A 72,089-nucleotide genomic window follows, 5' to 3' on the forward strand; every position below is an offset into this window, starting at 1 on the left:
AACATGCACGACAGTCACTGCATGTACCACTTGGACATCTGGGGGTTGTACATGAATTATGTCAATTTGTATGTGCAGTACACTACAGCAGTTACTCCACACTACACTCACATGGGTGACTCCGTTAGTTTACAACTTGATGGGTCCAGTTAATGGTATGTCCATGTGATGTTTACTGGCTATAGTCCGGCACTGGGTATGTATATCACAATTAGCTACACCCGATAGTTTGCTACACCTTCATACGACCATGGATGCAGCATGCCGGGGTGACAGATGCCTGTTATGGGTACATCCCCTGCCTTGACACAACATCCATGATTACATTTTGTGGAGCCCCTCAGTAATGCAGTGGGTAATCTGTGATGACTGTGTGTAGGACAGTGCTTACACACATGTGCAATTGCCTCTGCTCCAGTATGCGACAGTTGCTTACTCAATGTTGTGGCGACGGGAGTCACTGTTTGCCCCGTTTGGTGTTTTGCCTTTGACAATCAGGCGTGTACCTACCGATGTACCTGGGAACCTATACACACAGCACCGACAGATGCTGCTGGGTGCATCTACTGTTCAGGTGTTGACATTTCCGTGTTTCCATGGCTGTTGTGTGTACAATGTTTGAGGGCTGCCTATGTAGGATTCCACAGTGGGCCATCTATACATCACAATTTACAGGTAGTCGTGTTTGTGTGCCATCCATGTTACTGTGTGTGCAGGTGGGGAGGGGTGTCAATCCTTGGGAGCCTACACTGTCAAGGTATGTGCTATCCATTCCCTCTTTGCCAAGGCGTAGGCATATTGGGCATGCCTCCGTCTGCCTACTGGGGCTGGCACAGCGTGTCCATGGTCTGGATCCCTCTGTGCCTGTGTTGGCCTTGGCACTTGCGGTGGGCTGTGAGGCCCTCCCCCATTTTGACCCTGCTGCAGCTGTTTCCGCAGGATCATATTATGTAGCATGGCACATACTATGAAGATGTGGGCACACGTGCCTGGAGAGTACTGCAAGGCTCCACCAGATGTGTCCAAGCACCGGAACCATGATTTCAGCATCCCAAACACACACTCTATGATGATTTTGGTTTGTGCATGTGCCTCATTATGGCATTCTTGCATTGGTGTGTGTGCATTTCTGATGGGGGTCATCATTAACGGCTCCAGTGCATAGACAGAATCCCCCACAAGGTGACGTTGTGGGATGTCCCCCCTGACAAATACCTGATACAGCTGTGAGGCATGCCAGATATGGGCGTCATGGTAGCTTCCAGTGCTGCCAGCACACACATCCATGATAATGCCCTGGGCATTGCACACGACTTGGCAGTTGATGGAGTGGAATCCCTTGTGGTTTATGTAGCGGCTACCATACTCACCGGGTGGTGACTTGATTTGTATGTTCATGCAGTCTATCGCACCCAGTACCTCCGGGTAGTTTGCCACATGGTGGAAGTGACGCATATTGCTGGCCAACTCCTCCTGAGTTTGGGGGAAGTTTATATGCTCATTGGCATGTGGTAACAATGGCATCCAGGAACTGGTGTAGTACCCTGGATGCCGATGCCTGTGAGATCCCCATTATATCTCCAGTTGGCCATTGAAAGGTACCTGTGGCTAGTATTCGCAAGCTTACACATACCTTCGTGTCCACTGGGATGGGTTCCCCTCTGTTGTTTCTGGTTCTCAGGCGTGGCCAGCACAGCTCTACTATTTGTTGTAAGATGTCCCTGTCCACCCTGTAATGCTCTACTATCTCCAGATCATGTAGCCCCTGGTAGGTTACCCTTGGTCTGAACACTCTTCTCCTCCTCCGAGGCCTACGGTGGTTGTCGGCGTCATCCTCCACAATACCGTCGGTCTGTAACACATGCTGATGAATCACAGTTATGGCAGCTCCCAACATGTACATTTTAAAAGTTCCACATCTGTTTACACCTATGGTGCGGTGTTTGGGAATACACAGGTGTGTGTTGGGTGCTTTCACACTTTATACTGTTTTGCTGTGAACACTGATGATGTCATAGGGTGTGTATGTACGATCATGGCTACAGGGTATCTTCTGTGTTTTATTTATGAAACCACTATTGTGCTGCCTTTGGTGTTGCATTACATTTGGATGCCGTGAATTACCTCCTGCCCTTCCGTTTACATTTGTGCACATTACACCTACCATTTGCTGGCATGCATGCAGCTGCCTGCTTTCATTTGTACTTTCCTAGACCTGGCTTATCTTGCGTAATGTGTGCTATTGCCGATCTACTGTGGGTTTGCTTTGCTCTGCTTTGACAGTTCTCCTATCTTTGCATTCCAGGCCCTCCCCACCTTTCTTTGCAATCCTATGCCTCCCCTATCCTGTTTTGCAGGTTTCTGCATGCAGGCTTGTCTACTGCTGTCGATTGGCCACCGTGAGTTGATTGGTGTTAATTGCTCATTAGTACGCCAATTATCCTGCTTCGGCATTTCCTTCTTTTCTTCCCCTGACCGTCCTGTTTGTGCTATTGTTTGCGGCATGTGCATCCGCTTACCGGGTTTCAGGCATGAGTTCATCCCCGTACACATGCGCTTTCGGGCACCATGTGTGCTCTCAGCTAAATGGTTCTATACCCTCCTCCTCACCCCTGTCCTGCAGCTTTGCTTAGCAATGGCCAGGCCAGATTTGCATTGCTCCAATGTGCTTACTGATACGGTGGCACACCCCTCTGCTGATGTCATGTATCACCTTTGATACACTACTCAATGTTATAGCGCTGCGCCGTCAGGTACATCCTTAATCCGGTGGGACGTTTGCGATTCAGCATTACCTGCCTCATTTGCATGGCATTGACTACTAATTCATAGTTACAGCACCGAACACTGTCGTGAGCCCCTGGCAACCCTTGCGCCTTGCTTGTGGTGTGCCATGCCTACCATTGCATATTATGGTGCAATCCTAATTTGTCTTTCATTGCGATTTTATGACATTTGTATATATTTCCTTTGTATTCCTGTTTGCACACACATGCCCTGCGGTTGTACTGTGGGTTACTGTGGACATGACATTACATGTTGTTTTTTAGTTGTTGTACATCTTTTCTTGTGCCATTGGCTGTGTATTTCGCCATTGGCATATGTTAACTTTGTAATACATGAGTCTGGTCTGCTTCCATAACTCCAATGTTTTGTTTGGGACAATGTAAACCATGTTTTTTGGTTTACATTTCCATGGGCTTGCGCTACGCCTGCACCACTTCATGAATCGCTGTATGCCTTCATTAGCATGGTGTGACACTGCACATGGGGTAATTTGCATACCTATGCCGAGGGCTGCGTAGATCTGGCGTACACTGGTAGTGCACGTGGAGTTGGTTCGTACCTGAATCGCTCAGCGGACATATTTGGCATTGTCCCGCATACGCTACGCCTGCGCCTGTTGCAGGGTTCATGAATCCGGGGGTGAATCTATTTGCTATTCTTCAGTTCCCCATTTCTAAATGATTTTAAGCATGAGCTGTAACACTTACATATTAATAAAGGTAAGACTTTCTCTGGTGAGGACTCTTGCAGTTCAATTTTTTTGCAAAATGGTAATGCCAGTCTTGAGTCTTGAGCTGCTGCTGGTATGGTGTCAGCATGTGACCATATAAAAACAATATGATCATCTTCTGTCTTTGTGTCTTCCCAACATTTCCAAATATTTGGTTACTTAGTTGCATTTTCCATTCACAATAAATCCTCTGCCAATTTGGCCTTCTTTTCAGTTGTTACTTATTTAAAACATTATTATTTTTCACATTGTAAGAAAATAATTTTTATAAGTTTACTTTTGGAGTAATGTTTTATGGGCTTTCTAACTGACAAACATGGTATTCAAGTGTGTAAATTGGAAGGTCATGGTAATCCTAATGAGCAGTAGAGATAATGCATGATTCAGAAACATAAGACTGTATACTAAGACATTACAGCTGAAAAGTGTATACTAAGACACTACAGCTGAAAGTATGTGAAACATGCAACAAGGAACTATCACAGAAACAGCAGAATACACTGCCTTTTTGCTGTACATTAGATGGCACTATGTGCTCTAGGGACTTTTATATGAATGTCAGTAGGAATATCAAGGGATCCTATCTTCATCATAGGCACTTGATCCTACGCAATAGAGTATAACTCTCTAATACATATAGCTAGTATCTATAACCTTACAAAGCTTAACACAGAGATAGTAATGCATGGACACACATTCTCAAAACACTACATGTTTCATAGATTCATAGGTTCATACATGTTTACTAGGCTAACAACAACAAGGGGCTTTTTAAGACTAGCCATGCATTCCAAATCTCTGGCACATTATTAGATAACAGTTATTAGAGCACATCAGATGGCATACTGCCAGAATAGATCACCTGGGTGATATACTGTACATTTGCATATGCCATTATACAAGAACTATGCCTACAACATAATCTATCTTTTGTATATGTATGAGAGTGCTCTTGCATGCTGCCTATGTCAAGCTGAATTAAATATATATATATATATATATATATATATATATATATATATATATATATATATATATATATATATATATATATATATATATATATATATATATATATATATATAAATATGTTTTCGCCTCACAGCAAGAGGTTCTCCCGTTCGATTCTCGGCTGGAGTGCCTTCTGTGTGGAGTCTGCTTTCCTCCCCATGGTCGAGTGGTGTTTGAAAGACATGCATGAATGGGCGTACCTTTTTTGAAGGTTGGCCATTGGGCTGGCACCTCGGCACTATAAAAATTGAGTGCCAATCATATGAGGACTGGAGTTCCGTTGTGGGACCCCTAACCAGGAAAAGCCGAAAGAAAAACAAACATATATATATATATATATATATATATATATATATATGGGTCTACTACATAATCTCGAAATTTTGAAATACCGAATTTCAAAATCTCGAGACTATATAGCCAAAAGCCATAAATACCGAAAGGCCAGAAGCACAAAATTCAAAATCCCGATGTACAGAAATATTGAAGTAGCGCTTCTGGTGTTGTGGTTTGTGGATGGATAGGTGGAATTCAGGTACGTATTTATGTGTAAGTGTGTTGGATAGGGGCTTTAGTGTGTGTTAGTGTGTGTTGTGACTGTGATGTGTGTGTGTGTGTGTGTGTGTGTGTGTGTGTGTGTGTGTGTGTGTGTGTGTGTGTGTGTGTGTGTGTGAGTGTGTGTGTGTGTGTATGTGTGTGTGAGGGACTCTCAAATGTGTGGGTGTGAGTTTCCCTTGTGTGTCTGTTTGTGCGATCTCAGAGTTAGTATATTTAAGTAGGAGGGTGTGGGGAGCACAGCCCCCCACATCGGATGTGCAGGGGGGCTTGCCCCCCTACTTATCTGTAGTGTAGGATGATATGTTTGATTGTGGGGGGAAGTTGTGTGTATGTGCTGTATTGGTGTTGTATGTTCGGGATTTCGAATTTCGCTCTTCTAGTCTTTCTGCATTTAGGGCTTTCGGCTATATAGTCTGGAGATTTTGAAATTCGGTATTTCAAACTTTTGAGATTATGTAGTGAACCTATATATAGATATATATATATATATATATATATATATATATATATATATATATATATATATATATATATATATCCATGCACAATCCCTTTTTCTCATTTCTTCACATGTGGTCAGGGTGTCACTTCAATAGTGACAATTATCTAGAGCCACAGTTTACACTGCCGGGTGGTTAGCCCTACAGCAGTGGTTCTTCCACATAACACACTCATACATACACTCACACCTATGGGCAATTTAGAGTGTCCAATCCATCTACTGCATGCCTTTGGAGAAATTGGAGCAACTGGAGGAAAATTATATATACACATATATTTATTTATATATCTATATCTATTTTGTATATATACATATATATATATATATATATATATATATATATATATATATATATATATATATGTGTGTGTGTGTGTGTGTGTGCGCGCGCGTGTTGTGTGTGTGTGTGTGTGTGTGTGTGTGTGTGCGCGCGCGCGTATGTGATTATGTCATGAAATACGTAAAACTGATAAAGAGAGAAACACAAATGGTAGAAAAAAAAGAGAGGCCCATAACACAGAAAGATGAAGTTTCGTTGTAATAAATAAGGCATGAAAGTGCTAACAAAACACATTTTTTTTTAGTTTGTTTGTTATTTTAGGTATGAGTTTCCTTCTTCTTTATGGTTTTTTGTGGACAGTTATTTTTAGTTTAACACTGAAAGACTCATAAGACTGAATAATAAAACATGGAATACTTCTCTCCCTCTAAAAGCCCTATATCATTTTATCCCAACTATAAAACCAAGATTATGTGTCACCTTTATAGTGTTAGAGAAAGTCTTTTTAGTAGTGTAATGTGTAGGGTCAGAGTTAGCACATATGAGTGAGATGAGCAGAGGGGACGTTGCCCCCTTCCAGATGCATTTAATATCTTTGTAAGTTCTCAAAGTCCAAAAAACTAAGTAGATACACGTGCATATCATCTTCCATTGTCAGAGTTGCCTGCCATGTCAATAAATGGTTCAGATGCATCTATATGGGTCCATATGGTTCTCTTATGAGTCTTACTTATAAAGCTTACATAGCTGCTGACAATGGTGTGGGAAAGTTTCCAAAAGAAATCACAAATACAGTTGATTTATGCATTTTAAGGCAGTAAATATATTTATAGTTCAAACATCATCTAAATAATCTGCCCTTTTATTGTTTTGTGAATTAACATTCCTCTGTTTTTGTGTTAATTTTACTGTTCAGTCTGTCCAGTGTTTTTTCATTCATTGTTCCGCTGGAAATCAATTGCTTACTCATGTTTGATCAGAATGATTTCTTGAGACCGCTGTGTGCTGGTTTTGGGAGTTCCTTCCTTTGTCAGTGTTATACTGCAGTGAAGTTAGTATAGTTTTTTTTGTGGGGATTGATCAACACTTGGGGGCATGGCTACTTGTAAAAAAGGTTGTCTTTGATCAACATTTTTAAGATTAATAAAAAAAAATTACATTAGAAACCAGAGATTACTGGTGGCAAACTTATTTAAATACTGGAAAATTCCCAGGGTTAAATGAAACAATCTCCATTGCTAGTGTTTTAAAAATGGAAGTCATACAATAGATGATTTTAATTATGTATTTTAATTGTTTAATATGTTAATAATTTAATTGATTAATTAAGTAAGAGTGTAGATTTGTATATAAGGGAAGGTATTGTGGTGTTACTTTGTCTGGTGATGGCTGGTGTCACAGCCGAAAGTGCTTACCTTGGTTTTACTTACTTTATTTTATTAAACTTGGAATGTACCTGGAGCTGTTGGCTTGATATTTTTAAAATTAATGTCATTCTGATGTTTCAATCGCATGTGATAACTGGAGTAGACTGAAAATGATTATGTTTCAGTCTTACACAGTGAATTCATTTGAAATTCTATCATTATAAATGTAGAAATAAAAGGAAAAATGTAAAGTAGTTTCTTCAAACTTATATGCACCATGAGTTGGCTTTATTTCACAAAAAAAAAAAAAAAAATACAATATTCTCTTGGCATATACTCTCTACTGTTCATTTGCTCTCCCTACTGTGATTCTTCAATTTACATAGGATATTGTGCATTCTTAATAAGGAAGTGTACTGCAAAAAGGAATTTATATATTTGTTATTGTATTTGAAAATATTGAAATAACAAAATTTTGACTGTCCCAAAGGAGGGAGTGGGCATGCCTAACAAAGAATGACATAAGTACTGGAGGCCTAACTATAGAGGAAGGAAGCATTATCTTGGGGTTGCTTACCATCTCTTCATGTTGGGTAGGGATCATATGCTTCTACTATTAGCACCTATGATGGAAATAAGGCAACATGTCTGGCCAACATTGGAAACTAGTTTTGAAATAGCAGCAGGACCCTAGCAGCATCAAGTCTCATCTTCCAGTCATCTGAAAGACCTGCTAAGACATCTGCAGAGGAAATTAGTCTAGTAGTGAAATAGCCCATCTCCCACTATATTTACAAAATGACTTTGCAGATATTGTTAGAAATTGCTGCAGACAGCCAGTAGATCTGACATGGCAGGTAATACAAAAATGAATGAAAGCCAGGATACAATCAATCAATCAATCAATCAATCAATCAATCAATCAATCAATCAATCACTTAATTCCTCAACCAATAACCATTTAACTAAAGTAAAAAGTATGTTTGCATCCTTCCTTCTCTCCAACAGACACAAGGGCACAAAATCATGAATTCAAAGGGATATAATGATACATCATTGATTGTCACTGATTATCAGTAGCATCGAGTAGAAGATTGTCATCAATCATCATCAAAGAGTGATTTGCATTAGAATTGGCTTTCAACAACAGTGGTTAAAATGTACTGTCCAGAAATGAAGACGTGGACATGAAATCCTTAGTTCTTTCTGGTGTACCAAATTATTTGACAGAAAATGTCTTGTGTGTGAGAAGAGGGGATGGGTGCAGTCAACACAGTACAAAACCAGATATTTGCAAGCATCTATAAATAATCATGCTACATGCATGAGGTACAGAGAAAAAATATGCATGAGTGAGATAGGTAATTGAAATGACAGTGCTGAAAGCAAGTGTAACAGTGCACAATTGTGACTTCAGTTGTTTGTGTTTGTTCCATCACACTCCTTGAAGTAATATATCTTAATTGTGTATTTCTAGAGGAAAAGTCAATTTTGAGTTGCATATAAGGAATGAGGTTGTCTTGTGCAAATATAAGTTTGATCTAGTTCTGAAAATGGTGGCAGTTATCAAGAACATCATGATATATTGTGACTACATATTAATGTTGACACTTTGGGTTGAAGACATCAACTCGTCAATAATTGAATGTTGCAGTTGCTATTTTAAATTCTGCAACACAAGATTGTTAGTTTATCAGTAGCTTCATGGCAGATATTCTACATGTTTTATGATGCTGCTTCATGCAAAGTGGTAATAAAATGTTTAGATACCTCAAAGAATATTTTGCATAGTTAGAGTAGAATTTTTTTACTGTAGTGCATGAGAATTTATTTTAGCCTGATTCCCAAAATGACAGCTACTACATCCATTTACTGTTATGAAAGCACTGTCATGTTTTAAGTCTGAGTATTTTTTAATATAGCTATGATGTTATATTCTCCAAATTAAATACCTTCATAGTTTGGTATTTTAAAGTAGTTTCACACAAGGACTTCAACAGGATGTTATAATATTGCATTTCTACACCTGCATAGTTATCTTCTTCCATGGTATGGTTTAATGATGTAATCCATATGTGGCCCTGCTGAAGACTTGGGTTGAAAGTATTAAAATCGCCAAGTTAAATTATTTTATTTTTATTTTTATTTATTTTGCATTTGTTTACCGGGAAAGTCTGACTGGAACAAGGTCCATTTACAGCAGAGGCCCGGGGAGAAAATCTTCATAACATAACAGTACAAATACAACAAATGACAAAAAAATTTCTGTACAGAGGCATATATACAATCAGAGCTCCATGTCTTTATATGACAACACATAATCCACGAATGACGGAAAAGGTCTATACAGTGGCATATATACAATCGAGGAGATTTGTTGTACCTTAGTTTGATTTGAGCAAGCTTGGTATATAGATAGCAAAACTTTGAATTCCCTATTGGTAGTACAAAGCATAAAAATGAAGGAATGGAAACTGGAAAGTAATGCTATTCGGGAGATATGTCATAGCATGAGAAATAGTTTGTAGGCTAGTAGTTCCTGATAGGGAGTATTTGAGTAGTACAGAATAGCTGAGGTAAGCAGTGAGGAGATGAGGTGTGGCAAGTTGGGAGGAGAGTAGAAACGATTTTATGTGATACAGGGATAGAGCCATGATTGCAAGAGATGTGACTTTAGGGATGTCTTTAAAAGTGAGATGGATGGTGCAGAGGAAATACTTTGGGGGAGGTTATTCCATTCCCTAGCAATGGTGTGGGAGAACAGACTTTTCCCTGCAGTGTTATTGGCTTTGGTTATGCAGAGCATGGTTTTGTTGGATGAGCATAGAGGGCGATTTGCAGAATATTGGTTTAAAAGTTGGTTTAGGGCTGGGGTTTTCTGAAGGTTCCTTATTATGTTAAAGGTGAGGACTAATTGGTGATAGCTAATTAGCTGAGGGAGTTCTAACCACTGTAGTTACTTCAGGGCAAGACAGTGATGACTTCTAAAAGTGGAGTTGTTAGCGAATTTTGCAATTTTATTGTAATATGACTCTAGTTTGTTTAGGTCTGTTTTCCTGATATGAATTAGGATTGGTGATTAATCATATTAATGATTACATTAAATTACAAATTAAAATATTCACCACATTAAAATGTTGGTCTATAATTTCTACAGTTAATCATTTAGGACTAATCATTTAGAATAGTCATTTTCTAGCATGATGGTGCCATTGTGCATGTCTGTCAAAAGGAGTAATTCAGATATCACTATGCAAAATACATTTTGAGATATACTTGTACAGTAATAGTATATAAACCATTGGGTGGATAGGCCATAGAGAGGGAGACACTGAGAAATAAATCTGTCATTCCACATCATTTTAATGATTTGCTGAAATATGTTTAGATCTGGTATTCTGGTATTTGTGGGACTGTTTAATTTATGGAGGTACAAGAGATCCTGGACTAACAGGTCTTTGATTTTTCAGAAGGCAATGCACAGGTCTCCGCTGAGGAGCCTAAGAAAGTCAATGCTCTTGGCCCTTTCTGGTAGCTAGGGGATATAAAGCCTCTGATGCCTTTTGCTAGGAACCTCTGTGGTCCTTGCAACTGTTTCATATGTCTGGTGAGCTATATCCCAAAAGAATCTTCATGCTCTGTAATTAGTCTGATTGCTGATGAATACAATAAGACAATAACCTCTTTTGATCTGCATGACATTCCTTTGGTAATCCACTACATTGCATAGAAGGATTTCCTGACAGTGGTTGCCACATGGTGGTCAAAGGAGAGGGATTTATCAACCCTGGTTCCCAGGTCTCTAACTAAATTTTCATTTTAAAGTGGGGTTTTATTAATGCTATATTCTGAGGAAATGATTTTTTTTTCTGCCAAGCGTGACAATGTTGATTTTTTTCTAGCATTTAATTTAAGATAATTTTCAATACCTCAGGCATTTATATGTGTAAGTTCTTGCTGGATGTCTTTTGTTTCAGAGAGGAATTTGACAGTGACTCCCAAGCTGCAGTTATCCACAAACGCTATTACCCATAGGTCTTAGGTTTTTGTCTTTAGGTCAGAGAAATAAATACCAAACAATAGTGGCTCCGGCACAGTGCCCTGTGGTGTATTACTGGTCACCTTCCTGTTCTCAGATGTTGTCCCTGCCACATGTACCTTGTGGATTCTGTATTTTAGAAAGTTTGCTATCTGATTTACCACATAGAGATCTATTTATAATGCATTTAGTTTATTAATTATGCTAGCTTAGGGGATGCTGTTAAATGACTTGACTAAATCAGGGTAAGTTGTGTGTACAGTATGGCTACTGTCAACAGCTTATGCTACCTTCTCAAAGATGTCAGCAAGGTACATTAGACAGGACTGATCTTTATAAAAGCAAATTGCTGTGGATATAGCCTGATGAGATTTTTAATGTCAATTTTAACCAAGTCTATTATAGTATGTTCTATGGTCACTTTCATGTTGTGTCACCACCAGTACCATATGCCTACATCCAGCACTGAACCTGTAAATAGGGTCATGTTAAATAGCTTATGCAGAGATCCTGCCAGGGCATATTTTGCTTGTTTATCTAACAGTTGGGTATGTTGTCTGATCCAGTGGAGGACATTCTTTTAGTCTTGGACTGCACTTTTAGTACATGTTCTTTAGTGAAGATGGGGTATTTTAGATCTACAAGGATTGTAGGGCTTTAGATATCTATAACAGAAGTGAAAGTTCCATTAACATATTTGCTAGGATATTGGCAATGCCCACCAGGTCTGAGTAGGATTTTTCATTTAGTATGAGTTCTGTACATTGTTGTGTGTTGATTCTTAGTTTTCTTACATAACTAAATAAGTATTTGTAATTGTCCTTGGATTCAGATGCCAACTTCAGTTCATTGGCTACAGTAGTAGATCTAATAGTGTTCTTAAAATTCTTAGTCAAATTCCTAATATTTTTCTTGACTTTGGAGGGTCCTTAGATTTGCTGTGTATTCTAATGAGCTTTTTCCTTTTACTGTAGATTTGGTTTATGTTGTTGAGCCCCAGGATAGTTTACTTTTATATTACCCAATTTATTTGGATCTGGATCGGACTGCTTATTCTATATATGCATTTATGTGGGCATAACATTCCTCAGTGAATCTAGCTTCTGAAGCAGTAACTGGGGTATGTTATTATAAAAAATTTCAAGACTTCATAGAATTTGAGACTTGTGTCCTTAAAGCCTTTGAATTCTGTGTTATTGCTTTTCAGAACAATTAGATAATTTGATGGAAAATGTTACAGTCGGGTGTAATTGGAGAAAGATTTACCAGGGTGTTGTGCATGAATATTTTAAATTTGTAAGTACCAGGTCAAGACAGTTTGCCCTCTAGTTGGGCTAGTAACAATATGGTGCATTGAATTTTTCTTTATTAGGTCTAAAAATCTCTGAGCATATTCTACATCTATAGTGTAAGTACTCCATTTAATTGATGGGTGTTTAATGTATCCCAGAATGATGGATTTCATATTTATGGAGAACTCATCCATGACATTTAGGAACCTGATGTGGACTTCTGGGATTATAGAAGGTGTCTTCTAACAAGCAATAAACTGATAGCTGGCTTTCTTTAGTGTGATTTGATTTGAAAATTTCAGTTTGTGCAACTCTGGAAATCTGCCTAGAAGTGACATACCCCTGGATTCTCAAAAGCTTGCACTGTGTGCAAGATCGGTGCAGGAGCTCAGGCAGGCAATATGTCTGCTGTGCGATCCAGGAACAGCCTGCAGGGGCGTGCATGAGAGCTCCTGCATGGACAAAGCCCTTGTATCCAAATCACCCCATTTGCAGGAGGAATTCATGCAAATGAGGTGATTTTGCGATCCAGGAAGCTTGCGACCATCCGTGCAGGAATAGTGCAATCAGCAGAAATGTACTCGGTTAGTAACCTAGTACATTTCTGCAAAATCCAAAATGGAGCTATGACAGCCCCAAATAAATGTTGCATATCATGTAGTAAGCATGCCAATGGCCAAGTATAAGGCCACTGGCATTGCAAACAGTGCAAGAACTAAAATAATCAACTTTAATTCTTATTATCCGATCTCGGCTGTTTAAGCGTAGGGCAGCGGCATGCAAACAGGATTGGGGGGAAAAAAATTAACCTAAATTAAGCATTCTAACTAAAATCAGTATTCTGCCATGCAAGTCAATGGCAGGCAGAAGACAACCTGGCCAGTGAGTAGTGGTTGCTAAGGGGGGAGGCTCAGTGTGAGACATGTAACTATGCATTAGCAGGCAATCCTATGCAAATGAGGGGAAGGATAGTGAATCCCAGTTTTCCTCAGGATGTGAGGCAGGTCTCAACAGTATAAGAGTAGGAATAGCTGGGTGCAAGCCTAGGAAGTAGGTGACATCATGGTGGGGGGGTGTCAGGCATACTGTACATGGATTGGAGCCCTGTGGCTCAGGGTTGCTCCTAGCTTAGCACAGCTAAGCTAGGGAGTGTGTCTAAACCTGCTTAGCAGTCTTTACAAAGCCTAAGTGGGTGTGAGCACCGCGTCATACAGGAAGAAAAAAGAGGTTAAACCAGGAAATAGCAGTGTGTGCATTTGAGCAACAGGAAGGCAATGGGGAGGGAAAACAACAGTAGGAAGGTAATCAAGGAGTACTAGCTTTGCTGGCAAATGAAATGCATCAAAACCAGCCAATTACACAGGCAGCAGACCAGCCCAGCCCAGAACACTACTATAAATTATACAAACACCTACCCCTCCAGTTTTTCCCACACTCTATACCACCGGTGTAAACAAGCAAAGAACTTTTAACACTCACAACTGCAAAATGTTAGGGGCTGCAATAGCTACCATACAACAACTTGTGGAAGAGGCTGAGGGTGGTGAGAATGTGAATGCTGCCGAGCAACCCACAGTGAGGAGATGGAGAAGAGTTTACAGACCCAGGGTAATCTACCAAGGGCTACATGAGCTGGAGATAGTGGAGCGCTATAGGGTGGACAGGGACCTCCTACAGCAAATTGTTGAGCTGTGCTGGCCACGCCTCACACACAGAATTAACAGAGGGGAACCCATCCCAGTGGATACAAAGGTATGTGTAGGCCTAAGAATAGTAGCTGCAGGTACCTTCCAAAGGCCAATTGGGGATATGATGGGGATCTCACAGGCATCAGCATCCAGGGTACTCCACCAGTTCCTGGATGGCATGTCAGCACATGTCGGTGAGCACGTATATTTCCACAACACCCATAAAGCGTTGGCCAGCAATATGTAACTGTTCCATCAAATCACAGAATACCCTGAGGCAGTGGGTGCTATAGATTGCATGCACATATGCATCAAAGCACCACCTGATGAGCGGGGTAAGGTCTACATCAACTGCAAGGGCTTCCCCTCCATCAACTGCCAGGTCATGTGTGATGCTCAGGGCATAATAATGAATGTGTGTTCTGGCTGCCCTGGAAGCTACCATGATTCCCACATCTGGCATCTGACACTGCTGTACCTGAGATTTGCCAATGCGGAAATCCCACACGGTCACCTAGTGGGGGATGCTGGATACGCACTTGAGCCATGGTTGATGACACCCATCAGAAATGCACACACACCCGAAGAAGAACTCCATAATGAGGCACACGCACAAACAAGAATCATAATAGAGCATGTGTTTGGAATGCTCATGTCACGGTTCCAGTGCCTGGACACATCTGGTGGAGCCTTGCAGTACTCACCAGCTACATGTACACAAATTGTCCTTGTATGTACCATGCTACACAATATGATCCTGTGGAAACAGCTGCAGCAGGAACAGCACGGGGCAGGGTCACACAGCCCCCTACCATTGCCAAGGCCTGAACGGGCACAGAGTGACTCAGAAGAGGAACAACCTAAGCCTGCCCCAGTAGGCAAAAGAAGGCATGCCCAGTATGCCCTGGCCTTGGCAAAGAGGCAATGCATAGCACATACACTGACATGGGAGGGACCCAGGGAATAACACCTCTCTCTGACTCTCACATATAGTAAAAGGGATGCCAAACATTACACTACCTGCGCCTAACCATGAGTAGGGAGTGTACTATGTGCATCCGACATAGGCAGTCCTGCAGCACCACCCTCAATACTGGGACACCCACAAGGTAAGTGACTCACACATGCCAGTCAGGGGGGTCACATACCCAACAGCAGTCACAGCCAGCAGGACATTTGTAGACAAACACAAACAAATGCTGTGCTATGGCCTATGAATGAGGCCTATGGGCAACCCCCCCCCCGGCCTACACAGACTGACTACAGCAGGCCAAGCAGTGGGATTTCAGTTGTGAAGGCTAGAAAGTCAGAGACTAATATGTAGGTAATTATAAGCTAAGATCTGTAGTACACTCGTATGCCTCTATCCAGCGGGTTAGGTAAGACTACAGATTGAAATGCTAAATGATCAATGGATACCCTGTAGGGACAGCATGCTACCTGTGGGTGTACAACACAAACATCAGCACAAACTACCTGGACTTAGCCCACACATCCAATACAGACGGCCATATTGGGCATGCTCATACACTTAAAGAAATGAAGACAATGTAAGTCAACAACATACTGAACCGTCACACTGGGCATGCTCACACACTTAAACACATGAAGGCCATGTCTGCAAATACCAGTGGACGAGACATATCTGGGAGTCACAATTGTTAGTGCATACACTCATCAGTATGCACCACTCATGCCTTGCACACACAGTGGATAAGAATACAGACATATATGTAAGGGCAACACACTATAATAGGCCAAAGGTAGATGAACATAGATGTGTGGAAGAGGGTGACTGTGACAAGGAGCCATGCAGGCTTGTCCCACCCAGCACACAGCCAAAGGGCCCCAAACACATGAGGTGCAGATGTCACCCACTGCAGATACTAGCCACCAGTATCTGTCAGCAGTACAGACTATGCAGTGCACATGCCAGCTGTGCAACATGACTGTACAAGGAAGTAGTCATCTAGCAACTGCATACACATACCTGTGAAATATGACCTTGTGTGTGCCCCCATGTGGCGTGTCAACCTCTAGATGAATGGGTAATGGCCCATGCACACACACTGCCCTACCTATAACACTACTATGACAAGCCTGCTGAGGTCATCCAATGTGAAATACACCTTTGGAAAGTTGTGGCCTAGCAATCTCCATGGTGTGTCCCATAACTGCAAACTGCTATAGTGTGATAAGCTAATTAAGTAGGAGTTTGAATCACAGACTTGCTAACAGTTTGTGTGCGTGTCTGTCTGACTGTGCAGGGAGCAATGCTTTTTAGGGTAGTCACACTCCCAACAATTTAAATGTGCAACTTAGGCAAGGCTGCTGATGTCATCCACCTAGAAACATACCTCTGGGAAGATTGTAGGCCAGCAATCTCTATAGTGCATCCTATAATTGTGTATTGCTGTTGTATGAAAAAGTAGTGAGGTAGGGGTTCTATTCCCAGATGTAGCAACTGTTTGTGTGTATGCATCAGTCTATGTAGAGAGCAATGCTTTTTTGGCTAGCCACACTCCCCACAATCCAAATGCTCAACGTTTGCAAGGCAGCTGATGTCATCCACCTAGTAATACACCTCTGGGAAGTTGTAGTTCAGTAAACTCTGGAGTGCATCATGTAACTGTGTACTGGTGTAGTGTGATAAACTAGTTTGATAGGAGTTATGTTCCCAGACATGGCAACTGTGGGTTTGTGTGTGTGTCTGTCTGTATAGAGAGCAATTTTTTTAGGCTAGCCACACTCCCCACAATCCAAATGTGCAACCTTTGCAAGGCAGCTGATGTCATCCACCTAGTAATACACCTCTGGGAAGCTGCAGCTCAGTAATCTCCATAGCATGTCATGTAACCGTGCACACACACTGTAGTGTAATAAATTAGTTAGGTAGGAGTTCTATTCCCAGACATGGTGAGTTTGTTTGTCTGTCTGTGTAGTGAGCAATGTTGTTTAGGCTAGCCACACTCCCCACAATCCAAATGCTCAACCTTTGCAAGATAGCTGATGTCATCCACCTAGTAATACATCTCTGGGAAGCTGTAACCCAGTAATCTCTGTAGCGTATCCTGTAACTGCGTATCGCTGTAGTGTGATAAACTGCGTAGGTAGGTATTCTAGTCCCAGACATGCCAAGTGTGGATGTATGTGTGTGTTCCTTTGTCAGTGTAGGTAGCAATGCTTTTGAGTCCATTCACAGACAATACAACCTCCAATGGTCCACTTTGACAAGTGTGTCAATGTCAGCAACTGTGAAATACACCTTTGGGGAAGTCATAGGCTAGTAATCTCTGTGGCGTGTGCCATAACTGTGTACTGCTGTAGTGTAAAAAGCTAATTAATGGAGTTTTAACCCCAGCCTTGGCAACTGAGTGTCTGTCTGTATAGAAAGCAATGCTTTTTAGGGTAGACACACCCCATACAATTTAAATGCTCTACCTTGAAGGCTGCTGATGTCATCCACCCTAAATACATCTCTGGGAAAGTTGTAGCTCAGTAATCTCCATAGTGTGTGCAGCAACTGCATACTGCTGTAGTGTGATTCAGAACTCTGGTAGGGTTCTATACCCACCCATGGATGTTCTGGATGTTATGTGTGTGTTCCACTGTCTGTGTAGGGAGCAATGCATTTTAGGCTAGTCACACTCAGTATATGTCAAATACCCTACTTTGGCAATCCTGCTGATGTCAGCCAATATGATATACACCTTTGGGGAAGGAGTACTGCAGTAATCACTGTGGCATGCACTATAACTGTGTAGTGTAATAAACTAGTTAGGTAGGGGTTTTACTCCCAGACATGACAGGTATGTGTGCATGCGCGTGCGTGTGTGTTTGTACCTCGTATGCTACATGGTGGAGGGTGTGCAAGTGTGATACCTGAACCCAATGTGTAGTGGGTGTTGCAATTTTCTTATATGGTGGCCCTAGTACATATCACAATGTCCACTGTACAGGGAAAACAGCTATGAAATAGCAGAGAGGCTGGGGTGCATATCCATGCCCATACAAGTCACATCAAGGCCAGGCAATCAGAGTTAGCAACCCCAGTATTACCCAGAGTACACTCTCAACCCATGTCTCATACACACACACACACACACATGGTGAGGCAACAGCCAAAATGGGTGTAGTACACTGCATATTGGCAACTGATATTAACTATGGTGTGAATGCAGTGGCCTACAGAGGCCATGGCACCCTGTCCATCAGTACAATAGGCACATAATTGCAGACAGTGCGCCTTCAGTATGTTTCCCACTGGATGCCTGCAACAACTGTGGTTCCATCAAATGTGATCCACAAAGGACATACCATGCCTTACACGCATGCCCTGTATGGACAGATGCCACTGACACCAGGAAATACCTGTAGCATGCTATCAATGTAGATGCAGAGTCAATCTGCTGTCCATTACCTGGCCCCGCCACATGAGACTGGGACTGTCACATCTGATGATAACATTCTGTGTACACAACATGGGTCAGACAAACCAGGTACACTTCCACATGCCACTGTACATGAATGTGGAACGTGTGCACATCCCAAACACCGTCCATGTCATGGCGTATAGAACACATACATGCCAAGCATTGCACAGCACTGGCTATGCACAATAGTAACCCAGGAGACTGGATGGTGAATACTATACTCACCTGTGTGGTCCATTCCGGACACTACACCCCTTAGCCACAATGCAGACCATTCTCATGTGGCTTGATGCCAAGGTATACCCCTTACCTAGCCTTGTACAGCTGTCTGGCACCATTAACCACTACACACCCATGAAGCAATGCACACATGCACACCGGTACTAGCATCCTGTGTCTGTGTGTGTGGTGTATGATGCTTCTGACCACATTCACACCCAGTGCCACCCGCATTGGCATACTGAAGCATGTTCTCTAATGTCAGACACCGTCACATACCCTTTGACCATAGAACCCCAGGATAACCCTGGTGGGCCAATTGATACCTATGCATTACTATATTTTGGCAAGGTAACCGGTTTGGAAGTGTATTCGTTAACCTGCCAAGTGTGGCAATGTGTATGAGTCCCTTACAGAGTACGGCTGTGTTGACGCTGACACCTGTTCATGTGGACAGGCTTGTGTGCTACACCTACTGTATCGCAACAGTGTTGCAGATGTCACTCACCAGCACATATACGTCTGGACAGCTTGCCAACATGTAATCTATGTGGTGCATGCAATAACTGCATACACATGTGATAGCTATGCATAGTCAGTCAGGTGTTTGCAACCCCGTACTGGTAGGTTTGTGGCACAAACATGCTTAAGTTTTACTCACCCACACTTTCTCTGACATACTTTATCTCTGTCTGTCAAATCCACACCCTCTCTGGTGGGTGTGGGATGTACACCTGCTTTGCTAGGCAGCAGCTTGTGTTTTGTAAGTGATGGCCATGATCAGCTGATGGCCTCTGCACCAATTGCAGTCCTCCTCTAGCTGAATGCATGTGGAACAGCTGTGGTAACATTCCCATAGCCAGTTGCATGGTAACACACTCCATTATCTAGGAACATCATTTTGGTGTTGGCCCTTTACATCCACTGTGGACAGGAACTAGATCTGCCATTTGGTGAAATGCATCTCAGATGGATTGGGGATTTACTTCTAAAAACTTACACTGTGGAAACAGGGCAACACACAGGAGGGGGATGTGCCTGACCTGACTATAGACTGTAAGTGCTGCTATACTGCATGTGGAATAATCTTGGTTTAACAGTGTGTGTGTGGATATGGCTGTCCTACATGTTGTAATACCTGCCATGTCAGTACTATGTTTATGAGGAATCTGCATCTGCAGGGTCGTCTGCAGACTGGGCAGTGTGTTGTGCACTTGGTGTCATGTGTTACTCACAGAACACATATCTGTGAACTGCAGAAGGTAGTGTGAGGATTTCAGTCTGTAGAAAGTGAAAGCCTGCCAGTTACTGACTTCATATCCCTAATAGGATACATGTTGCAACAAACCCTGTTACGACAGCACATGCATGAGGTAATCACAGCAACATGTCAATATTGGCCCTGTGTTTGTGCTTCCAGCCACAACTCTGTCAACCTTTGTACATATGTTGTGCATTAAGAGGTGCATATGTGCTGTACACCATCATTAGAGTCATCATATCTGATAGCACACCAGAGAGATATCAGACTGCTACACATGTTATGTACAGTACAGGTATTATTTGACAACATTACCAGGACATTCCATGGTCATTTGTACAGTACTGGGGTCTGTGTAACTATGATGAATGTTGACCGTGTGTGTATTGTAAACATGCTCTTTAGCCTGTGTACAGACTGTGGTAGATGTCATTGTTATGGGTCCCACCCTATCTGATGTTACATGCTGCTCCACTGTATGTTACTGTATTGGTTTACATGTTTGTAGGGCCATACACACACATGTCCCATACCACAGACAGACAGCAGACCACACCGTGTAGCAGCCCAGTACATGTAGGGTTAGTCTGTGAGTGGCACATATGAGGATGGTGTTGAACAGATAGTCCATATACTGTACTTTTATGCTAGCTTACCATATGTGGCTGTGGCTGTGCTCACATTTGATGTGGTTATGCACCTTCACACAGGTGTATCTTACCCTGTGGTATGACATGCCTGCACAGCCTGCTATATATGCAGGTACATGTGCATTCCCCAATAGGAGATGTTGGCCAGTGTTGAGCCAGTCTGCCTGTAGCCTGCACAGTGCATTGTTACATGTCTAGCAGTATAGTGTACTTATCCAGTGAGATGTCATGTGGAGATACTTGCCGGATGTACTGCTGCCGGGGTCTCCCTTAACAGTGATGCATGTCAGACAGAGCAGTGGGATGCTGTACAGATGTATGTCACTATCTAATGGGTAGTATGTGGCCATGGCACCCCTGTACCAGGGGTTATTATGTGTCAGGCCTGACAGGGGTGTGTGCATGCATAACCTATGGTGGCATATGTATACAAGTTGTTATGTGTTATACCCATCTACATGGCTGTTACCATCCATATTGTCATGCATTGTACACATGTTTAGCACTAGGGGGTTCTGTGTATACCTCCAGACTGTAAAGAGTGTTTCAGAATGTCCACATATATTGGCCAATATCTGTGCTGCAGTCCACGGGGGCATTACATGCTAGCAGTGGTACTTTACCAGGATGTACTTAGGATTTATGTCAGTAGCCAATGGCACACATGTGGAAAGCAGATGTGACCTCCCGCACACACCATATCTGTGAAGACAATCCCAATTAAAGTAGCAATAGTCTACCAATATGCCTGCTATACATACCTGACATTCACTTGCACTACATAGTTGGGACTATAGAGGCTGGGGTAGGTCTACACTCCATTTTCAGGACATATGGTGAGAACATCTGTACAAATAATCATCCATATATAGGGTCTATATTAGAACACTGAACTTTCAAAATTTTGAGTGTTCTAATATCGAACCCTAGTAATCAAAAATTTAAAACATTGAACATACAGAACAGCAAATTGTTTCCTAGGGAAAAATTTGCTGTTCCAAAACACATACACACAACACAAGCACACCAAACAAACAGCAATCCACACACATACACCTAAACTCTTACACCTAACCCAACATTAAACTATACATACACCACTAACTATCCACTTACGTTAACCCAAACCCTAACACTAAGGTCCGTCACTATCGCACAGTCACCTCACCTGCGCCCTAACCCTAACTCACCTACCCCGCCCTAACCTTCACGTCCACACAAAAACACATTTACCTGAACACTATCCGTAACTTTCCACCGCAGTGCTGAAAATACCGAAGCAACACAAACAGACAACCAAATTCTTTCCCTAGGAAAAAATTTGGTTGTCTGTTTCTTCGATATGTTCAGTGTTCCTTGAAAATGGGTCGATATTAGAACACTCGAAATTTTGAAAGTTCGGTCTTCTAATATAGACCCCATATAGATATATATATATATATATATATATATATATATATATATATATATATATATAATTACACATATACATATCGACATATATACATGGGTATGTACATGTACATAGATATACATATACACATCCAGATATATACATATACAGAGCAATATATGCCTGCACATATACAGATAGTGATACATATACACATAAACGTATGGATATCTACAGATATATCGGCAGTAGTGGGTATATCGGTATAGATATGTATGCACATATAGTCATAGATATCTATATATATATATATATATATATATATATATATATATATATATATACCAATGTAACTAGGCATATCAGTACACATTGGATGTGCATACATATATAGCAATATACACATATCTGTATGTACATATATGTATACCTATATATGCACATATGTATAGATACATATATGTATAGATATGTACACATATGTACATACGAAGAGGTGTACACATGGCCATATATATGTAGCACTATATAGATGTGTATACAGACATATGTATGTGTATACCTGCTCTATGTACATGTAGACATCTATGCACCTATATGCATACAACCATATACCTGTCTTGAGTAAACATCACGGTTGCGTATACTCTCCCACATGTATCCCACCGTATGTATCTGTTATGTGTACATTATGATAAAACAACATATGTGATGCAACAGTCATATTAATGACAAGGACTACACAATTGAGGACGTAAAGGCAAGTGTTGAATACCACTAATTTTGGGTAATGACAGCTATATTGGTAACACAACAGCTGTCCTCACAGTGGTCATGGCGTAATGGTCATGTGTTGTGACTTCAGTGTAAAGGGCACTGAGTTCATGACCTGCAAGAGCTGTTCATTTTGTTGCTGGCCAGAACAAGGTCTATTAGATACAGTGTGGTTAAGGCAGTATTTATACAATGTAGGCCACACACGTCAGTATCACAACATTGCTAGGTAGGGGTCTAGTCCCAGTGTTGGCAAGTAACAGTGTGCGTGCCTCAGCGAGCCACCTGTCCATGTGGCACAGGCAAAACCCGGTATAGTAACCTGTGAAATGTGTTCAACTGTACCCCAGATATGTCACTACCATGGTGTCAGCATAGTGACATACCCCATTGTGCAATATGACTGCAGACCATCCTCGTGCTGACACATGTACACCTGCAACACACTTGCATCTCAGTTTAGAGACCACAACCAAACAGTGTTTCTAACAGCTAGAAGGCATCATTGCTGGACGGCTACACTACCTGCCAATTATGCCTCACAGCCTGCAGCCTACAACATGTTACACTGCAGGACTGTGGTGCACTGGTGTACAGTCAACCTGTGCATCAGAACCATATCAGCCTGTCCCTTCATCGATGATATGGATGACAGGGATGGGTCACAGGTATCATCATATGCACAGGGTGTGGTGTTGTTCTGCCAGAGGCCAAAGGTGGGCCATACATTTGACACGATGTGTGTGGATGAGGGGTGTATTCTGGGGAGCTGGCTGAGGTGATGTGGTGTGTGTAGGTATGAACTGCCTTAGGTGTGTTTGCATAGTGTGTGGGTATGCATGCACACCGTTCTACCTTGTGGCTGCCCTACACAGGTGTTTATGGACAGCTGCAGACCATACCTGACAGGGTGTGTAGTTCACTGCCTCCAGCCATGAACACGTGGACAGTGCCAGCCAGGGGTTCCATGGGGACGTGCAGGTACAGGCGTTGAAGTTCTACACTCACCTGCTGATGACATTTGTCCACTGGTACTACATCCCTCCTGGGACTGGCCAGGACCACGTGCATGTGGCCTGCTGTGGTGAGGTGTGGACAGCACACCCCCTGCACTGCCGGGGCTGCTACTGCCACTACGGGAGCCCCCTGGTGTCCTAGCACACCCACACTGAGTGCCAGCTGTTGGTGTTGCTTGGTCACGTGCACGCGGACATTGCCGCATCCCCAACACATGTCAAAACATGAACACATCACAGCTGATGAGAGCCATCAGCTCATCATGCCGTCTATCTGCTTGCTCGTTAGAAGCATGGATGGCAGCCGCCACTTCAAGGAGGCTGTCGCCTACAGTAGCAAGTGCAGCCATCTGCAGCCTAAGGCTCTGTCTGGTGTAACACTCAATACGTGCCTGCACTGCCACTACAGCCTGGAATGTGCATCTACTGGTTGTAGCTATGTTGCCTATGTCAGGGGCATGATGTCCAGTGGCCCTACCGCGAGCACCCTGGGGCATCCACCTATGCAGCAGCCTGCCAGACATCAGGCTATGCCTGCTGCAACTGGACACAGTAGGCATGGTTACCCCCCTTTCCCGTGCACTGCTACTAAACACCAGCTGTCCCTCTGCTATGACCACTGGTGCTGGGATTTCTATAGGCACTGTAACTGTGGGGTGGCTAAAAGGGGTATGTCAAATGTTGGTGCATTGTCGGCCCATGACAACTCCACCTGTGCCTCACCATTATCATCATCATCATCATCGGAGTTAGTATCGAAACCTACTTCAGATTGGGTGCAGGAGGGACCCTGACCCACCTCACCGCCTGTGGGGAAAAAATAACCATACTTTAAAACCTGTACATCATTGATTAACAGTACACACACTATCTCACACACACACACACACACACACACACACACACACACACACACACACACACACACACACACACATATACACATCTCCGTACTACCTACCTGTCCATGCCTTTACAGACAGCCCCACGTATATGTCCATATGTTACCCCATCCTGCATCACACTTGTTAACATACACACATTGCTACCACTCATTAACATCACAGTCCTCTAAATCCCCACACAAGAGGCCACAACACAAGGACTGTTGCTACATTACCTGCCTGACCTTTGTGTAGTGGAGTAACATGGCCTCAATGCTGTCATTCAGTATGCACCCTCTGTATGGCTGGAATGATGTGCATGGCCCCTATATGCGTGGGCTACTATGTTGTAGCCATAATAGCTCCCACTGGTGTGTCATGTGTATTTAATGCTCAGTAGATGCCGGATATGCTGCTCTGTCAGCCCATCAAGTGTCAGCTGTAATATGTGGATACACTCCCTGGTGTTGACTATTACTTCCCCAATGCATCTGTAGAGCTGCATACGTGGGCTGTAGGTGACCTCTCCGCTGACAGCAATATTAAGTGTGTACCTGGGGTCTACCTTCCCTCTGGATGACTGATCCAAGCTACAGGCCATATTATACTATTTGCTGGCCTGTGAGTACAAGACAGGCATTCCTTGTGTGCAATGTGGCACTTTATGTCCATGTACTGTATGGTCCTGAAGGGGGGTACAGCCATATGAACACCCCATAATCACACCACTTCGCCAGAGTGACCATGCAGGCAAACTAACTAACCACCAGGATTCACACACACACACACAAACACACACACGCACACACACACACACACACACACACACACACACACACACACACACACACACACACACACACACACACATACAGGTGAGGTTGCACAATGATTGTGCACACAGTCCTCCAATTACCCATCTACCAACATACAGAACATATGGCAGACAGCAGCATGCAGTTCAGCTATACTCACACCATGCTAGCTGTGATATACATGTGTATGATGCATGTGCTGTAACTAGGTGATGCCCCTTCCCCTGGATACCTCTGCACCCATGTACACATTATTGCTGTGCACATGTTCTGCACCCTGCCTTGTACTGTGCCCCACAACTCACAGGTGTCCAACTCATTGCAGAATGTGTAGTACTGTGTCAGTTATGCCAGCTGTACCTCTCACAGCGCCTATATGTTTCAGCAACACATACCTGGGATGATATGTGGACTGTTGTCATTGGTGAATCCCAGATGCCTGATTTACAGCTGTCAACATCAACAGACCATGTATGGCCACTGCAGAAATGCTTACACTGACAACCATCAGAGCATACCATGGCTATGGGGGGTGTACACACCTTTATTGCTTTTACACACACATCCGTGATCTGGCATGGGGCCGCAGCACTGCAGATCTTAGCTGTACACAGACCTGGTATGTAACATATGTCCTGTACATTTACATGCATTGTCTACAGATTGTGGTAGGTGTGTGGCTGCTGACCGCAATGCATACACACCATGTGGGGATGTGCGTGCACACCCTTATCATGACAGTTTATCGCACCTCTTGTTGTGTGCACTACAGCAGTCACTGCTCATGGCAGGGGCATACCAGTGTGGTCCTTCAGCAATTGCCAGTGTATGTTCAGCCTACCCTACACATGTCCCCCTATTCTGCATAATTGCAAGGTCCACTCGTGCACATCCCATGGTGTTCGCACAATGCCATCACTATTGCAGCATGGGTAGGGTTATGGCTGCCACAGGTCCTGGACCTGACTATATGCAGATAGAGCCATTCCTACCATCCTTAGGACCCCTGCTGCAGTGCACTGGTGTTTCATGCTGAGACCCCCCCTCAGCATTAATGCAGATGCATGAAAGGTAAGCCCTACACATATGTGTCAGCTTGCAGTGTCCCATACAGTGCACACCACATGTTGCAGCTTAGACCCAGCTGATAATGTGGACTAGTGTAATGCCGTATGCCATAGTGTATCTCAGCAGCAGTTGGCATTGCCCTACAGGCATGTACACTGGTGTTGCACTGTATATGGGTGTTGTCCAGAACATATCACTACTGTAGGCCATGTCTACCAACAGTATGTTACTCCCTGTGGACACATTCTGCAATGACAGGATGTTTGTTGTCATGTAGGTGTGTGACATACCCTTTCAATACCCCATCATGTTCGCCCCTGTGAGACCATGCATTTCACAGCAACAATACATGCACATGTACAGCATGCATTCTGGGTAGGTGTGTTAGATGTGTGCATGGAATATTACATCAGCATTACATGTCCGGTGTGTTGGCATGCAGCTACATAAGACATATTCACCAGCTTCAGGCTGCTGCCTTGCTGTTACCCCATTGGGACCTACATAAGTGGGTGAGAGATGCAATGACAGTGCCCACACCAGTGGCACTGCTACAGGCTGGGTGCAGTACTACCATACATCAACTGTAAATTCACACAATACTACCACATCTGGACATCTGTTTATCACTACAATGCAGCAACACAATATTTGTATAACATATCAGATATGCATGATTTACATGTACAACTGTGGATATTTACACAACAGTGGTCTACTGATGTGCCCTGTGTCCTTACCTGCATGCTCCTCAGCTGTTTTGTGGGTGACACCCACCTCAACGAAGGGGTCCAGTGATTGATGGTGTTCAGGATGGGCAGGTGCCACGAGGCTGGCCAGGAGCTCTTCCACATTTGTCAGAGGGGATGGATGGCATGGCCCCCCTGTGGCAATGTGATCCACCCAGACTGCGGCAGCACACTGACGGGCATTGTGAAGCAGGTTGCTGCAATGATGCCAGACCTGCTCATAACTGCTGTTATGCAGGCCAACATTATTGACCCTGTGGATGAGATTGTTACACAGGGCGGTCCACTCCTGCTGTTCCTGTGCTGTCCTGCCAAACAGGACCTGGTAGTGCAGTACCAGGTGGTTTATTATTACGTCATTCTCCTCCACAGAATATGCTGGCAGCCATCGTGCCTGAAAAACATGAGGATGGGAACAGGCCTGAGTGACTCATATGGCAAGGTTATCACATTCATAATACACATCTCTGTCATACCCCCCACCATATCAGCTTCAACAGACTATACATATGTTACCAATACCGGCCAGACATCATACAGGTGGGTTGAAGTACTGTTTACATGTTGTGCACATGTCATGTCAGGTCCTGCTTATGTGAACTGTAACACTTTAGTGTATTGCAGGGCGGACGTGTTTGACTGTGGTGAGGTGTATGTCTATTAGTACATGATGTATATTGTTTGGGGTGTCTCATCCCCAATAATGGGGTTCTGTGTTCGAGCCTAGCAGAGGCTGTTTATTTTATTGCTGGCCAGAACAAGGGCCATTGGATACAGAGTGGTTAAGGCACATTTAGTCAGTTGTTAGTGGGTTTGCGTGGAGGTAAGCACTGCTAACCTGCCGTTACATCTGCTTACAGGGTGTTAGCTTCAGATTTGCTTAACCAGTGTAGACAATGCTTACTGCCATGAAAATGGACTTAAGCCCGCTTACTACTGCTTACATATGCTTACTATTGCTTATTTGTGCTTAAACCTGCTTACTAGTGCCTTATTCAGTCTGACACTGATACTTCACATGTGCATTTCTTGCAGTACTCCAGTTTATATATATATATATATATATATATATATATATATATATATATATATGTTATTTAGTGAGTTTTGCAACACAACTATTGGTTATAAAGTGCTTTGCCATGTAAAACAGACTGTGCTACAGTGGGACTGGAACAGGGAATGTTTGCTCATTAGGCTGATGCTCTGCCCACTACACTATTGCTGTGCTATTTCATTTGCATATTTCTTCCATAATGTCATACCCATGGTTCCTTCTCACGCACCCCCAACTCCACGTACACAGCAACCATCCATTCTCCAGTTGCTAGCCCAGCCATACCACACCTCCACACATTGCCCTCTCTGCACATCTCAGTATTCATCTTGTATACTGTCTCGACCCAAGCTTCTTCAGGTTCTTCATCCGTTTAGTCCACGTACATATGAGCCTTGCCTTGTTCATCTTCCAAGACAGGTGTAAACATCAATGTGACTCACAATTTTTGGTTTATCCTGCCAGGGACAGATCTGTTTTTGTGTCAAGATTAGACTTAGCTGATCTACACTGTTTCTCCCACTGGTAGCATCCTGCCAGGGGTTTGAGAAGCAGCAGTTTTCTCACACACCTGGCCAGCCTCATCTCCCAGTTCCACAGAACCGACTTCCCAGGTTTGACATTCTGTGCATGAGGCACGTCCACACACACCCTTGACGTGCACTGTTTTTTTATTATTCTCTTAAGTATTATGCAAGACTACTGTTCTCACAGTATGATTGGACAGGCACTGTTTTTATGATACACATAGACTGCCCAAAATACTGTATTTGAGCAATGTACAAATGGTTGCTCATATTAATCTACATAATTACATACATTTCCTATACTGTTGAATGACTGTGCTGGATGATATGTTTGTGATAACAGCAGCTGTATGTGTATCTGCCATGGTTTAGTGGTAACTTACTTTGACTATAGTGTGCAGGGTCCAGGGGTGCAACTTGGGAGTGCAGAATATTTTGTTGCTGGGCAGGATGAGAGCTGTTAGATACAGAGTGAGTAAGGCACTTTTAAGCAATTATAAGTGGGTTTGCACTGGTCTGCGCAAGGGTAAGCAATGCTAACCACCGGTTACGGCTTCTTATGCTGAGTTAGCTTCAACATTGCTTAACCAGTGTAGGCATTGCTTACTGCTGCACAAACATGCTTAAACCCGCTTACTGCTGCATAAAAGTGCTTACTTCGGCTTACCCTCATGCTACTTTATTTATTTACTTTACATTTGTTGACCAAGAAAATCCGACTGGATGCTTGTCCATTTTCAGTGGAGGCCTGGGGAGAAAAGCTCCACAGTAAAACTCAGCTAATCATTACAAGTAATACAGAGGTGTTCACATTTATAGAGGAAAAACAGACTTAACATAGCTAAGTAACATATTATTCGTGCTTAGTTTAAGTTAACATGTAGGTGTTATTCATGCTTAGATCAAGTTTACATGTCAGGTATGACGGTTGAAAAAAGTCAGTTTAAGGTGAAGTTAGATTCCAGTTTAACAGTTCTGAATAGGATACACTCAAGTATTCAGGTTAAGATTTATTTATTCCATACTTGTGTGGTTGAGTAGAAGAAAATAGTGAAGGAGTAGGTAGGTAGGTAGAGGGGGAGACATTGTAACTGTATATTAGGTTGTGGGAATAATTGGTAGGGGAGTAATAGGGAAGGTTTAAAGGATGTTGGGATATGTATGCAAGGCAGGAAAAAGAGGTGTTAGTTTCAGTAGTTGATGTAGGGGTATAGAGTGTAAGGTGGGGGGGGAGGATTTAGCCAGGTGGTGAGCATGTGCAGATCCAAGTGTATTTGAGGTGTCCCTTCAAGTGTTTTTCAAATGTGTCCTTTGAGACAGCTGAGGTGGGTCTATATTATAAGATCGACGGTTGAAAACATCGAACACCATATGGTCAACACCATATGGTTGATGTCTTCAAACATCGAACTTATAAAAACAGCAAAAAAAAGAAAAAATTACCCTAACAGGTTTAAGCAGGGGAGCAAGCCCTCCCCTGCACAACACCCCCCACTACTTAAATATACCAACTCCGAGACCACACTGCATTGCAGTAAATGGAAATCTCCCCTTACAGAGATTTCCATTTATACGTTCGATGTTGTTTGCTTTCACTATTCTCGTGTCGACAATATCAGCTTCAATATTGTTGGCTTTTGAGAATATAATATAGACCTGCTGAGGTAATAGATGTGGGTAGGGAGTTCAAGATTCTCCCAATATAGTTGGGGAAGAGGGTGTCACCTAACTGTAACTTTAAACTTTAAAAGAAAAGAACAAGGAATTGATAGGTAAGTGGTGTTAAAGGGGCAGAAAGAGGGAAAGACAGTAGGGGAAATTGCCAAGGATGTGCATTAAGGCTGAAGGGAAGGTCCACAACTGGCCATTTCTTCTACAGCAACAGCTGTGCATATTACACTGAATTTGGAGGTAGATTTGAACACTCACACTCTGGGTGGAAGTGAGGACAACAATAATAAGTTGTGATGCCAGTTAGAATGGAAAACATGCCTACAGTGGGGAACTGCAACCATCTGTTATTTGGTGTTATTTAGTGGGTTTCGCAACAACAAAATTGGTTATGACGTGCTTTGCCATCTAAAATAGACTTTGCTGCAGTGGGACTTGTACTGGGAATGGCTGCTCGTTAGACGACTGCTCTGCCCAATTCACACTATTGCTTACATCCACTAGGCGGTCCAATTAAAACCACTCCATCCAACACCTGCACACCTCAACCCATAATTTCATACCCATAGACCCCCCCACTCCTTCTCATCCTTTTTCTGGGTGCAGCTCGGGTCTAACGACACCACTACACACTGCCCACTCTCCACTTCTCGGGACCCATCATGTATGTTGTCTCAACCCATGGATCATCAGGTTTTCCCAACCTTGTAGTCCAAGTACATATGTGCCCTGCCTCGGTGTAATGATGGGAACCCGAAAGTGCTATAATTTTTGGGTTGTCCCACAATGGACGTACCTGTCTTTGCTTCTAAATTAGACTTAGTGGGTCCACAATGTTTCTCCCACTGGTAGTATCCTGCCTGTGGTTAGGAAAGCACTGGTTTGTTTACTTTGTTTGTGTGTTTTTTGTATGTTTCACCTGTTTGGCTGTGGGGGGATATTGGTATGTGTACCACGTATGTTGATCGAGACCCCTTACCCCCATTGGAGTGCCTGTGGTGATATATGTCATTCTTATGTGCTTTCTCATATCATAGATATATATCTGTGCATACACACACACACACACACACACACACACACATATATATATATATATATATATATATAGATATATTGCTGTATATATATCTGACATATAGATGTATGGATGTCTGCATATGTATATATCTATATGTGGATAGTTATAAATATGTATGTCTATATATGTATACATATGTAATACAGTCAGGGAGAGGTATATATCTATTTAGTTATAGATATATATATATATACACACACACACACACATACATTTACATATTTAACTACATGTCCTGTAATGTTGAATGGTATTGCTGGATGCTATGTTTGTGAAAACATTAGGGTTATGTATGTCCGCAGTGGCTTAGTGGTAAATCACATCACTGATAGTGTGCAGGCTCCTGGGTTCAAGACTTGCAGAGACTGTTTAATTTGTTGCTGGCCAGAACGAGGCCCATTGTATACGGAGTGCTTGAAGCACTTTTACGCAGTTGTCAGCGGGTTTGTGTGATGGTAAGCACTGCTAACTACCGGTGGTATCTGCTTACACATGGTTAGTCTCACTATTGCCTACTCTGTGTAAGCATTGCTTCCCGTCATGCAAACAGACTTGCACCTGCTTACTCGTGCTTATTTATCCTTACTACTGCTCTATTTTCAACAGTAATAGTCTACTGGTTCTTGGGGAGGTGGTGGATTTGGCAAGTGTATGGGGTTATCATTCATTACACTGCTTACTACTCCAGTTCACACATATATGTTATTTATTAGGTTATACAACTAAATATATGATCTTAACAGTTATTTGACATGGAAATGGAATGTACTACAGTGAGACTCAAAACGGTATTGACTGCTCGTGAGGTGAACGCTCTGCCCACTACAATATTGCTGTACTTCTTCCTTTGCACATATCCTGCTTTTTATCCTCCTTTTGCTATTTCAGCTACATTAACCATAGCTAAGCGTTGGGCACACCCGCGCACCTACGGTTAGCTTTAATTAGTGTTTTAAAAGATATAGATGGGTTTCTTCTTTTAATTTATATGTTCTGTTGCTGTTGTACATGTGGGGGTCTGCTGGTGGGGAAATGAGGACACCTATGAGCGATCTCACTCATTTCTTAACAACTTCTGCTCTTTGACATTGCAGGGGCATGTTTATTCTGAGAGCTCTGCTCTCACACACGCCCTCTGTATTCGTACATGCTCCATGTAAGCCTAGGTGCTCGGCCAGAGCGCCTTCATTACTATGCATGGAGTGCTGCTGTCCTGCTCCTAAACGGGTGCTTCCTTGCAGGACTAAACTAGTCCTGCATGGATGTTTAGTAAATCCGGGGGAAAGTCTTTGACAAATATGATTATGCTACTGCAGTTGTCATTGGTTATTTATTTTATTTTACATTTGTTTACCGAGAAAGTCTGAATGGACACAGGTCCTTTTTCATCGAAGGCCCAGAGAGAAAATCTCCAGTTATAAATATAATATTAACATATACTAGTATTTATAGAGTAACAGTTACAGACATAAAGTTATGAAAGCACCGATCTAGTTAAGGAGCGAGAGAATGTTTTCTAGGCACTTAAATTAGGTTTCAGTTATTATGCAGGTATGGATGCATTCCAAATGCAGGCACACCTGAAGGTTGGACAACTTATTCTTTACAACTGTGGCATTCATCAGAACCACATTTATTTGATCCTGTTTTGATATCGCTGTGTTTTCTATGTTGGAATGTTCACTAACTAGACTTTGCCTGAAAATGGCACTATGGGGGCAGCAAACACTTTACTCAGTATGCAGAATCTTTAGAACAAGAGATTCAAACCATCCTTTGTCAGGCAAATAGGACTGTCAAACATCTTGTTCATTGCTGAATAATACTTGACCCTCCCTGTATGATTTCAGTCTTTAGCCAATTTATGAAGTCAATCATCTTTTCTTTGCACCTAGGTATCATTCATGAGAAGAGAGGAATCCACTTAGAATGTTGCCTGCATATGGGACATGCACATAGAGCTCAGGTGTTCCACTCTGTTTTCTCTTATAGTATGTAATGTGTTAGTCCTATGCTCACAGTCTGTGTTTTTGGTAAAAATGAGACATCCATATAAATATTTGGGCTCTCATAGAGTTATTTGTGTCTAGTAGGAGTTTATTATCTGTGAGCATAAGGCAGTTGCTACACTACTTTAGGGTGTCTAATACTATTAAGTCTGGCAGCAATGAGGAAACAAGTTGGCTGTCATTCCATATTGTCCAGTGTGAAGTAAAACTTGATTGATTTATAGAGAGTTGCAGAGTTGGTCATGTCCTAAAGCACTTGCTAAATAACAAACCTTTGGGGTGGGATATAACCTTCTTAACATATACAATGACAAATTATAGTGATTTTGCAATTAATTTTGTTGGTAAGGAGGGCCCTTTTAGAATGTTTCTCAGAACTGAAAACCCCTGCCATGTCAGCAAGAAAGATGTTACAATACCTCAGTATCTAAATGAATATCTAAATACCCAAGAAGTAATTTCTTTATTCCTAGAAAGGCAAGTTCTCAACTAGTTTCACAGATGGAGCAACTCACATTGGAAATTAACACATGATGATGCAGCTCCTCTAAAGATGTATTTTTAATTATCTGTAATGCTTTGCATTTGTATGTAAATCTTTGCTTAGTACCTACAATGACATCATTGTGGTGGTGTGGTTATAGAGGTAAACTGAGTAAACAGTGAAACAAAAAGTCAGAGAAGACCATATAATCTTTATTTTTTGCAAAATCACTTGCAACTTTATTATGAAGGGTGCAAGAGGCGAATATATTCATTATGATACAAAGATGATTCCAAACATGACCAAATACACTTTAAATAAAAGAGACTTATGGAGTTGTATATGTATGCTTATTTAAGTAAGTGTGTGCATGACTGTGATAGCTTAACATGGGAGCCTTACTTAGTGGTAGTGTAGAATTTTGTTGGTTGTGGGCTAGGTTGCAAAATGCAGTGCCACTAGAAGTTGCTAATAGCTACCCTTAAGGCACTAGGTGCGTGGCTCTGCATGTTATTCAGCTATGCATGGCTTGCTATACCTATACATAGCAGGAATCTAATTCTAATTAGATTTGAGTGATTTTGGTAGTATTAGCTACAGTTATAACTGAAAGTGCCAAAGTCTATAGAGTACACATTGTAGACCCACTGTGCTAAGTGTAGCTCAGAGAAATACAAATGTAGAAAAAGCAAGAGTAATTGTATGAATGCAAAAGTTAAAAGAAAAGCTGATTTTAGTGAAGTTTCAGAAGAGGTGAATAATGTGATATGTGCATTCTGTAAATACAGTAGTTGACATACATAACTATAACAAATACAGCACTCAGCAGTAATGCTAATAAAGCTGTATCTAAATGTATACAGTATGCATACATTACCCTAACTTCCCATTTATGGATATTACTTGCTTTGTTCTTGACTCAGCTCTATAATCCATACATCCATAACCCCCTTTTTCCCCAATTTTTGTGCAAGGGGTTGTGGTGACAATCATCAAGAGCTAATGTTCACACCACCAGTTAGCTAGCCATGCTACTGTTGTTCATGCATGAAACACACATACATATGCACATTTACACCTATTACTACTTTAGACTATCCAATCCACCTACTACATGTCTTTGGAATGTGGGCAGAAACCAGAACAACAGGAGAATACCCATATGAACACAGGAGGGACAAGCAAACGCCACAGAGGAGGTACCCCCAGCTGAGAATTAAACCAGAGAACATCTTGGTATGAGGTGAAAATGCTACTTGCTATACCACTGTGACACCTTGGAAATGTTTAATTGTCTTGTATACTTTTCTGTACCGTTTTATTGGGTTTTTCCCTTATTATAATGTTAAGTTCTGTTGAGATCTCAGTTCAAGTGTTTTATACTCTGATTTTGAAATCAGGTCATTGCTGATAAGAATAAATAGACAGTTCACCTAGAAAACATAGTAAATAAATAAATAAACAAAACTTTAATGATGATGCAGTATATTTCAAGATGTGCAGCTAATATGTCTACAAAAAATGATTCTAATAAAGTTGGTAAAGTGAGGTGTAGATTGGTATTGGAACTTTGAAATGGAAAATAGTCTTGAAATGTTCAAGAAACTAGTCACAGATATGCCAACACTAAAACATTATGATACGAACATGCCAGCTGTGCTGTAAGTATGCCCCTCAGAACAATATAGGAGCTATGATCGTAAAAGAGAAAAGAATAGTTGCTTATAAGTTCAGATGAGTTACAGATGCAAAAAAGATATACTGGGACCAAAAAGAACTGTAAGAAATAATGTGTGGATATGAGAAATGTCATGAATATTTCTATGGTAAATATGTTTATGGGGATACAGACTGCAAACCATTGCAAGACATACTTTGCAGTAGTTAAGATCCTTAAAAGTGGGTTCATGTCTAAATCACTTTACTCCACCAAGGACCCATTCCTTATTAGTGCAGCACTACACCACTCATTAATGTACTATATAAAAGCATTCTTAGTTCATCAACCAAAATTCCAAAATTCTGTAGACGCTTATTATCAGAGTCCTTTACAGCAGATATCTTGTACAGAAATATAAATCCTGCTAACTCGTGCCAAATGCAGCCATTACCATATAACCCTTCAGTGTTGTATATATATATCTTAGCTATATTCATTCTTGCTATTCATGTTGCCTTTGCCTAACATAATATGATGAGCCATTCAAATTGTACTTTTGTGTTCTTATGCAACTGTTTGTCAGATTTAAGGATTGCTTATTTTATTTTGCCACTTGTAACTGCATATATTGTTTCCCTTTGCCTAGTTTTCACTAGACAAGAGGTAACTCTATAGTCAGGCACACTGATGTTCCAATCACCAGGCTAAACAAGGAGAAAGTTACTGTCAGCTGCCTGTCAGGTGCCAGGATCTATCACATAACACACGCACTCAGGTCACTCCACAACAAGTACAAATATGGCTCTGTCATTGTCCATGTTGGTGTGAATCACCTGAGACATATCTCCCTGGACTACATGAAAAGAGACATGGAGGAGTTCTCTGATCTTGTAGCACAGGCAGGTATGACCCTAGCCCTGAGTAGCATCCTGCCATCACCCAGAATGATACCACAATACAAGGACAGAATGATTGACTTCAACAATTGGCTAAGCTTCTGGTGTCATTCTAAGGGGATCCAGTATCTGTCTGCCTGGGATGACATGATCGACAGACTACGATGCTTTGCCAGAGATGGCCTACACCTGTCACCCTTGGGATTCCGGATACTGGCTAAGGCTCTTGCCACCCCCTATAGTGCCTTTTTTAGGCAAGGTTCAAATGACAAATTCACCACCATAACAGGTACAAGCAAGCAAAATCTGAGGGTAATGCTACTCAATATTAGAAGTCTAAACATCAAAATGCATTCACTCGAGGCACTCCTTAAAATGAAGGACATCAATATCTGTGCAGTGACAGAGACCTGGTTCAAGGTTCCAGACAGCACCCCTGCATTACCAGGCTATAATTCATACCACACCTTTCAGGCACCTAACCTGGACCGAAACACTAAAGGTAGAGGCATGTCCTTATTCCTTAAGGATATCCACACCTCCAGGCTAATTGCTCAGCATAATGCATCTGAGATTATCCAAGTGCAACTAACTCTGGGCAAGACCGCAATCCAAATTTTAACTTGCTACAGATCCCCCACCATGCCCCATGATTTCCACTCCTCATTTCTTGATACACTGGAAAATATTAGGGTACAACCCAACACCCTAATAATGGGTGATTTAACTACCCCACCATTAACATGGAAAACTACTCATGTACCAACTCTTTTGCTCAACGTTTTCTGGAATTCATAAATTCCAGTGCCTTGGATCAACTTATCCACACCCCCACCAGGAGCAGCAATATCCTAGACATGGTCATTACCAACATGGTTCACCAGTGTTCCACACCAGAGGTCATTTCCTCATTGGTCAGATCTGACCACAAGCTAATCACCCTAGACATCCACATCCCTCCCAACCCCCCATTAGGGAAACCACCATAAAAATATTCTCCAAAGCCAACTTCATGCTTCTTAAGACAGAAGTAGCAAACTTCATGACATCCATGCAGATGGACAATAGAGGTACAACTGCTGAATCCTACAGAAATGCACTTTATAAGCACTTACATGAGTGCATGGATCATGCTATACCTAACAGAACCAAGATGCTATCCTCCAAAAAAGGAAGCCAATCTGGTGGTCCCCTGCCATAAACAAACTCTACAACAGAGGAAAGAAACTGTTGCAAAAAAAGAGTAAAATCCCATGATTGGTGGAACTCCCTGGTCAGCCTCACTAAGAAGCTGAGATCCCTCATAAAATCCTCCAAAGCTAGTTATGAAAAGAAAATTGCCACTGATGCTAAAGACAACCACAAAGCATTCTATAGATATGTCAAAAATCTCAATGGCAACACTCAGATCTGCTCTGAGTTACAGCACAATGCAACTAAATATACAGAACCAACTGATATTGCCAACATCCTGGCAGATAGGTTCACTGCTAACTTTACCCCCTGTCACCCGCTAAAGGGCCCATCTCTATACCGGAAGAATGCAAAGTTCCTGTAATCACACCTGCACAGGTGAAAACCACACTCTCCAAAGCCAAGAACACAGCATCCATGGGACCTGACAACATCCCAGGCTGCCTTCTACATGAACTGCAGAATGAACTGGCACCCTACCTAAGTACCATGTTCAATCATAGCCTCACCTCAAGCTTTGTGCCCACTGAATGGCGCACAGTGACAGTTATCCCACAAAGGGGGAGCCAACACGGAACCTGGGTACTACTACCCCATAAGCCTAACGAGCCTGGTCTGCAAGCCCATGGGATGTATCATCATGGATCTTATAAACAAAGACACTGGTAATCTCCAAACTCTGGACCCCACCCAGTTTGGGTTTGTAAAAGGCAGACCATGTCTCCTAAACCTGATAGACTTCTTTGAGGCAGTCACCAAAGCAGTAGATGAGGGTAAGGGGGTTCACACAGCCTATCTAGATCTCGCCAAGACCTTTGACACCATCCTCCACTCTGGAATTATAGATAAACTCAGTAAACTAGGTATAAATTCCTGTGTCACAAGATAGGTTGCCAACTGGCTCACTAACAAAACCCACACTGTGAAAGTAGCAGACTCCAAATCCGACTTCAGACCAGTGACAAGTGGAGTACCAGAGGGTTCAGTCCTGGGTCCTCTCATGTTTGGTATCTACTCTTCTGAAGTACAGACTAACGCAGAAGGTCTTTGGCTAATGAAGTTTGCAGATGACTGCAAACTAGGAGCCATAATTGAAACTCCTAATGATGTGGACATCCTACAAAAGGGTCTCATGGAGACAGATGCCTGGTGTCAAAGCCATGGCCTCAAGCTCAGTGCCAAAAAGTGCATCGTCATCCTCTTTGGTAAAAACCTGTACCCATGAGCTACCACATAGGAGGTAGTCTACTTAACACTGAAAGTGTGATAAGAGACATTGGGACACAGGTGGACAGTAGTCTCTCCTTTGATAATCACATCACCACAGTAGTCAGGAAATCCTTCTACATGGCACACCTCATCACAAAAGGTTTCTTATTCAGGAAAAAAGAGGTCATTGTTCCCCTCTATTCGACACTCATTAGACCCATTATAGAATACAATGCTCCTTTTGGTATGTACCTCACAAGACATACAACAACTGGAAAGGCTACAGAAATAACTCACAAAGAGGATTACCAGCCTCAAGCAGATGCCCTACGCAGACCGTCTCAAAAAACTCCAGCTTTACTCTGTCACATATCGCCTACTCAGAGGCGATCTCTACCTAACATACAAAGCTATGTCAAACCCAGAGCTGTTGGACATGCTCCACTTAAAGAAATCCCAATCCCTCCGAGCTACATGCTCTAGGAACCTAAACCTTGTCACTACAATAAACAGAACATGCTGGAGGGATAGATTCCTGTCCCAGAGACTTCCCATACTCTGGAATAAACTACCTATATATATCAAACAAAGCTCCTCATTAGCACTCTTCAAGAAAAATCTTGATCGGATGGGAAATAGGGAATTTACTCCGTGCATCACCTCTGTGGCTCTGCTCGACAGGGGCACAGGAAAATAATTTTCTTGGGTAATGAAAGCCAGTGTACCTTTTTGGCTAGGCTTATATAGGCCCTAGGGCCAATAGCCTAGTACCTACCTACGAACCTATGATCATTTCTGTAATTTAAGCAGAACTATCACTTGTGACTCAGTCATGACTGAAAACTGTCCTCTGCTATTTGTTGATGTAAATAAACAAGTGCCAGTTCAGTTTACAAACAAAAGCACCATTTTGTAAGAAAAGCAGTTAAGACATGTATGTTGCAATTAGAACAAAATCACATTTCACCCTGGAACTTTCAGAAGTAATCATACTTAAAAAGAGTTCGTGGACAGGAGCCATAGCACTAAAAAGACAAAGTAAAATGACTGAGTTAGAAACTGTTAATTCATGCAGACTGCGTGCTAACATTATCAAGATTATGGTTAGTTGTGTAGTTGCAGAGATTGGGATTAGTGTTATGAGACATATGACTTTTATTTCAGTTTCTTAAATCTCATCCTTTGATACACAATTTACTCCATGCAGCTTGCACTGCTTCAACATATGAACAACTGAAATAACATAGTGATACATGTATTATGCGATATTACAGTATGTTCACAAAACATGTGCTTTGACATTTAACATATATAAGTAATATATTGGCTTCATAGCAGAAGTTTGTTTGGCTGGTGCAACCCAGTATACTGTATGGATAATTTTCCGATAGTTAGTATTCTAATATCAGTGAATGACAGCTAAAAATGCTAAGAGCAATAGTTAGGAAAATCTTTCCCATTACTTCTACTGGAAAGTATGGTAACACTGCATTCTGTTCACAGACCAAAAAATATTGTAGGCCATAGATTTTGCAATTTATCCTGTTGGTATGAATGGTCTCCTGAAATATTTTTCAGAGCTGAATATCCCTGCAATGAAATCATATAAGACTGAACCCAAAATGCCTCACTATCTAAATGAATGTTTCCATTTTGCAAACCACAAATGTGGTTTGCTTATAGTTTACACGCACTGCACTTGCCCAACAGAGGTTTTCAAACTCTCCCCACACCTGTACTTTGTGCTTTCTAGACCATGCCTAAAAAAAGTAATTTATAATACTGAAAGTTGCCGAATTCCCAAATGCAGTGACCTCTGTACATGCAGAGACACTTGTGAGTTACAACTTCATTGCATGAGGTCCATAAAATGAAAATAACTGTCTTCGCTGAGTTTTAATTAAATAAATATGTCTATCATCCCCTTACCCCAGCAGGCACTTAGAGTGCAGAGCAGAGATAATCTCCTGGTAAACCTTCAAACTGTGTTAAAACATGAACAGAGTCATCCAGGATATCATTGCCATGACTCTGCACAATATCTGAAATGTTTCTGTCACAGTATGAATGACTGTGTACATATGCCATGTACTTCTTGGTATCCATCTACAAATTGTTTGCCATTCCTAAATTCTCACAAACCAAACAACTTAAAATATTAGTAAAGTGATGCATATTAAAAATTGATTCAATGTTTCTTTAATTTAAAATTCACTTCAACAGTTTTTGAACAAATGTCTCCACCTGGTAGCCAAAATACATTAAATATGTACAGGCAGGGATGCCTAGGCTCACTGCAGTAGCAGCATTAAGGACCTGGTAAGCTGTGTGCTACAAGCAGTATACTACTTGCTCTGCAGAATGCACATGCAGGTAAAAGCACATGTGCTTCTCAAAGGCATCAATGGCAGTACACATTCTTTGACAACGCTATGCTGCTGAGCCAGCATTCTTGATCTCCTTACTGTCCCAAGACTTGGGTTGTTTAGCATCTGTAGGAGGCTAAGGTTGGTGCAGTAGACTTGAGAATGAGGTGACGAACAGGTGACAACTGAAGGTCAACTGTGGAGGGGGAGGAAGGGAAAGTGCACTCAGCTTTGTTCAGTATCTTCTTCAGACAAAAAAAAAATATATGCTCTGCACCTATATCTAGTATAGAGTGAACATTCTTCTTATTAATACTGTTCCCAACAAATGAATTGCACCCTTGTCTTAATGGTTCTGAGGCATTTTTATACTTCAATGTATTAATTATTTTCACTTCAATGCCATCAACACAGAGCTCATTTTCAATTTCTTTTCAAAGTATTCACATTTTTAGCAACCTTGTTATTACTGCCACACATCTTTGCTAAATGTTCCTTTCAAGCATGAATTCTACAAGTTTTATTAAAAGCAGGACAACGCTTCCTCTTATGTTTATAGTCACATGTAGTACACAAGGCTTGAATTTTAGCTGTACACGTTTTTTTTCCTAATCTCCATTACTGCTACATAACATTGTCATATTACTTTTTCACTGACCATTATTTTTCATCACGTTCTTACTGTTTTTCATTTTTCATGTTTTGCACATATCAACTCACATAGTAATATCCTTATTTATTTATAATAACTTTTAACAAATTCACTTGCTATGCATACAACCACATTTTTCGATAAGGTTATATATGTTTTTATTTTTTAAGTCTGCCCCTTGTTACATCAGTTGCTATACTCCAGACTGATAGCTATTTTGCTAATGGATCATGCAGTTCACCAACTTCACAGTCTTTGTCTCTGCCCCTCAGCTCAGCATTAATCTCTTCAGGATTTGTATCATTGCAAAGAACAAATGGTGAATATACAGCAATATCTTTGTAGACTCAAAAAATTCCTGCATTTCTCCCTTGCTGCTGCTAAAGTGCCTACCTTTTCTTCAAGAAAAATAATACAGTTAAATACTTCAAATGCTCAAATTTATTTATTTATTTATTTATTGCATCTGTTTACCGGGAAAGTCCACTTGGCCTAAAACAGCCTATTTTCAGTGGAGGCAAGGGGAGAAAAGCTCCGACAAGAACATAGATGCAAAAAATATTAAACATTAATTGGTACAAAAGTAGATAAGAGTGTTACTCATAGTGATTGCAGTAATATATACATACAAGCAGGAATTTTGTTGGTTGCCAGATGAATTCAATCAGAGAGGTATAAACAGAGATATATTAATCGGCATTATTATACTGGTATCAACAAGTGATTACAAATAATAATTATTGAGAAAATATCATCAGTCAGCAGTGGCAAAAAGTACAGGAGTTTAGTTATCATATAAGGAGAAGGAGGTGGTTAGATTATAGAGAAAGTACTTAGCCAGGAAGAGTTGAGATGATTTTTCAGTATTTGTTTGAAGGTGATGGTGCTGCCTGTGTTTTTTATAAAAGGTAGAAGTGAGCTCCATAGTTTGGCAATGGTGTAGGATTAGAGAAGTTGACCAGCAGGTAAGATGGGCTTTTCTACTTTTAGAAGTAGATGAATTTTAGATCTTAGTTGCCTGCTGGGTTGGTATTGGGCAAGTAGAGAGAGCAGGACAGTGTGTGGGTCTGTAGATTATTTTGTGTGCTGTAGTTAGTTGGGTGAATGAGAGATGGTGGGGCATTTCCAGCCAACCTAATTGTTTCAGTGAGTTACAGTGGTTGGATGAGAATTTGGCCTTGGTGGCAAATTTGGCTATTCTGTTGTAACACATATCGAGTTTGGATTTTGCAGAATTTTGGATATTAGTGAGGAGCGGAGTGCCATAAAGGAGAAGGAGTAATTAAAAGGTGGTTGTAAGGGTTTGTCTAATAGAGAGGCTAAGAAAATATTGGTGCCTGTAGAGCATACCAAGCTTTTGGTGTGTTTTTTTATGTTATTGTTTATGTCTAGGTCAAAGTTAAAGTTTTCAATTATAATAATTTAGTGTGTGGGGCAACTTCTATAGTGGAATTGTCTTGGGCTTGTATAGTGAAGATTTTTTTTTTTTTATTTAAGGGAGTGGCTTTCTTCGGGGTAAAAAGTACTAATTTACTTTTTTTTTGGATTTAGGGCAAAATGACTGTTAAGCATCCACGATTCAGTAGATGTGAGTGCATTATGGGTGATTTGCTGGAGTTCAGAGCTGGAATTAGCAGTGCATATTATAGTAGAGTCATCAGCATACTGGATTACTGAGCATTGTAGGAGAGTGGAGTGAAAGTTGTTAATAAAGATGCTAAATAAGAGAAGACCAAGTATGGAGCCTTGAGGTACCCCTGTGGAAGTACTGAGGAAGGGAGAGTAAGATTGTTGCCATTTGGTGGATTGCTACCTACTGGAGAGATAGCTATTGAATTATTGTAGGGTAGGTGGAAAAATGTGGAAGGAGGATAGTTTAGAGAGGAGGATGATATGGGAAATGGTATCAAAAGCTTTGGAGAGATCTAGGAAAAGAGAAGTGATTAGTTTGCCAGAATCCCATGTCCGATTAGCTGTATCAAGGAAGGAGAGGAGGGCAGTGGTGGTGCTGTGTCCTGGTCTGAAACCATGTTGAGGGGGTGATAGAATTTGATTTTCAAGCAGGTGGCTGAGGAGTTGGGCATGGATGCATTTTTCAAGTATTTTGGAGAGAAGTGAGAGAATTGCTATGGGCCGAATGTTTGTGGTGTCTGTATTGGTGCCGCGTTTGTGTAAGGGGAGAATGTAAGCTTTTTTCCTGATGTCTGGGTCTATGGATTATTTAATCGATCTGTTAATTAGTATGTTGAGGAGATAAGCTACAGAGTTTTCAGCTAGCTGCAGGAAGTGTGGGGGTTGATTGTCAGGGGCCAGAGCACAGGGTTTTAGCTTAAGTAAAAGTTTTTTTTATTCTGACTGTGGGTATGAGGGAGAATTTTAGGTTGGACTTGAGGGTAGGATTGTTTTCTGGGATGATATGGTCATCAGCTGTCTTGGTAGGGGGGTGATAGCTGTAGGAAAGGTGGTGTTTAGGCGAGCTATGGTGTTAATGAAGAAGGAATTGAAGATCGTGGCAAGTTTGGTGGCGGTTTTGTCTGGGTCAGGGGATGGGTTGCTTTGAGAGTCTGGGTGTAATAGTTGGTTAGGGGAGGACCAGAATTTTGGGGGATTATCTTCATGTTGGCTGTATAGATGGAGGTAGTGGGCTTTTTTATCTCTGGTTATTAATCGTTTTGCCTGGTCATGGAGTTACGTGTATATTCATATTAATTTAACTTTCTCCTCTAAAGGAAACAGAAATGAGTTAAATACTTACAAGATTTCATATGTTTTGGTGATGTATGTAACTGTAGCCCACTGACCTTTTCAGACTTCTCAGAAAATCTATTCTTAGTCATGCATAAATCAGACTTCTAGATCTTAAGCTTTCAACTTTGAGCTATGTTTCCTGAAGGGAAATGATTCCTTTTGGTTGATGTGAGGTCATATTTAGCCTGAGAATTATACTTCTGTACTTTCTAACATATGAGCTATTGAAAGCAAATATATTTTGTCACTTATACAGGTGCATTTCTTCACTCTGACATCATGTGGTGAGTAACATGGAGGCACTGAGAATGTGGTTTAACATCCATAAGGTTTTTACATAGAAATGTGTACAAAATAAGTACAGGACATGATATGTAACTTCCTATAGCTATCTTACATGCATTTAACATATATATATATATATATATATATATATATATATATATATATATATATATATATATATCCTGCATTCTCTAACAAGTTCTTTGCAATATCTTAGCTTCCGTAATTTGAAAAATAATATGTTAATAAGAGGATTTACTGTTTATTCAGTAGGCAGTCAAATGTCCAATTCAAAGGTAAGTTAGTGGGTTATATTCTAAGACAGTTGCCACAAAATGGCAGATATTGTTTTTTTTTAATTCTAAGTTTGCTGATAATCATAACAAAATTGACATATATAACAGGAAGTCCATATTTCTGTGTGGGGATGAATACCGTTTGCCCAGTGTGAACCTAGTTTCTTTAGTCTGAAGTCTGTATAACCTCAACAGGTGTTAAGAGGAAATGGGTTTTGATAGTGGATGTCTAAAGCAAATGTAAATAAGGGATGAAGTCTAAACCTTGATATTTTAATCTTCTTATCTGTTTTACTCCTTTCCCTTAGTGGGAGAGAAAATGCTACAATATGAATGAACCAAGGTAATTCTCTTTTGAGTAAAAAATTAGACCTTCCCCCGGATTCACTAATCCTCCGTGTAAGGCTTAATAAGTCTTACTCAGAGGCTGCAGTTGAACGGTTTGACATCAGCGTGCCATGAATATTCATGAGGGCACGCTGACTCAACCATAACTCTTACATGGACTGAGTAGGAAAGCAGGGGGCGTGTCCAACTGCCGAGCAGTCTAATTGTGTACGCCCCTGCAAGGTTTTAAAAAGCATAATGTCAACACACAAGAACGAGTTCGCTCAAATGTACTTGCACCCAACACCACACTCCCTGACACTGTAAACTCCCATCACACTTATATAAAGTAAATAATTATATATATATATTTTTAAATCCACAATATAGCTACCCGTATTTGTGCGTGTGTGCCCATTGCTTAGCTAGAGTTAGCAATTCTGACATGGAAGAACATAAGAAAGAATGTTTATGCAAATCACACTAAATTGCTATAGCGTAATGGTAGAGCGTATGCACAAAGAGAAGGCCTTCACGGTTCGAGTCCCACCACTCCCCTTCTTATTTATGTTTTAAATCAGTATTTGAAATAATACCAGACATATATGATTAAAATGTTATTAAAAGCAGTGACATGGCCAATGTATCAGTGAACAAACTAAATATTTTTAAAGGACCCAGATATATAATAGCCTGCTGTTAAACAACGCTTTACACAGCTATACGCAGGTGCCCATAGTTTAATAGCATTTTACCCAGCTAAACAGAGGTGCCCATAGTCTAATAGCACTTTACTCAGCTAAACAGAGTTGCCCATAGTTTAATAGCGCTTTACCCAGTGCAATAGAGTTGCCCAAAGTTTAAAAGCGCTTTAACCAGCGCAATGTGTTTGCGCGGATGTGCACGCCGCGCCAACCAGGGCACCGTGGAGCAAAGTAGAGCTAAGCTGCTTAAACGTAGCCACACCCTCTAGCCTGTCTAGACAGTATTAAAATAAAAGAATGACAAGGTTCGAACCCAGGACCCTGTGCATCACAATCAAAGTACAGAACCACTAAGCCATGACAACAATAAGGGAAGCAGCCACTATTAACATTCATAAACTTATGAATGGTAGTTTAACCATTACTAAGCAGGTCTGCAGTCAGCCGAGAATTTTACAAAATGGCCAATCACAAAAAAGTGCTGTAAATGCGGCATATTTAAGCCCCATAGGTGGGAATACTCACCATAACTGATTGTAGCTCACATTTGCAGTCAGAATGGCAGGTGAAGGAGAGGGTTCATGCTTCCAAGCGCAACGTTGGGGCATTGAGGAGTCCAAATACATGGTTTGGCTCCTTGTCCACCGTCACGAGTCAAGACTCCTGCAGGGCCAGTTCCAAGGGACGGAGTACAAGGCAAAGACTTGGAACCAGTTAGCTCATGACCTCACCAGTGCCACAGGCGTTCCTCGGACTGGTGAGTAGGTCCATCACCACCATGCAGACCTGAAGAGATGAAAGCAGGACCACCTGAACCAGTGGATACAGGAGGCCTGTGGGATGCAGAATGCCCCACAACTGAGTATGTAGCCATGGAATGCAGTATGTAAGAATTGATAATGGAGTATGTATAACGGATAGATATGTCTCAATATCCCTTCATTTACTTTACAGCTGCAGGTGACCTTGCTACGAATCAGCAAGCCTATGCTGATAGGCTGCTAAGGCTGCACCACCAGGCAGGTTAGTGATTTTTCTGCATGTATTGTTATATAAAATACGGGAGAGAGCATGAAAGAAAGTGTTGTAGTCCAATAAAACAGCCATATAATTGCCTGAATAAGTCCTCTGCATGTACTGTCAGATAAAAACGTCAGAGAGGCAGAAAAATAGTGTAGTAACCCATTAAGAAAGGTAACATATGTCTGGAATAATATCTCTGCAGGCACTGTCATATAACATAAGTGAGTGAGCCTGAAAAAAGATTGTTCTAACCTATTAATAAAGGTATAATATGTCTTGAACATGTCTGCCATAAACACCATTAAAACAAATAAAGGAGTGAGCTTGTGGGGAAGTGTGCAATGTCATTAATAAAGGTCTAAAACACAGAGTGTGTCTGTGTCACAGAGTCTGAAATGTTGTTGTACCCTTGCATTATACAAACAGTACTGCTTGAAAATGTGCTGGCAACCCAGAGTTATGCAGTCCCATATAAAGTGGGTGATGGAAGTGCTAGTAGCTGTGAAACATATATACAGTCCACAATAGTCAGTTACTGACTGGCATGAATAAGTAAACCTGGCACACATGTAGCATGTAATTATTCACCAGAAATGTGAGTGTGTGTGAAGAAATGCAGGGTTCTGTAGAAATCGAAGTGAAAATGTCATGTGAAAACATCACAGATATGTAGATAAAGAAATATAAATGCAAACAAGAAATATGTAGCAGTAACATCTGCATCCTGGACAGTTAGTATGTCAGATATAGGTCAAGCATATATTGAACTAGCTAAACCCATGACACAACATAATGTATGGTGGCAAGTGTAATAATACAGGTAGGGGATATACACTTGCAGTCACTGGGAATGCAGTGTAGACTAAAAGGTCATTATAAGATGTTAACTGAGGCTTTTTCTACACCCTACCGTATGTGCATAAACCATGCAATTTCACACCTTAATGGGTATGTGTAACCTTAAATATTTGTTGGGACATATGTCCTATTGTTTTATAAATATTTGCATTGATGTTGATGCATGTGCCCTGTTCAAACACCATGTTCATGGTGGCCTGTTGCTACCAAACATCCCTGCATGCTATTGGAATATCCATTGTCATTCAATATATGCATGTGTTATGCTTGCTGTTCAACTGTTGGAACCTTGGTGTGTTGGGTTAATGGGAATATTACTGCATGCTGTTACAACTAATCTGGAATGCTTGTATAAACAACAAAGACCAACAGTGAGTCCCAGCTCTACCTTCCAATAAAATTTATTTTGTTGAACAAGTTCTTTCTCTAGCGCCTCGGCCAACAGCCTTTACAGAGTAAAACAGTAAAACTCATAAAACACTTGCAATATATACAAAAGAACAAGTAATTAATCAATTATATAATTAAACAATCAAATCACATACTAAATATATTTAAAGTCATAGTCTTAAACAAGACATTGCCAGTTGCATTCTCTGTTCATTCCATGTGGTTGCAAAGTCCCAAATTTCATAATCAGAATGCATTCCTTTTGTCTTAACATATTTTTTTGCCTATCAACATCATTATAATATAATGTAATTAATCTGGAATGCTGTTGTTTATGTTGTAATTAAACACACCTAATCACAGAACGTATGGGAAGGCCGGTCCCAGCGGACCCACCTGTCCCTCCTCAGTTGGTGAGTGCACCTGGCACCAGTGGCTCTGGTGCCCAGCCTGGGTTCCCCTACTCCGTTGGTCCTGTGCCACCTTTGGGTGGAAAAGCTGCAGGGGATGGGGCCCATCTCCCCATGCAAGCGTGGGCAGAGGAGGGCCACCTGTCACCCCTGCTAGGGTCTGGGCTGTGGTGCATAGGGAGATCCAGCGTTCAGTCGCTGATCCCCTATGCCAGCTCAAGGTGAGAGTGGCGGGTGAGCCTGCCTGTCCTACACAGCCCTCAGCACAGCCACCCTCAGGGCTGTGAAGGTGCAGTGGTGACTGCCCATGGGTGGGGATCTCAGTTCCACTGTTACCATCTGTGGGCTCATGGGCTTGCAATTTCCAAACATCCTTCCCCGTCAATTGTGTTCACCCACCCCATGTGTCAAACTCCGCCCCTGTATGTGTCTTGTTTGTCTTGTCTGTTTACCTCCCCAACCTACCTCCCCAAATATACCTACTTCCTCTACCTCACATTCCACTCTCACTTGAAAAAAAAAATAAAAAAAGGGCAATCTGTTCCCACGAAAAAAAACATGCCCCATACATAGCTGCCCAATTCGCACACATGTCCGCTGGACATGCAAACTGATAATTCTAATTGGCAGTACAACATATTTTGTTGTCCTCACCCCTCTCTCAGGGGTGGAAGGTTTCAAATTTCACACCGAATTTCAAACATATGCACAGCTGTTGCTGATAAAGAAATGGGCAGCTATGGACCTTCCCTACACCCATCCTGCACATCCTGAGCTGGTTTCCCTACTGTCTTTCCCTCTTTGTGCCCCCTTTTTCACCACTTTCCTATCTCCCAATTTTCTTTTCTTTAAAAGAAATTAGCGCAGGGGTTAGCAGGAGTAAGCACTTTTAAGCAGTAGTTAGCGGGGGTGCGCGAGTGTGAGCTTGTGTGGGCTTAGCTAAGTGTCGCGCAAACCCAAGCAAACCTGCTTGCAACTGCTTAAAAGTGCCCTAGTCACTCTGTATGACAAGGCCCTTGTACTGCTCAGCAGCAAAATAAAATACCCTTGTCAGTCTCGAACCCGGGACCTTGGACTCACCAGTCTGCATGAAGTACCACTACACCACAGCAGATATACAATAACTTAGTGCTGAAAGCAATATATCATGCATTACCATGAGTGAATGTAAAGGGAAAATAGGAGTGGCATAACACAAATCTTGTTCTGTGGGCCTTAACCAGCAGGTGTTGTGGAATTGCATGACATGACTGTGAAAAGAGAATCAGCCATGCTGGTAGGGAATAATGTTACAGTAGCACCTTACAAACCCCACACAGTATCAGAGCAGGACAAACACTGGCAAATTTGCATAGGTCACAGGCCAGACCTCTCAACAGTGACTGCTCTACAGTGATGACCCTGATTTGTAAACAAATGTTAGCTGTGCCCCTCTGACTCCCTGTGAAATGTCCTAAGAGTAGGCATAAAGGTAGGGAATCTCACTTAATGACAAATGTCAATAAGTGAGAGTAGACACTGCTTGCACATCAGAAAAGGTGTAGTAATACATATGCTCTAAATCCCCCAAAGTCTGAGCTGCAAAATGTCTGAAATATATCACAGGTGTATCCCAGTTATATGTACCTTTCCCCTGAGGCTGTTCAAATATATACGTGAGAGTATCTGAGGCCTGGAAGAGTCAGAAACACACAGGCATATCAGCTTGTCTGCTGTTACACACTCTGCAAATAGCTGTAGAATGAATCCCACAAGCATGCCCTTATGTAGAAGTACAACACAGAAATATCAAAGGATGTAGCCATGTACTGCTAGCAACCACCTTTGACAATGCCATTGTTCAGGTGCTGAAAAGACTGCTGTGGTGCACAGTCAAAGAATACTAGGCTGACCTCTGTCTACCATCTGGATATGTCCACAGGTGGGAGCTACTCAGACAGACTACTAGCCTTTATAGACTTACAGGTACACAGCAACTCTGCATGTTCAGTAAGATAAACATCACACGATAATAAATAATGCACTCTGCACTTCTGCACCCCTACCCAAAGGTACTATATACCCATGTAGTCAGACACAACCAAGGGTGTAGGTAGGCATACACAGTAGTGAAATATGTCCAGTTGTCCTGAGCAGACTGTGCTAATGTCAACACAAACAAACCACAAACTGTTCAGAAGTGGATAATGTACTAATGACAGTGTAGCAGTTCACAAACAGTGCATGTACCTGATATTCATAATTGGTAGTACAACACACTTAGTTGTCCTCACCCCTCTCTCAGGGGTAGAAGGTTTCAAATATCCCTCCTAATGTATTGCATATGCACAGCTGTTGCTGGTAAAGAAATGGGCAGCTATGAACCCTCTCCACACCCATCCTGTACATCCCAAGCTGGTTTCCCTACTGTCTTCCCCCCTTTGTGCACCCTTTATCACCACATTCCTATCATCTCATTTACTTTTCTGTCAAGGAAATGAGCGCCGGGGTTAGCGGGAGTGAGCAGTTGTAAACAGTAGTAAGCAGGTTTGCACTAGTGTGCGCATGTGTGTGCTTAGCTTAGCACTGCTAAGATATGACAAGCTAAGCCAAGCTTGGCTTAGTTTTGCTAAAATAAAATAAGCTAAGCTAAGCTTAGCTTAGCATCACTAAGCGTCGCTCAAACCTGCGCAAACCCACTTACAACTGCTTAAAAGTGCCTTAGTCACTCTGTATGACAAGGCCCTTGTACTGCTCAGCAGCAAAATAAAAAGCCTTGTCAGTCTTGAACCCGGGACCTTGGACTCACCAGTCTGCATAAAGTACCACTACACCACAAGAAATATACAGTAACGTGCTGCTGAAAGAAATATAACATGCATTACAATGAGTGAATGTAAAGGGAAAATAGGAACGCCATAGGAATACATTGCAATAACTACTGTTGCATGCCAGTTAATTCTCTAATTTGAAAAGAAAGTACATACTCCCATGTATCCAGTGTTAGCATTAGGAGGTGTGAGTAAACCTACACACTGAGAAGAGTGTACTGGAAGAAACAACAGTCAGGTTTCAGTACAACATGCATTTCACTGGCTACAACCCAGCTTCAGATATGAGACATATACCAACCTTCTGATTGAGACAACAGTGTCCACAGCAAACAAGCATAGGCCCCACCTTGCAAAACTGAAAGGGCTATGCCTACCTAACCTATCATTTTATAGCAGTGTCCTGAAATCACAGTGAGAACTGCAATTACCACACAGCAGGCTGCATGCAATTACTAAATGGGGGGCACCAATTGGTGCAGAGGCCATCACATGCACATGTGCAGATACCTAGAAAAGCAGCCTGTATCTGCTGTCCACACATGCAGTAATATCATTGCAACAACTGGGAGAGAGAGAGCACGAGAGAGAGACAGACAGACACAAACAGGCAGAAGGAGACAGACACTGAAAACAAAAAAGGAACACCTACAACAGACGGAGGTGTGGAATACAAAGGTAAGGTATGTAACAGATATGTATTTGGTGACATCTGAAAGATGTGCCTGAAGGGTACTCTACATACTGTGAATCATCCATATGTGGCAGCAGTCCATATCTATATGTACATGCACATTTGCATAGGGTAAGGGACATACTGCAACTGTTAGTGAAGGCTGGACATAAGTATGTTGTTGAAGGCTGCTATGTGCACATATATATGTAGGTTGTAGTGTGTGGCATTGCAGAAAGCAAGCAGTGCCGGTATATGTCATGTGGTGTTAAATGCTGTAGGACTGAGCTACAGGCAGTGAGGCCTGCAACAGCTATACGGCCTGAGGACAGCAGAATGCATTCTGCACAACATTGTGCAATAGTATTACATAACCATATGTCTCACAACTGTTGCATAATTGACATCCCCACCATGAAAGGTGGGCAGTATATGCGCCTATATGTGCAGCTATATGTACAGCAATGGATGTTTACATGTATGTGCATATATACATGTATATATACATATATATGTGTGTGTATAGATATATCGATATATATATGGATATATTTAGATATATATGGATATATATGGATAAATATAGATATATATGGATATATATGGATATATATATATATATATATATATATATATATATATATATATATATATATATATATATATATAGATATATATAGATATATATGGATATATGCAGATATATATAGATATATATATATAGATATGTATGGATATGTATGGATATGTATAGATATGGATAGATATGGATAGATATGGATACATACGGATAGATATGGATAGATATGGATAGATATGTATATATGTATGTATGTGTGTGTGTATATACATATATATATATATATATATATATATATATATATATATATATATATCTAAGAGAGAGAGTGAGGGAGACACGGGGTCATATGTACTGCAACAGGTGCCTGTTGTCCAAGGCATGGACTGAACACCAGTGTTGATACTGCAGTGCCATACCCCATTCCAAAACACCTTACTCAGTAACTGCCACATAGGTGGTAGCCTGCCTAACACTGATGGCGTCAGAAGGGTACACGGGACACAGGCGGACAGTAGGCTCCCCTTTGATAATCACAGTGACAACAGTAGTAATATAATCTGTCTACGTGGTACGTGTCATCACAAAAGGTGTGTCATCTATGGAAATATAGGTCGGTGTTCCCCTCTACTCATCACAATGCCCCATGTGGTATGTACCTCACATGACAACTACAGGAAGTGGAAAGGCCACAGACATACCTAACAAAGAGTAATACTGCCCTCAAACACATGCCCTATGCAGACTGACTCACAAACCACAGCTAGAGAGTGCTGCATACCGCCTACCCAGAGGTTACCACTGCCGGACATACAGAGGTATGTCACACCCATAGCAGTCGGCCAACCACCATGACAACACCTTACAATCCCTCCTGGCTACATGACCTAGGGCCCTAATCCTTCTCACCTCATTAAACAGCACATGCTGGAGGTACAGGTTCCTATCCACAAATATGCCATACTCTGGACTAAACCACCCAGCATGAACAAACAAGGCTCCTCATTAGCAGATGTCATGCATACCCCTGATGATTGTTTTGGAGATAGGTAATATGCCCTGGGAGTCACCTCTGTGTATCCGGTTGACAGGAGCAAGTGAAATCACATTACATCTGTGTCAAAGGCCAGGGTAGCATATGGCTAGGCTGCTCTAGGCCCTGGGGCCAATAGCGTATTACCTACCTATGACACAGTGCACACACACACATGTACTCAGTGCAATACCTGCTATGTGAGATAGAATGAGTGTGACAGTGACTGTGTGCAAGGTTTGTAAAGGTGTGATAGCTTAGTGTGAGTTTGTGTCTGTCATGATAGTTTGTGTCCTAGGTGTGAGGCCGGAGAAAGATGTGTCAGTTATTGGGATGCAGACATAGTAGGATGGCATATGATGTGACGTAGTTCCTTGTGTACGACTGTGGTGTCCCAATGTAGGCTGAAGCAATACATGTATGCTCAGTAAGTGGTACTGCTGGTGACTCCAGCTCACATATGAACTGTTGTACTACCTGAAGCTGTAGGCCTAAACAGCACAGTATGGTGTATGTTCACAGTCCCTGGTAACACAGTCTTGTGTGTTTCTTGTAGTCTGCACAGATAACATACTACAGGCATAGGTATCTGTAAGTAGGGGCACACAGTACTATAAGGTACACAGGTAATGCTCGTCTGTGTCGGCATACATCTGTGTGTTGTATGTATGTCTGATGTGTGTTTAATGATGCCTGTACCATGCCTGCAATGACATGTGTATTACAGGGTATGTGTCTGTACCTAGCAACATGTATACTCTGTTACAGCAGTATGCCAGCTATATTAACAACCGTGCACATATGTTAGGTAGGGGAATGGCATCAAAGACTAGGGTGGTTTACCGGTAATACTGTAAATGTACATGACATTCATTGCATTGGATGACATATTTCTTCATGCATTAGCTTGATATATATCCCCAGGGCGAGGTTGTGCATTGCATCACTAACAGTGTGCCGACTACTGGTGTATACTGGTGTGTTATATGGAGTGTTGCAGGCACTGTCAGCCAGTTGTAGGCTGAGCACTGATATGTGGTATTGAATGTGTGTATCCTCTGATAGACAGATAGATGCTAAATATGGCAGTTAAGTGATATCTGTACTTCATAATGTTAAGTGTGCCACATGACATGCTCACACATATCGTTTAATTGTCTTCCAGGGTTATGGCTCATCAATGTAATCCATCGTATTCAGCTGCGGAGGAGCAGGAAATTCTGAACAACCTGGTGTAGCACTATAACCTGCTTTTTCCCAGGTCCAGCCAGCACCAGCATGACCGTACTGCACTGTGGCAAGACCTTGTTCGGCAGGTAAATGACATAGGCATGCATAACCGGACATATGAGCAGGTACGCCATCACTGCAGTGATTTAATTAGACATGTCCGGTGGCATGCGTCTGATATCCATAGGTAACAGCTTGCCACAGGTGGTGGGGCAGCCATACATCCCCCCCTCACCAGAGTGGAGGAGCTGCTCCTAAGCATGGTGGCTCCTGGCCTACAGCAGCAACAGCGTCACAAATGTGTCATCATGGAGGCCAGAGCCACCCAGCAGGATGACATGGAGCATGCAGGTAATACGCCCTAGCTGTAGACTACCGTTACCTGTATTCTTAGAATATGCATATGTGAGATGTGTAATGTGTGTTTAGCAGTTGTGCTGCCTAACGTGTGTAATACTGATATTTGGAATAGTATCCGTAAACCTGTGACTGTTGACTGTTGTTCCACTGTCATTTAGCACACTCACAGTAGCAATGCCACAGTTATGGCCACTGCCAAACTGTGTCATATTCTTCTAGGTCCCCCTGGTGTGACAGCAGGGCAGACAATACATGCTGGTGAGTGTGTTAACACTTTAATATTGGTAATGAAATGTGCATGTCATAGGTGAGGTGTAGGCCATGTACAAGTAACACACCTACGCATAATGCATGCTGTGCATGCTTGCTGTGAGACATCAATCATCTCAGTAAAGTCAGTAGCTGCCTCAGTCACATGCAATGCACAGTGCAGCAGGCACAATTGTGGCAACACTGTACTGCACATTGGATATGCATAGTTGCTACAGCTGTACACAACAGAACACGTTTATCATACGCAGTACACGAAAAACATGCTACATTTGGCATTACCACACACTCGCTGTAAGGTCACACTTCAGCATCCCACATGTCATGCACACACACATGATGTACCTTAGGGGTAGAGGCCTATCTTGGGGCTGTGCAACACTCTGCAACACATAATACAGTCATGTTAGGCAATGCTCCCTATTGGGCACCTCACACACCCATGTACAAGGTGGCTGTGTAATTGTGAACGTAGCCACGGCACTGCAGTTCAGGTACAGCATGCTAGGCAGTGGTCTTGCACACATTAGTAGCTGTGAGTGACCACAACATGCATGTTGATGATGGCACAGGTTACTACACCCCATCCAGTTACAGTGACCACAGTACTACTCATAGCAGTCGTTGCTTTGCACCTCAGTGTTGTGTGTGTGCAAACATATGCACCTATACACAATATGCATAGCATGTTGTCTGTGTGCTTACATGTGCCAGTATACACAATTGCACAGCAGTAACCATCCACACAAAGTGTCACATATATGTCCTGGAATGCTAGTGGGTGTATAGGTCAATTGACACACATTGGGTATGTGTGGTGTTTAATGTTGCAGTCGTGTAGCATGCCATGCCATGTCTGGCACCCACATATCTGCAATATGTCCCACACTCACCATAACCACTGTACACTGGCCATATCGAGTGTTGGGATTCCTTCACGTCAACATGCACCGCACATCCCGTGTGTGTACATAGCATGCATGTGCTACACCCGTGCCCACTATTATCTGCTATGAACACAGACACTGCACTCAGACATGGATATCTATGTGTCACACAGATAAAACATGCAGCCATGGCATGTATCTTTGTGAGTGATGGTGCACAGGGCATTGCAGAGCTGATAATACCTGCACAGCAATATTGTGTCCATGTACACATTGTGTTCCAGGGTGTAGCCAATCAGTGAACAACTACACAGTTGCATCAAAGCCATGTATACTGCCATTTAATAGGGGCGTCTACACTTGCACTGCATGGTCTTGTGCAACACATATTCTGCATGCTGACACATGTGTGGTGACTGTCTACCTTGTGATACTGACACCCACCTTCACCCACTATAGAGTATGTGTTGGATTGCTGGTATGTGTGTGTATGTGCTGTAGTGAGGTGTGTATTAGTGTTCATGTGTGCATGTGTGCATGTGTGCATGTGTTCATGTGTGCATGTGTTCATGTGTACATGTGTGCATGTGTGCATGTGTTCATGTGTTCATGTGTGCATGTGTGCATGTGTGCATGTGTGCATGTGCTAACCGTAAAGTGTGTTTCCTGTCTTCCTCTCACTGAGTTAGGGGTTGGCGAAAGCAGCAGGCAACCTGAAGCCACTGCCACAAATAGTGGTGATGATGACACATGTATTTTGGTACAGGAAGATTTGACAGGGTATGTCGTTGGTCCGCCAATCGACAGTACACAGTGTTCATCCCCATCTATGTGCACACTCATACTGTCAATACATCCCTCACCACCAATGGCCATAGGCGAGGGACAGCATACAGTTGACATTGACTAGGAGAGTGTGGTAACCATGGCACTTGCATCCCCTCACAGCAGCCATAGCCATAGACCTGGAATGGTACCACATAGGCAGAGGTCCAGGGGTTCTCGGGGAGCACCACTGGTCGTATTGCCCCTGGCAGGTGTGCCCTCACAGGTCTTATGATGACCAGTATGTTCCGGGCTATAATGCAGTCTCAGGCATGTATGGAACGGTACACCAGACAGGGACTTAGGGCGCAGAAGGCACATTACACCGCTATCAATGACAGCATCCGTGACTTTGCCAGTGCCATCCGGACTTACACCTAGGTCATTGATAGACGTTGGGAGGAGACATTAGATGCCCTCCACAACATGTCTTCCATGAGCCAGGACCGTGCGGGACAGTTGCGACGTCGACGCGGATGCATGCCAGCAACAGAAACAGCTGGCATTGGTCACGGATGGCCCACAGTTCACAGCCACTCCCGTAGTGGTAGTACCAGCCCCAGCAATACTGGGGCTGGCCTGTCCATTGACTGTCCCAGTAGAACACGTGCACGTGGCTCTGGCCAGTCCCAGCAGGGACATGGGTCCAGTCGTCATACCTCTGCCTCTGATGACAGTACCCAGTCAGGGTTGGTACCCGATACTGTCCGTAGCACCCCTGCCAGGCACAGGTACTGTGTCCTTGGCCAGAGACAGTGATCTGTACAGCCTAGCAGGTACAGTCTGTGGCTGTCCCACAAACTACTGTATGGGCAGCCACATGGTGGAGCTGTGTGCATGCAGAAACACACACATTAACCAAACAACTAGGGCTCACACATACACACACATTACATCAACATTGGCCCATGCTGTACTGTTGTCCCTCACTCACACACACACACACACACACACACACACACACACACACACACACACACACACACACACACACATGTCAATTGGATGGGTCAATGTCAGGCTCTGGCAAACAACAAAATGCTCTGTGCATATGATGATACCTGTGTCGCCTCCTGTCATCTGCATCATTGACGGAGGGGCAGTCTAACATGGTACTGATGCACAGGGTGACACTATAGCAGTGTAGCAATAATAGCAAGTTGTCAACAAGGAAGTGTAATGCCATCCTTGTAGGTATATCTGAGCAGACATTATGCATCAAAGCTCTGATCGTCAATGTAGCATTGTTTACACCACTGTTAGGTCTGAGTATGTATTGTCCTCCCATGTGCCACTTGGCTGAACTGTAATGTGTTGCCAGCATGTGTTAGTGAGTGGACAGTACGCGTGTGATGTGTGCAGTACAGATTAGCAAGTGTACATCTGTGAACATGGTGGGTGCGCACTGTCTGGATGTACTTGCATAGTGGACACATGGGATGTGTGGCATACCCTGTCATACACATTGTTAACATCTCATAGTATCTTTCAATGGCCAGTATGCATTCTACTACAGTTATGTACTAACATGGGTAGACGTGTGTATGACATGGGTTGACACTATGCTGTGGGTGATACCGTTAATATCTGTCAATGACTTGCGGTCTGGTAGTATACACAACATCAACAGCATGACTATAAGCAATCATTGGATGATGTCCTGACAAATGACACACAAGGAACCCTGTAACAATTGGATCCTTCTGGTGCTACACTATAACACTAACCAGTGGTAATGACCGCCACCCATTCCTGTGACCACACCTGTTTGGCATATAGCCCCCTTAGGTACATGCAGACATACTAGTGATGTGTCCATCCAAATCTGGAAATGCATGGATTGGCCTACAATGCATTCCCTGGATGGGACGCATATCCTACACAAGGGTATCATACAGACAGATACCTGTTGTCTGATACATGCTGTTTAGCAGTAAGCTGACTATGGCATAGTCATCCTCATGTACTATAGATACTATACCGTCAGTACAACATAGGTGGTAGCCCTCAGCATGTATGTTGGGTACCAATGTGTACATACAGCCTCATGTTATGTCATGTGTCCCTTGGTATCCACATATCCATAGGTATTGTGGAGTCCCAAGGTGTATCACATAAGACATTAGAGGCCTGAATGCATATCCACAAGGCAGTCATACACCTACAAAGACTGTCCATTCTTGGCAGTCTTTGTTGTGTATGACCATGTCTGACATATACCCCAGGCGTATACCCTCACTCACACTACTCTTAAGTAACTGTCATGGGTGTGTGTGCCACAAGATGACCTTGGCCACAGAACACGACAGTGGATGGCCTTGTCACATACATACATATGTGACCTACGATCTGAGAAGCAGCGGCACAGCCTGTCAATGGAAACAAATGTATTCATGTAGTATGCAGGCTTCACACCTATGTACTGATTGAGGGGACATGTACACATATATATTTGCCATGCAGATTCCTGATGTGTGCAATGCATTACTGTTGTAATCATACTATGTCATACCATAGTAAAAACAAAACCCACACCACATTGACCAACAATAACACACATACAGTCAGTATTTGCAAGATTCATACCCCTACCTAGCTATGTTATGATACTAGAGAGCGATGCATTAACATGGTGCGCTATCTGCTTTATTGGGTGGCTTCTCTTCTCCGGCTGTATTTGTAGGATGGTGACATCATCAGTCTTTCCAAAGAGGAATGTACCTCTTTTAGTGTGTTTACCCAGTCTCCAAAAAGGGGATACCTCTCAAAGGAGAATGCACACATACACTGTTTGCAGGATTCAAACCCCTATCTAGCTATGTTATGATACTAAAGAAAGATGCATTAACATGGCATGCTACTTTCTTTACTGGCTGGCTTCCCTTCTCCTGCTGTATTTGTAGGATGGTGACATCATCAGTCTTTCCAAAGATGAATGTACCTCTTTTAGTGAGTTTTCCCAGTCTCCAAAAAGGGCACTCATTTCAAAGACAATTGCACACATACACACACACTCACTGTTTGCAGGATACAAACCCTTCCTAACTATGTTATGATACTACTGTGAGACGCATTAACATGGTGTGCTATTTGCTTAACTGGCTGGTTTTCCTTCTCCTGCTGTATTTGTAGGATGGTGACATCATCAGACTTTCCAAAGATGAATGTACCTCTTTTAGTGAGTTTTCCCAGTCTCCAAAAAGGGGACACCTCTCAAAAGAAACTGCACACATACACACACACACACCCACACACACACTCACAGTTTGCAGGATTCAAAACCATACCTAACTATGTTATGATACTAGAGAGAGATGCATTAACACAGCACACTATTTGCTTTACTGGCTGGTTTCCCTTCTCCTGCTGTATTTGTAGAATGGTGACATCATCAGACTTTCCAAAGAGGAATGTACCTCTTTTAGTGAGTTTTCCCATTCTCCAAAAAGAGAACACCTCTCAAAGGAAACTGCATAATAGACCCCCCCCCCACACACACACACGGTTTGCAGGATTCAAACCCCTACCTAACTATGATACTAGAGAAAGTCGCATTAACATGGCATGCTGTTTGCTTTACTGGCTGGTTTCCCTTTTCCTGCTGCATTTATAGGATGGTGACATCATCAGACTGGACATGGTGATGTGTGTGCACTTTGTTTTATGCCATTCCAGGAATGGTCCATGTGGGTCAGCGGGTGTCAACAGCTTGAACAAGACCTCAGAATCCTTACCTTGTGTGATCTATCTGTGGACACATTGACATTCCGTCATATGTCAACACATATTTATGCACAGCTTGTTGGTTTTGTGGATACTACATGTGTCTGGGATGTTGATAAAGGGCTATTCAAAGTCTATGTGACACATATGTAGATGTGTTCATTGATGTATGTCCTGGGTGGCTACCTTGCAAACAGTCTAGCATGTTTGGGAACCATGATCCGCACATGAACATACCACAGTCGGTAGGGTTGTGTGTATGCCAGCTTCCAATAGCTCTGTTTATGACTGCAACCATGATGGACTCCATGACCTTGCAGATCAGACTTCATAGGCGTACTGGACTTGACTTCCCATGGTGTGTTGTGCACCAACACTTGTGGGGAGTGCCATATGTAGCTGTGACACATTCAACGGTTCCACATCCTGTGTAGGGGGTGAAGCTCAGCTGACTGTTCAGGTGCATGATCTGTTTGTTCTGTAGTTTGTGCATGACACATATTGGGAATCAATGTATTCCACTTGCTGCCATGCTTTTGGCAGTGGGGGTAGCTGCTCATCCATTCTACATGTGATATCTTCTGGTATGATGATATGGACTATTGTCAGTGGGAGATGGGTATGTACATATGGGCCTGTCTGTCATGATGTCGGCATTGTCACTCAGGTACAGTAGGCCCTGACTCAGGACACATATGGGTGTACATTGCTATTTATGACATAGCTGAAGGAGGTGTCATGATTCAGTCTGGACTCCTTCTCAGCTACTCTTTACAAAACACCAACGAACATGAGCACTAATCCCTGTTATACTCTTTTACACGCTTAACACCCTACTGATCCTTTGTGATCAGGCTACAGAGTATGTCATGATAATATCCTGGCATGTCCAGGGGTCGGTTTTGTGTGTACTCTTCAGTCCAGCTGGTGGATATTGTGATATTGACACAATGTCACATCTGCCTCATGTACACAGACAGCCCTCTCCTCCTCCCGACAAACTCAGATATATGTGTGAGATGCACCTATATAGACATACATGGTGCTGAACTCTCTCGACCCATGACTGGCACAGTCTATCAGGTGGTGAAGGTAACCACACACACCACATATCAGTCTCACATATCCTCTAGCAACAGCACTCAAACCACATTATCACACATAGACATACTCGGATGCTGTAAATGTACTCTACCTAAGCAGCAGAGACCTCCAAAGCAGACACACACACACACCTGCTACCCCACTACAATACCCACATATCACATAGTTCACAATGTCAGTGTGCCACACAGTCACTGCCCTTTGGGCTAAACAACACACCTAATATACTTGTAATAGGCAACACTTATTGTCAGACACACTGACGTACCACTCACCAGCCCTAACAAGGGAATAGTCACTTTGGGCTATCTGTTGGGTGCCAGGATCTGTCGCATAACACAGGCAGTCAGGTCACTCCAAAGCAAGTACAGGACTGGCACCATCATTGTCCATGCTGGTGCGTATAACCTCAGACGTTACTCCCTGGACCACATGACATGATACATGGAGGAACACTCTGATCATGTAACCCAGGCCAGTATGACCCTGACCTTGTCTAGCATCTTGCACCCACCAATTATGATGTCACAGTATATGGACACACATATCACATTTAACAGTTGCCTAACAAATTTGTTTAATTCATAGGGGATACAGTGTCTGTCAGCCTATGGGGACATGCTCAACATACCACGGAGCTTCACTATGGACAGCTTGCACCTGTCACCCTTGGACTTTGGTATGCTGGCTAAGGCTCTTGCTACCACCAGAGTGCCTTTTTTAAGCAGGGCTCAGAAGACAAACCCACCTCCATAGACATTACAGGTTAAATGAAACTAAGGGTAATGCTGCTCAGCAACAGTTGTGTTAACCTCATATTGCGGCCACTCAGGACTCTCCTCAGTATGGAGGATAGTGATATCTGTCCACTGACAGACGCCTGGTTCAGGCTCGCTTATGCACACCAGCACTACCAGGTTATGTTTCATACCATGTTGTCTGACAACAAGAATTGGAACAGACAACAAAACTAGGGGGAGTATCCATATACATCACAGATACACACACCTCTGGGTTAGTAGCACTGCACAAAACATCACAGATCATACATATACAACTACCATTGTGCAATACTGCCTTTCAGTTTGTTGCCTGCTACAGAACACACTCCCAAACTCAGGAACCACACCCGGCTTTCATGGGAACTATGGAGAATATGAAGGTCTCCGCAAACACCATTATATTATGTGACTTCATATTCACAAATATTGACTGGGGATACTACTCAAGCCCCAACACCCTCACCCAACAATCGCTACAATTTGTAGACTCATATGCTATGGCACAACGAGTCAGCACAGCCACAAGCGGGAATACGTATTGGACCTGATCATCACCAACATGGGGACTCTATGTTCCACACCAGCGATATACCCCTCATTGGTAAGGTCAGAACATACATGTATCTCACTGGACATACATATACCCTCCACACACCCATCCTGGGTAATCTTGGTGAACTTCTCATGAGCCAACGTCTCACTTCACCGAAGCAAGGTGGTATCCTTCAGAGACCCTGAGATAGTGGCAAATATGGCTCACACTGCTGCATCCTTTACATACACATTATATGGACACCTAGTGGACTGCATGGATTGTGCTATCCCAAATAACAACAGGAATCACTACTCCAATGCAGGGGACCTGTCTGGTAGACCCCAGCCATTAATAAGCTGTACAACGTCAGGAGGAAGCTACTACATGATACAGCACAATCCCAGACTGGGAAGGCATCTGTGATCTGTACTAGCAGACAGCTGCAATCACTCATGAACTTTTCTAAGGGCGGCTTCTACCAGACAATTGCAACAGACACGTAGGACTATCACACAGCCTTCTTCAGTTATGTCAGGAACCTGGATGGACACTCACTGATATGCTGTGAGTTACTGCATACTGACTAAACCTACCATGAACCCACTGGCATTGCCAACATCCTGGCAAACAGGTACAGTGCAGATGTCTCCCACCCATCCCCCCTAAGGAGCAAGTATCCATCAAAACAGAGTATAACCTCCCTGACATCACACAGTAAAAGGTGAGTGCTGCCCTCCGCAAAGCGTACATCACAATATCAGTGTGACCAGATGGTGTCCCAGCCTGCATCTTACATGAGCATCATGACAGACGCCACCCTCACATTACATCACTGTTCAATATCGGAGTTACCACAGGATATGTACCCAAGGAATGGCGTACACCGACAGTGGTCCCACTCCACAGAGTTGGTGCCACAACGGACCAAAGACAATATTTCCCTATAAGCCTATGTAGCCTATTCTGCAAAGCTATGGAGTGTATTGTCATGGGACTCATACACATAGACATCGAGAGCCTACAGACACTGTGTCCTACACATTTCAGTGTTGTTGTGGGCATATCTTGCCTCTTGAACCTGTTTGTATTCTTTGAATGGCTAACAGGTCCATCGACATAGGGACGACTGTCCACACAGCCTACCTGAACCTTGCAAAACCCTTCAACACAATAACCCACTGGGCCATTATGCATAGGCTCACCAGCATCGATATGGACACATATCTCACACGATGGATTGATACCTGGATCAGGGATAGCACCCACATGGTCAGAATTGCAGGTGCCATGTCTGACTATACACCAGTTACACATGGCATCCCACACAGCTCGGTCCTGGGACCTCTCTTGCTCAGTATATATTTGTCTGACGTACAGGCTACCACAGGGGGAATATGGCTGAACATGTTTGCACTTGATTGCAAACTGGGTGCCATGATCAACTCTCCAGCTGCCACATGCATACTCAAACAGGGTCTCACAGAAATGGATGACTGGTGCCTGAGCCATGGCCTATAGCTAAATGCTATTAGTTGCATAGTCATCCCCTTTGGGAATAACAACATGCCCACACATTACCACATAGGTAGTACTCCATTACATGCGGTAGGAGTTGTTAGGGGTTTGGGGATATGACTTGTTCGTACTGTCGCCTTTGACATTTACATTGCCAAAGTGGTTGGACACACCTTCTATGTGGGCCACCTTATACCATATGGTTTCACATCTAGATCGAGTGGGGTTATTGTGCCCCTATACTCATCACATCCATGCTTGGTTACAATGCCACATTTGGGGTGTACCTTACCCGACACCTGCAGCAACTGTACTGGCCATGGAAGTTCCTCACCAAGCAGATCTAGGGACTCACACAGATGCCCTGCACAGTTCAGATGCAGTAACTCCAGCTCTACTCAGTCGCTTACCACCTACTCAGATATGATGTGTGCCTGTTGTTTACAGATATACCCAACCCAGAATTACTGGACATGCTCCACCTCAGGATATCTGCCTCCCTTGGAGCTACACACTCCAGGGACATATACCTCAGCACAGATGTTAATAGGACATTGTGGAGGGACAGATTCTTATCCCAGAGGCTCCACTCACTCCAGAATGTAATTCCAGTTTCACATAGGCAGAGCCACCCACTGACCACCTACAGGAGACATCTTGATGACAGTATGGGTGATTGTGTGTTTACCCCTGGGATATCTTCTGTGTCCTTGCTAGACAGAGGCACACAAGCCTAAACATACATGGGCTATCTTGTGTGACCTACTATTCACACACACAGTGTAGTAATCTGACAGGGTTGCAAATGCCAAACACACTCTGGCTAGGCTTGTACATGCCCTAGGGCAGATAGCCTAGTATCGACCTCTGAACGTATGCTAGTGCTCAAGATGCACAATGTTTATTGCTGATACTGTTTGTAGGTCTTTATCATCTTTGCTTTGCCAGTTTCTATAGGCAACTTCGGTATCTGCAGAACATATTCGATTATGACAGGGTTCCACTATATTATAGATTTGTCTGTTGTCATATAACTGTGTGCACAGGGCGGATTGCTGTATAGTGACAAGTTCCTGGGTTAACACATGCAACTGCCAGATATGCGTGGCCCACTGCTGTACTCAGACATGGCCCAAGTGTGTGAGCATAGCCAGTTCTGCCATTCCATGTTTTGTTGTATGACATTTGTCTCATTTATTCAAGTGTGTGAGCATGCCCAGTGTGACCTTTTAGTATGTTGCTATCTGAGGTCCACTACATTTGTTGATGTGTGAGAACATGAACGATATTAACATTTATACTGTGTGTGTTGGAAGTCAGGTTCTGTTCTCACTGCAGGACTCACCTTTGTGTCATAACTCGACAAGGATTATGCTGTGCCTGCAGGGTTTCCATGAAATACTTTGCATAGACTTATCAACATTCCTTCATACAGGCTGACCATTGCAATACTGTCATGGTTTAGTGGTTCAGTACTTTGGCTATAGTGCACTGTATCCTGGGTTCGAGGCCCATCACTGCTTTATATTTTTATACTGAGCAGACCAGACTGCTTACGAGCCAGTTAAGCATATATGAGCATGTTGGTTTTTGTTCAGCTATGCCCTACTTAGACCAGGCTTGTCCGACATTGCTCAATATTCACCAACATTGCTGGATGTTGCCCAATATTACTGAACATTGACCACAGTTGTGCTAGTTGGTGTGTGCGATTTTATTTGCATATACTACATGATGGTTAATGCTGTTTAGCACTGCTTTATATTGCTTAACACATGGCAATCATGCCTTAGGTGGTGCTGCAGGGCTGCCTATGTCAGATGCACATACTACACTCCCTGTACATGTTTGAAAGCAGGTAGTGTCAACTTAGGCATCCCTTTTACTATATGTGCGAGTCGGAGAGAGGTATCATTTCCAGAATTCCTACTGAGCCAGTGTATGTGCTATGCATTGCCTCTTTGCCAAGGCCAAAGCATACTGGGCATGCCTCCTTCTGCCTACTGGGCAGGCTCAGGTTGTTCCTCCTCCGAGTCACGCTCTGCCTGTGATGGCCTTGGCAATGGTGGGGGGCTGTTTGGCCCAGGCCTATGCTGGTACTGCTGCAGCTGTTTTCGCAGGATCATATTATGTAGCATAGCACATACAATGACAATTTGGGTACATGTAGTTGGTGAGTACTGCAAGGCTCCACCAGATGTGTCCAGGCACCGGAACCATGACTTGAGCAGCCCAAACACACGCTCTATTACATTACGTGTTTGTGCGTGTGCCTCATTATGGCATTCCTGTTCAGGTGTGTGTGCATTTCTGATGGGTGTCATCAGCTACGGCTCCAGTGCATAGCCAGCATCCCCCACTAGGTGACCATGTGGGATGTCCCCATTGGCAAATGTCTGGTACAGCTGCGTCAGATGCCAGATATGGGAATCATGGTAGCTTTCAGGGCAGCCTGCACACACATTCAGTATTATGCCCTGGGCATCACACATGACCTGGCAGTTGGAGGAGAAGCCCATGCGGTTGAAGTAGACCCTACCCCTCTCACCGGCTGGTGCTTTGATGCGTATATGCGTGCAGTCTATTGCACCCACTACCTCAGGGTATTCCGCTATTTGCTGGAAGAGACGCATATTGCTGATCAATACCTCATGGGAATTGGGGAAATATACATGATCACCAACATGTGCTGACATGGCATCCAGGAACTGGTGTAGTGCCCTGGATGCTGATGCCTGTGATATCCCCATCATATCACCAGATGGTCTCTGGGAGGTACCTGTTGCTAATATTCTTAGGCCAACACATACCTTGGTTTCCACTGGGATGGGTTCCCCTCTCTTGGTTCTGTGTGTGAGGCGTGGCCTGCACAGCTCAACAATTTGCTGCAGGAGGTCTCTGTCCACTCTATAGTGCTCCACTATCTCCAGCTCATGTAGCCCCTGGTAGGTTACCCTGGGCCTGTACACTCTTCTCCGTCTCCTCACTGTGGGTTGTCCAGCAGCATTTCCATTGTCACCACCCTCAGCATGTTGCTTATGTCGCCTTATAACAGCAATGACGGCCCCTAACATTTCTTTGTCTCAGTAAAGCCTTTTCATTTTTCACTTCTATTAGCTTACTGCAGTGTCTGTTGTGAGAAACATAATGGACTGTTGTTTGTAGAGTTTTAAGTGCTAGGCTGGGCTCCGCTAGTATACTGCCTGTGTAATTGCCTGATTCTGATTGTTTTCACCTGCTATCTCAGCTGGTGCTCCCTGGTAGCTTCCTACTATTTGTTCTGCTTCCTTTTTCCTTTCTGTTTCCTCGGGGGGGGGGGGAGTGCTGCGCACACAAGCACAAACACGCGCACAGCAGCTAACACGTGTGCACACATGCTTACACGGACTAAAACTTGCTTATTCAGGTTAAAACACGCGCACACCAGTGCAAATGTGCTTACAACTCTTTAACCAGCCTTATACATGCTTACTCCGGCTTAAACGCGTGCACTCACGCTTCCACGCACGCACTCTGTTTTACTCGGGTTTACACATGCGCACACACGTGCATACCTGCTCAGCAAGAAACTTTGGTGTTATCCACGGCATACACCTTCCATTTCTTGCCTTTCCCTAGCCTACCTGTTGACACACCTCTTTCCATGATGTGTGAATGACAGCTGACACATGCCACTTTGCTCCAATGAGCTTCACTTCTTTCATACATACCCTCCTCATGATGTCACCTATCTTCTACTCTGTTACTCCCCATATCCTACTCCTACACTCCTCTGACTGTGCTCATTTGCTATGTAAATTGCGATTCACTATCCTAATGCTCATTTACATAGGATTGCCTACTAATGCTTGGTTACATGTCTTAGACTGAGCTTCCCCCCTTAGCAACCTCTACTCGGTGGCCATGTTGTCTTCAGCCTGCCATTCCCTTGCATTGTACATTTACAATTTCAATAAAATCCACATTTGTGGGTTTTAATTTTTAGTATTCTGCGTTTTAAAGCGCACCCTGTTTGCGCGGCGCTGCGCTACGCTTACACATCGGAAATCGGCAAAAAGAAATAAAATATTATTATTTTTATATTGCATCAGGAAACATTTCACATGGCCGTATATTTGGCCATTGGTATGCTTCCTGCACTGGATGCAACCTTTATTTGGAGTTGTCATGGCTCCGTTTTGCTATTTGCAGAATGGTACTCAGTTGTCAACTGAGTAGATTTCTGCAAATAACACTGCTCTTACTCGGACAGGTTTGGGTTTCCTGAATCGCAAATCTACCTCATTTGCATGCCTTTTGCCTGCAATTGAGGTAATTTGCATATCCCAGCCCTGTCCGTGTAAGAGCCATTTTAGGAGCTCTCTTACACGCCCCTGCAAGCTGTTCCTGGATCGCTCGTCAGACATGATGGCTGCATGGAGTCTTACTATACTCTAAGACTCCGTGCAAGCCTTCGTGAATCCAGCCCTTTATGTTTTGTTTAAACTGTTTTGGTTGTGCCTTTGCTTCGCAATTAATTTCATTTCCTGTTATACTTGGCATGATAAAGTTGCAAGGGGTTTTGCAAAAAATAAAGATTATAGTGGGCTGTTTGATTTTTTTTTTTAATTTCACTATTTACTTATTTTTTTCTCCATAATCACACCCACAACATCCTGTTATCATGGTAGGAATTGAGCAATGATTTACATGTGACTGCAAAGCATTATTGGTAGTCAAAAAAGCTGATGCTTATTTACATTACAACACCATGTGTTAATTTTCAGTGCAAAGTGTTCTGTCTGCAAGAACTAGCAAACAACTTGTCTTTGTAAGAAGTTAAGAAATTACTTCTCATGCATTTTTAAGGCAGTATGAGTTCATTCTTTCATGATGTCATGGCAGGGATTTTCAGCTCTGAGAATATTTTTCAGGGGAGCTATCCTTACTAACAAAATAAAATGCACAAACACCATATTTTGTGTAAAAAACTATATAATTTAGCATTTTATATAGTAAGAAGATTATATCCAACTCCAGTGATTTATTAATGACACTTGCTTTAGAACATGACCAATACACTTCAAATTAACACAAATTAACACCTAAACTGTGCTGGAAGAAACAATCAGATATCTGTTTAAGGTCATTTTAGAGATTGTTTTGAGTGAAGGACTGGTCATCAAAAGAGCTAAATCATTAGAATTGAACATCATTTTGATATTAAGGAGATATTAGATAATGATGTTTCTAAGTATGATAAGTGTCTCCAAGGCTGAATATTCAAAAACAATAAAGCTTATAAATTGTTCGAAAAAATATAAACTGGTCACAAAATTGTTATAATTGTATACCTTGGAATACGCAGCTAAATCTTCTAGGTAACTATAACATATTGTGTCCTGTAATGTTTATTATGGAAATTCAAACAGACTGCTGATGTTTATGTGTCCATTGTAATTAAGTTGATTAAAGATAGCTGATCTGGCATGACATTTCTTATTTCCAAATAAGAAATCATATAAAAGCATATGACAATGGTGCTGCCATGAAGTACTAATATATACAGTCATACGCAGGTTGTGTAATGTAGATCACATTATGGTTTTGGCATTCATATCTACTCAATTTGCTCTTCTCAAGAGTACACACAGGGAAAGTAATAATGTTCCCTAAAGATGCTGGGTTCTGTATACTAACCTGAAACAGGAGAATGACAATTTACATAACATTTGTAGCCATATGGATAAGCTAACAAGCTAACAATCAATGCTGCTGGACACTTGCAGCAGCAGTCCAAGAACACTGATTGTCACTGGACACTAACAGCAGCAGTCTTATAAAAGAGACATATATGTTTCAATGATACTACATATAACCCAAATTACAAATAAATTAATAAATGAGTGTATTTTTTTCAGTTCAGTAGAATTCTTCATTTAAGCAACAGTTCTTCTTAGGGATCCCAAAACACCAGAGATACTTTTAAGTATATACTTCAGTTGTTTTGAATTATGAATGTCTTGTTTATTATCCCATTGTCATATAGATGCCATAACTACTCAATGCCTACAGTCAGAAAAGACAAAATTCGGTAATGCCATACTTTTATAAAAGGATATGTCTGACAAAAAGTAATTTCATGTCAAAACTGACTATAAAAAGTGGGTAAACTATGAGTTATATTAATAAGACTCCAATGTAAACAGCCTATTTAATATGGCATATTTATAATATGAAAACGCCCATCTGAAAAGTTGTCCTTCTAAAGGAAAACAAATTATTTGTCCAGAATTAACACTAAAACATGTTTTTGAATTGTTAAAAGCATGACCAGTACTCCAAAGTAACAATATCACTATAAATTAAATCATATTTTGCTCATAGAAAATACAAATTAACTATAATGGCATCAGTTTA

Source organism: Protopterus annectens, chromosome 3.part0, assembly GCF_019279795.1.
Source record: "Protopterus annectens isolate FY-2018-M chromosome 3.part0, PAN1.0, whole genome shotgun sequence".
Lineage (NCBI taxonomy): Eukaryota > Metazoa > Chordata > Ceratodontiformes > Protopteridae > Protopterus > Protopterus annectens.